This window comes from Myotis daubentonii, chromosome 18 (genome assembly GCF_963259705.1).
Source record: "Myotis daubentonii chromosome 18, mMyoDau2.1, whole genome shotgun sequence".
Taxonomy (NCBI): domain Eukaryota; kingdom Metazoa; phylum Chordata; class Mammalia; order Chiroptera; family Vespertilionidae; genus Myotis; species Myotis daubentonii.
Window position 1 is genome coordinate 32,046,386 of NC_081857.1, and position 71,465 is coordinate 32,117,850.

The 71,465-nt window shown below is 43.3% G+C and overlaps 4 protein-coding genes and 1 long non-coding RNA gene across 6 annotated transcripts; 4 read left to right on the forward strand and 1 right to left on the reverse strand.

Moving 5' to 3' along the window:
- Positions 1 to 1,586: 1,586 nt before the first annotated feature.
- On the forward strand, positions 1,587 to 2,646 carry LOC132220481 (late cornified envelope protein 3D-like). Its single transcript, XM_059673618.1, has 2 exons — positions 1,587 to 1,657; positions 2,073 to 2,646. Exon 2 carries the CDS (start codon positions 2,090 to 2,092, stop codon positions 2,393 to 2,395), a length of 306 nt encoding a protein of 101 aa, XP_059529601.1. The 5' UTR covers positions 1,587 to 1,657; positions 2,073 to 2,089; the 3' UTR covers positions 2,396 to 2,646.
- An 11,845-nt stretch (positions 2,647 to 14,491) lies between these two features.
- Positions 14,492 to 16,343, forward strand: KPLCE (KPRP N-terminal and LCE C-terminal like protein). The gene is made up of 2 exons (XM_059673732.1): positions 14,492 to 14,512; positions 15,389 to 16,343. Exon 2 carries the CDS (start codon positions 15,409 to 15,411, stop codon positions 16,153 to 16,155), a length of 747 nt encoding a protein of 248 aa, XP_059529715.1. The 5' UTR covers positions 14,492 to 14,512; positions 15,389 to 15,408; the 3' UTR covers positions 16,156 to 16,343.
- Positions 16,344 to 29,058: 12,715 nt separating this feature from the next.
- Positions 29,059 to 33,075, forward strand: KPRP (keratinocyte proline rich protein). 2 transcript variants are annotated; one of them, XM_059673870.1, is made up of 2 exons: positions 29,059 to 29,141; positions 30,612 to 33,075. In XM_059673870.1, exon 2 carries the CDS (start codon positions 30,640 to 30,642, stop codon positions 32,347 to 32,349), a length of 1,710 nt encoding a protein of 569 aa, XP_059529853.1. In that variant the 5' UTR covers positions 29,059 to 29,141; positions 30,612 to 30,639; the 3' UTR covers positions 32,350 to 33,075. The 2 variants fall into 2 exon arrangements, with proteins under 2 accessions (XP_059529853.1, XP_059529854.1); XM_059673871.1 differs by lacking the exon at positions 29,059 to 29,141 and adding an exon at positions 30,338 to 30,454.
- A 9,053-nt stretch (positions 33,076 to 42,128) lies between these two features.
- Positions 42,129 to 44,268, forward strand: LOC132220632 (loricrin-like). The gene is made up of 2 exons (XM_059673929.1): positions 42,129 to 42,178; positions 43,266 to 44,268. Exon 2 carries the CDS (start codon positions 43,297 to 43,299, stop codon positions 43,999 to 44,001), a length of 705 nt encoding a protein of 234 aa, XP_059529912.1. The 5' UTR covers positions 42,129 to 42,178; positions 43,266 to 43,296; the 3' UTR covers positions 44,002 to 44,268.
- A 13,549-nt stretch (positions 44,269 to 57,817) lies between these two features.
- On the reverse strand, positions 57,818 to 59,731 carry LOC132220756 (uncharacterized). Its single transcript, XR_009449856.1, has 2 exons — positions 59,699 to 59,731; positions 57,818 to 58,549 (listed from the first exon to the last, which is right to left on the reverse strand). It is a non-coding gene; the product is annotated as an uncharacterized LOC132220756 (long non-coding RNA).
- Between the last annotated feature and the right edge of the window lie 11,734 nt (positions 59,732 to 71,465).

Here is a 71,465-nt window from a genome sequence, read left to right on the forward strand (position 1 = left end):
TTTTTTTCTTGTTTTACTCTAGAAGGTTTATGTTTTACATTTTGAACCATATACAGGGTATCCCCAAAAATGTATACATACTTTGAATAATTATAAAAGCAGTTTTTATTAAAATACATTTCATTTTCAAAATGTAACAGAAGCTACAGACTTTGAGTGTATACATTTTTTGGGACACCCTGTATATTGAGTTAATATTTATATGTAGTATCAGGTACAAATCATTTTTACACATAAGGATGTCCAATTGTTTCAGCCCCATTTCTTTCTTTTTTATATATGTTTTTATTGATTTTTAGAGCAAGAAGAAAGGAGAGGGGAGAGAGAAAGAGAAAGAGAGAGGACTATTGTAATATCAATGTGAGAATGAAACATCGATCAGCTGCCTCCTGTATGCTCCCTACCAGGGATGGAGCCCACAACCCAGGCATGTGTCCTGACTGGGAATTGGACTGGCAACATTTCGATGCACTAGACGATGCCCAATTAGCTGAGCCACACCAGCCAGGGCCCTCAGTAGGGTCTTAAAATAACTCATGGGATCACTATGCTTCAGTGTGGTTGAGTTTTAGAGTGAAGTGAGAAAAAGAAAATTGTCTAAAGGTAGGAAGCTAGTCCTATAGTTTTGAATGGTCATTAAAGGGCAAAACACATATCCTATAACAAAACACATATCCTATAAAAAAGAATCCATTCAAAATCATTTAATTAACTATGTGTGCTGCTTTATCACCTGCTTTTTACCAGTTAACAAGAGGCCATGAACATTTTTCTTTATAAGAAAATATAAATCCATGATATGGTATAATTACAACAGCAAAAATTATGTAAATTACATATGGTTTATTAAAGTTCATAGCCCTAATTATATTTTTTTACTATAGCTAGAGAGTATAATAGATTCCAATGTGCAAATAGTTTTGAGTTTAGGTAAATTCAGTAAGAAAGAAATACACATTTTTAACTCTGGTCAATGTCCTTATTTATTTGTCCATCAGCACCTAGCCGGGTCTGCTCCCTTCATCCTGAAACTCCATGCTGCTCCCCGGGTGCCAGGAGGTCATCCGAGGGCTCACTCCACAAGACAGGGCGCTGCACCAGTCCTGTCCCTTGCCCACATCTCATTGCCAGGAGCTCACGGGGAAGAAGTCACTTACATCTGAAGGTCATGGTCACTAGAACATCCTGGAGACACTGTGCACATAAATTACATGTATCCCTTGGAATTGTTTCATAATTTATTAATTGCCCGTGTGGGTCTCTCGGTAGAATGCAAGGACAGAATGTTTTCATAGCCATCCTTGCTCCCAGGACAGTGCCTGAGACGGGCTGAACCGAAGCATGGCAGCTGGGAGAAGGCAGGAAGCAAGGAAGGAAGGGGAGTGTCAGGCTCCCAGGAAGCCCCGGGGGGAGTTATGTGGACAGTCATCCTGCTTCCTGGTTGAACCTCATTAGTTGGACGTTATGCAAGTGCTCAGGGAAAAGGCTGGAAGCCTAGTCCTGGAGGTGCACCCGGCTGTCCCCTCCCCCTGCTTGTGAAAGCAGCGCATGCTCAGGCCCTTTGTCACAAACCCAGCACAGGATAAAAGGGCTCCTGCCCTGGGCTCCCCATCCACAGCCTCCCCGAGAACAGCTTCTCCTGCCTCCTCTGCATCCGGTGAGTGTCTGGCAGGGGACAGACCTCAGCCGGGAGTATAGGAAGAGAGGCTCAGATCTGAATGGAACCAGGGGGAAGAGGCCCACAGTGGGCAGCAGTGGGGGATAGGGATGGTGAGAAAGGAGCCACTCAGGCACCTGTCAGGGGGCTGTGAGCCCCAAAACCAAGGTCCTGAGGACTCCTTCCCATTCCTGCTGAGTATGCTGTCAGGGGTGCACATGGGCCCATCTGGCATCCTTGAAGGGGTTTTATCCAAACGCCTGTGGCCCCTCCGTGTTCCCCTTTCTTTTCCTCAGAGCTTGACTTAGCAGGCAGCTTGGTCATCATGGAGGATGAGTGTTTGACAAAAGCTGTGGGGAGGAGACATTGAAACTTCTGAAGCTTTTGAGCTCAAAATGTCTTTTATTTGTTCAAGGTCAAGTTCCTGTCGAGATGTCCTGCCAGCAGAACCAGCAGCAGTGCCAGCCCCCTCCCAAGTGCACCCCCAAGTGTCCCTCCCCGAAGTGCCCCCCCAAGAGCCCAGCACAGTGTTTGCCCACAGCCCCCTCTGGCTGTGCTCTGAGCTCTGGGGGCGTCTGTGGCCCCAGCTCCTCGGAGGGTGGCTGCTGCCTGAGCCACCACAGGCATCACCGCAGGTCCCACCGCTGCAGGCGCCAGAGCTCCGAGTCCTGTGACACTGGCAGTGGTCAGCATCCTGGGGCCTCGGGCTGTGGCCACAGCTCTGGGGGCTGCTGCTGACCTGGATCTGATGCTGAGACAAGCGACTTGAGAAGAGACAAGAAGCCAGAGGAAAAGCCCCAGTCAGACCCAGCCTCTCCCAGACACCCCATTCTAATATTCCCAGGCTGGTTGCTGAAATGTTCTTGGGGGAGGGGTGAGCACTCCCCAGAAGATGCGAGGCATGTATTTTCCAAGCTTCTGGGCAGCCCCTCCTCTCAGTGTTAACCCATGTGTCTAACCAGGTAGAGAAATAAAGCCTGTTCTCTCCACCTGACTCTCACTTGTTGTTTGACTGCTTCTCCCAAGGCTGCAGGGGGCCTGCCTCCTGCAGCTCCTGAAGGTCCAGCATCCCAGCACCAGGAGATATCCTGATGTGGGGCTGAACAATGAGTGGGTGGGATTTTTCTCACAGGAGAGGCCCTGGGTGACTGAGGGTGGGAGGGAGCGGAGTGGAGAGTGGTTGCTGAGAACACTGTCAGCAAAGGGCTGACTTTTCTTGTGTCACAGTGTGGGGAGCAATTATCTAACATCGGATCCCCTGTCCATATTGAGGTGGTAGGGAAGATCAGAAATTGAGAAGAATGAGACCAAAGAGGACGAGGGCCTGGAGGCAGAAAGAAAGGTCTAAGGGAGGAAGATCAAGTCAACCTACAAATGACTGACTTTAGAGAGAGAAGCAACCTGCAAAGTTAGTCAGCTCTGAGACACTGAACTAAGGGTTTTCCTTGAGGGAATAGATAGATGGGGTGTTCTGCAAAGGGAGGCTCTGAGAAAAGTGAGAAGAAAGAGGACATAGGAAATGTCTCATGGGATTACAGATTGGAACCCTGTACATTTCTCTAACCTCAGATACCTGGTTTGAAAATATTTTCTCTCACTCCGTAGGTTGCCTTTTCACTCTGTTGATTGCTCATTATGCAGAAGATTTTAAATCTAATTTAGTCCCACTTGTCTATATTTGCTTTTGTTGCCTGTGAAATCATAGCCAAGAAATCATAGCGAAGACTGATGTCTGGAAGCTTTTTCCCTGCATGTTTCTCTGGAGATTTACTTTCAGGTCTTAGGTTAAAGCCTTTAATCCATTTTGAGTTAAGCTCAATTTCTTTTCTTTTTTTTTTCATCTGAACATCCAGTTTTCTCAACACTGTTTATTGAAGAGACTGTTCCCCATTGTGTATGCTTGGCACCCTTGTCAAAGATCAGTTGACTATATATACATAGATACCTGGTTTTATTATTAGACTCTATTCTGTTCCATTGGTCTATAGATCTATCTTTATGCCAGTACAATACTGTTTTAATTACAGTAGCTTTGTAATATTTTTTTGAAATCAGGATATGTGATGACTCCGGCTTTATTTTTTCCCCCCTCAAGATTGCTTTGACGATCTGCAGTCTTTTGTGGTTTCATATAAATTTTAGAATTGTTTTTCTATTTCTATAAAAATGCTGTTAAGGCTTTGATGGGGATAAGAACTACTATATGATCCAGTAACCCCACTTCTGAGTGTATATCCACAGAACTGAAATCAGGATATGAAGACAATTGTAGTCACTGGAGTTACACTTTCCATAACTATTACAACAAAAATGATTTACTCTTTGTCTCAACAATTAAAATGTTTATCTTAAGTGATCAAACACTTGTATATGCACACAAAGAAAATTATTAAAGCAGGTCTACAGCAGCATTTATAGTTAAGGAAACATTAGTCTAAATATCTAACATTAACAGGAAACATGTAAACACTGACATCTTATTCAACAAAGATGCGGTAAGGGAAAGAGGAGGTCTAAATGTCAAGGACATAACCTTCAATGAACATGCCCTTTACCACCACCAGGTGTCACCTGTAGAAGCAAGAGCAGGCGGAGGTTGACTCAGAAATTTAGTCACTGATGTCTCCAACATCACCATTATCCTCTTCAGCATCTATAAATTTATTATAAGTTAACATCTAATTTGCATCACTTGCTTTCTACAAAGTTCTTCCTGTAATTGCTCTCTCATTCTTTGATTATCTAGTAAAGAGTCACTGGAGACCTCAAGTGAGGTAGGCATTGTGTATTGTATATAAAGCTTTTAAACCAGTGGAAGAGACAATATTAAATAGTTACAATAAGAATTGTATATACAAACACTTCAAAAGGAATTTAAACTAGTTTGAGGTCAATAAAGTCTAAAATGACTTGGATTCTGTAAAGTGATGGTCATTGAACACCAACAGGAATCCCCACCTTCAGGTGTGGAAAAGGAGACTTTATGCAAACAACTAAACTGTGATAAAAGTGCTACATGCCTGTGTAAAAGTGCTACAGCACTGCTATGAAAACAGTGCACTGTGAGATGGAGGGTGGGATGGGGGAGTGGAGGTGCGGTGAGGGGGTGTGTGTTGGGGGTGGCAGGCCAGCTGGTCAACTCAGCTCCTCCCTTATTTGCTGGGTGCTGTATGCTCTGCTTCCTCTGGGGAGACATCTTCACTGCTTTAAATCACCAGCAGAGACATAGTCTCCAGTCTTCCACAGAAAGGAAAAATGCTCTTAGAGCCAGAGGGGAGCTGGCTCATATAGACAGTAGTCTCTGCCCCTGGTCTCTGATTGGTCTGTCTTCATGTAAATAAGGGCTCCAAATCCAGGCAGTTTGATTGGTCCAAGAAGCACTGTCCTGATTGGTCAAAATAGAGCCTCTCTGATTGGTCAGAGCTGCACAGTTCTGATTGGACAGGAAAAGCCTTAGTTCTATTGGTTGAAAGAGGATTCCAGGAAATCTTTATAAGGGCTGGCTCAGATAGCGGAGACTGTAGGCTGGCAGTTGAATGCACAGGCTTCTCTGCTAAGCGCATTTTGTGTGAGAGGCCCTGTGAAGAAATGGCTGCTAGGCTTTGATTTTTTATTTTTATTTTTTATTTGAGCCCAGGTAACCACCCTTCTTAGTAGGTTTTTTGTTTTGTTGTTTGTTTTTCTCTCAGGGTTCATGATACCAAGGTCCACTTACAGTGAGAGCAACCACCCCCTCCCACACACACTCCCCAACTCCTCATGTTACCGGGGCCTCTTGAACTCCTTTTGTGATGAGAGGCTCCTTGATCTGCTTCTTCTGCTTATAGTATAATTCCAACCTGTCTGTATCTGTATCATAGCTTGGTTTTGTATTTATCTATGTTAGAAATTCAGTTTGGCTTTAATCACAGAAACCTGAAATAACCGTGCTTACATAAACTAGAGGATTAATTTTATTTCTCATGGCTTCTTGGTAGCTGCATGATGCCAACAAGGACCTGGGCTCCTTTTCCTTTGCTCCTCCTCTGTCCTTAGTTCTGGTTTCTATTCACAAAATTGCCAGAGCCCTAGGGTGCTGGGCTCCAACCATGATGTCTGGGACTTAAGAAGAAGCAAAGAAGTATCCATAGCTGGGTGAGCCCCTTCAAATGGGACTTTTCAACATTTTCATAGTTTTCCTCAATTATAGGTGAAGCCAAGTCAATTATAGGTAAGGCCAAGTCAGTGAGTGGCTCCCGCCCGGTAAATGCAGGGCACACCCCTTCAGAGCTACACCTTTGGAAACTCCCAGGTAATTGCCAAATTGAAATTTCCATCCTCACCTCACATTGGCGCCCTCTCATGTTGGTCCATTGAGGTGGCATTGTAGGTGTGAGTTTCCTCAGTCTTTGTGATGAAGATCACAGGTGTGTTTCTGTCAGATATCAGATATGATGCAGGACACCCAGGTTTTCCTGCTTCTAGGTAGCCAGTGGCCCACCCATTTTTTCCTACTGCAAGAGCAACTGCTAGTTGCCTCGGTATTCATGTTCCCCATTTTCTTAACTTTGGGCCAAGAGCCCAGTGTGGGAGGAAGCAAACTATGAAAATGGAGAGCTCAGTGTTACTGTTTCTTTCTCCCCCTTTCTCCACTGGTCACTGCTACCAGGCACTGCTACCAGGTTCAGGGACACACGTCCCTGGCAGTCTCTCAGGGACTGACAAAGAGGAAAGCAGAATCTTAGAGCCCCAGAGCTCAGGCTGCTGTGACTATGAGGCCTTGGGGTCATGGGAGGGTGGGGAAGGGACCTGGCTGTTGCCAGCATTCTGGGAGCTGCTGCTGAGTTGGGCCCTGAGGACCACTAAGAAGCAATAAAGGAAGACCCAAATACCAAATAATCGTGGGCCTGGCCCAGCCTTATGGTTCTTTCTCTCCCCTTCCATTTTGTCCGGTACCTCTTGGGTTCAACATGTTTTATGTAGACTCAGATTTTCTCTTGATCTTATAAACCCTACTCAACAATAACGCTCAAATTTTATGATTGAATTGTGTTTCATTTCATTGTATTTAAGTTCCTTCTCAGAGCTGGAGTCCTTGGAATCTACTTACAACAAGACTTTTAATTTACTGGACTTCTTCCATTGTGGCGTGGAGCAAATGCAAAATTAGCTCTGTCTTCAATTCAGAGCTGCTCCAGGGAAGTGTGATAAGGACCCATCAGTCAAGGCAGGGGGCCCAGGTGATGGGTGGGTAGATTCAGACACATAGGGGCAGAACGGAAGCTCCACAGGTCTCCTAGACATTACCTCCTTGTGATCATGACCACTTCCTGATGAGGATAACTGTAGACTTACAACATACTTGTTTAATCAACATTTTATTATTCTATATTTGTTTCTAGAGTTTGTGTGTTTATGATTATAAATAATACAAAAATTAACATCTTAAATTTCTGAATTTTGTTTATATTTTAGAACATTATCTAAAATTCAATCTCCAGATTTAAAATTGATTATAAAACTGTTGCAACAGAAATATATGAGGGTAGTTTTAATGCATCTAATCCAGAATTGGATATAGCTCTTTAAAAGCGTCAATGATGGATATGAAATTATACTTTATTGTTTAAAATTGTTATTCTCTATTTTTCTAAATATTTATTGTTCCTTTGAATTATCTACTTTGTAATTAAGAAAAGCTATTGCCATTAATCTCTAAGCTCTCAGTATTTTCTTATTGATTACATAAGATTTTAAAAGTTATTAACTTGAGTAGTTTAGTGATTCATGTCCCCAGAAAACTCTACAAATTTTGTTTGGTGTTTTATTTATTATATAAATTATTCTTCCATTCTAAGAGAATGGAACAAGTTATCATAATTCAACTCTTTTGCAGTATTTTATAATACTACTCATTTTATAGTTTTATGAATAATTTTTATTCAGGTGACTTATAAGTATTTCATGTTTAATAGGGCTTATGTAAAGGACCATTTCTATTCATAAATTAAAACCAGAGCCTGCTTATATATAGCCTGTGATCAATTCAGAGAATTTTCTAATTCTAACTATGTTCAAATAAATTGTTATATTTTTTACTCTCTAAGTCTATCTTTGTGTTATTTGCAAATTAAATCTACACTAGGAGTATTTAACTAGTTAAATATTGTGCAAAATCTGGGACAATCATGTGTGCAAGCTATCACACTCTTGAATTTTCCTATTATTTTTTCCATTTTAGTAGTTATTTTGTTTATGATGCTTATTTATGCAGGCATTTGTGAATTGTATGCTAAATAAAAATATATTTAACATACAATTGAGAGCATGTTGAGCATTAATATTTTTGTGAATTGCAAAAAAAGGACTATCTGTTCATTTTCTTAAAAAACACACATTTCCTTATGCACCTATGATGCTAATCCTCTACAGGACCACAGTTTGACAACCATTGAAGTCATTTTTGTACAACCTTAAGTACCCAGTGTCTTCCTTGCCTCTTCCATGAAGTTTTAACAGATTTTTTCAACATGGATCTCTTCCTCTAAGTCTAGAATGATCATTGGCTTTTATCTCCAATTATACATACAAGAAACTAGTTATCTTAAAAAAAATACTGTTGTGGGAATACCCAGAAATTTCAAATCAATTGTTCTACTGTGGTGTCCTGGCAGCATTTAAAAAAACTGCCTACTGATAAACATGGTGTTGATTCCTGAATTTGCCTGCAGTCATGCCCTGTCTACTGGTTTCTCTTGTGTTGAGGGTCAGCATTACCATCTAGGTGTCTCTGCATCTTTCTCCAATTAAATTGTGAGCTCAGTGAGGGCAGAATCTAAAGTTTGTCTATTTTTCATAGGACCGGGGCAGTGTTAGTCACAGATTAAAGGCACAGATGTGGTTGAGGTTGTTATGATAACAGTTGTTATGATAACTGTTCCTGTAGCCCATGATCTCATCCCTATTTCCATAGACTCTCATCTGAGTTTTGAGTGACGTGACTGCAGCATTGTATTAGTGGGGAGAGATGGGGTGACAGAAGGACATTCCTAGAGAGATACTTACCAGGAAACTCTTTTCCCACCTCTACCCAATGCAGACAGTCTGAGTTGGTAGCAGAAGTTGTCATGAAGGCAGTTAGTTCCTGGTCCTTCAAGGGGAGAAATGCAAGCTTGGAAGTGAGTCATCTTCCATGTCCTTGTTATCAAATTCATTATCAACACCAGAATCAACTGTGTCATTATTAAACATCTATGTTTTAAGGTAGGTGATTGTAGATGCCTTGTGAGAAAATGAATAAAAAATATATCTTATGACCCAGTTGGCGTGGCTCAGTGGTTTAGCATTGACCTATGAACCAGGAGGTCACTGCGTTATGGGCTTGATCCCCAGTGTGGGGAATGCAGGAGGCAGCTGATCAATGATTCTCTTTCATCATTGATGTTTTTTATATCTCTCTCCCTCTCCCTTCCTCTCTGAAATCAATAAAAATATTAAAATCAAATAAAATAAAGTTAAAAAATATAAATCTTATAAATATATAAAAAGAGTTGGCTCCGCCCTGACCAGTTTGGCTCAGTGGATAAAGCGTCGCCCTGCGGGCTGAAGGGTCCCAGGTTTGATTCCTGCCAAGGGCATGTACCTTGGTTGCGGGCACATCCCCAGTTGGGGGTATGCAAGAGGCAGCTGATCGATGTTTCTCTCTCATCGATGTTTCTAACTCTCTATCCCTCTCCTTTCCTCTCTGTGAAAAATCAATAAAATATATTTTAAAAAAAAGAGTTGGCTCCCAGAGGGAACTTTCCATATGCTAAATTTTCTCATTCTAGATATCTGTGGTCTGGGACAGAAAAAAATGTTTTTGATTTTGTGGAGGTTTTTTGCCTTAGTGATTTGGGTTTTAATTGTGAGAAGAATTCCTTCTGTACAACTCATTATCTTGTATGTTAAGAAAACTCACTTTTTAAAATGGTTATCAGAGTGCATGTGTGCCTGAGTGTGTGTGCATGTGCACGTGTATGCAAGCACAAGAGACAAAAATATTGAGGGAGAAAGAAGGAGGGAGAGAGAGAGAAATGGTGATTTTCTGGTGCTTTCCAAAATGGGTGGAAAGTGGTGGCTGGCCTGACCAGGGGCTCATGTGACAGAGTCACAGCCTTTCTAGGCTGAAATTCTTCTGAATTAAAAGAAAAGCCTTATTTCTTACCCTGCCCACCTGTCTTCAGTCCTTTTGCTCAGGACTGAACGCAACTAGGATTATTGCATATGGTTGATGGTGGATAAAAGGTAGAAATACCAGCAAAACTAACCAACAGTCGCTTAGTACTGGCTCACATGTTAGGCACATGCTTTATTTCACATTAATATTTGCTTGGACTTTTCATCCAAAAGATATTTGTTGGTTATTTTTTCTGTCCCAAGAGCAGTTTTAAGATCTAAGGCTATAGGTGTGAACAAAATAAACATGGCGGGTTTGGGAGAGTGGAGGGAGGCAAGGAGGCGGCCAGATAAGGGCGCTCCCTAGCAAGCCTGTCCAGTGACCAAATGTTGTAATGGTTTGTGACCTGGATGGGATTCAGAGATTCCTGTCTGGTGTCTGCTCCTACCTGGTTGTGTGGCCTTGAGCAAGTTTCTTCCCTCCTGTGGGCCTGATACAATATAAGGGCTGAGCCCAGTGCCCGTAAAGGTCCTTGCCAGCTGTCCAATATGATATCTTGATAATCTAGGAGAAATCCTTGATTGTCTCTGAAATAATGGTGCAGGGGTTCTGGGGCAAGTGTCAGAACTGAGCCCAGAAGAGAGACACACATGGACACGGGCTCTGAGGGAGGGGCCTCTGCACTATCTTCTAGTCTCAGACACAGAAGTGACATTTCTTACTGCATACAATGTTCCTGTGTCCTCTCTCTCTCTCTCTCTCTCTCTCTCTCTCTCTCTCTCTCATCTAGGTGTGTGGCTTCTTAATTCCTTCCACTTCTTTTTCACACACACACACACAGGACCCAGATTTTGCCCTCAGAACATCTCTAGACCCTGGTCAAAGGAAGCTCCCAGGATGAGAGGAGCCCCAGGCCCTGCCCTCAGGGAGCAACAGGCCAACTTGGGCAACTCCCGCTCTGATCTCCTGATTGGGGCTGGTGGTACCATTGAGTTAAAATCTTGGTTTGGTTTGTGAACTGAGGAGCACAGCTTCAAACATGTAATTAATGTCAGGATTTGTGGATGCTGAGTCTCTAAGGAACCTTAGAGATACTCTAGTATACAGTTCCTGACTATGAAGATGGTAGTAAGTCCTGAAATGAGCTAACCAGAGGGACTGTAGAGAATTTTTAAAGACCAGAAAATCTTAAGAAGAATAGCCCATTAGGTCAGATGATCTGTCTCTCCTGGCAGGGGTCAGACCAATGACGTGTGTTAGTCCCCTGTACCTCAGAGATGCCAGGATTCTGATTCTGTGAATTCCTAATTCTCTTAACCCGTGAGTCTACTAAACTACTATTGCATGAGTCCACAAGTCTCTGATTTTATGAGCTTGTGTCCAAAGATATGTTTGAAGATAGCCCTGTGATTCACCCTGGCACTTGTACCCGTCATCTGGCTTCACCAATGCCTTGCCTTCTCAGGCTGTAAAATGGGTGGGACACAACCCACCCACCTGTTTTGGTGGCACATGGAAGCGGCATCTCTCACTGGTGATGTTAGTGCTGCTTGAAGATGTCAAACCCATTAGTGAGAGCCTGACCACGCAGAGCAGGAAGTGATCCAATCAGAGCTCACAGATGATACAGGACACACAGATTGGCTAACAGCAGAATGGGCTCTCACCACATTGGGTAAGGAAGGTGGTCTAGGTTCTACCATCAGTGTAAAGCATCCCCATTCATGCATCTATTTCATTTCTCTGTTTGTCTAGTCAATGGTTCCCAGGTCCTGTGCTAGAGCCAGGTGATACCCAGTGAACATGCCCATAGTTGCCAATGCATGGAATTATGGTCTAGTGGGAATAACTCCATGGATGACTAGAATGTGGAAATGTACATTTCCTTTGTAGATTAGACTTCCACAATCATAGATTATCCCAGAAGGGGCCTCATCTAACTCTTTATTTTAGAGTGGATGGATATGATATATATGTCAATATAATGGACCACTACTCAGTTATAAAAAAGATAAAATACTGCCATTTGTGACAACATTATGGATCTCAAGAGTATTATGCTAAGTGGAATAACTGATGGAAAAAGACAAAACCCATATTATTTCACTCATATGGGGAATATGAAAAAAAGTAACAAAGGAACTAATAAGACAAACTCATAGTACAGACAGCAGGATGGTGTCTACCAGAGAGGAAGAGGGACAGGGGGTGGGCAAAGTGGGTAAAGGGGGTCAAATATATGGTGATGAAAGAAGACTAAAATTTGGATGGGGAACACACATTAGAGTACACAGATGTCGAATTATAATCTTGTACATTTAAAATTATATAATATTATTAACCAGAGTTATCCCAAGAAATTTAATAAGTGAGTGGGAGAGACCGCAGGCCACAGTGGAATTACTTTGTGAGGCAGTGGCAGAATCAGGACAAGGGCTTAGTTCCATTTGTGCCTTGAATGCTCTCTCTGGTTTCGTTGCCATGCCCTAAAATACTGGCCTTCTAGGACATTTTCTCCCCTGTAAAGTGGGGCTGCCCATCCTACGTGTAAGGTAGTGGGCTTCTTAACTGTGTCTGTTAGGTGCTGGAAGGTATAGTTCCTAAAACATTGTGGATTTTAACACTAGAAGCAGCATGTTATGGTGGAAAAGACAGTAAATTTTAAGTCTCTTATACCTGAGTTCAAATTCTGAATCCACCACTTCTAGTTATGTGAGCTTGAGCACATTTATTTGTTTACTTATTTATTTGAGACACTCTTAAGGGGACTAAATTTGAAAAGCTATCCCATGTGAAGTGTCCAGCCCCAATAAAAGATCACCCCTTTTCCGTTTCCTCCAGAAAACATCGGGCCTAGGTATTAACTGATGTGGGCCACTTAGATGAGCAGGTACTGGAATGGCCTGAAACCACATTCCTCGCCACTACACCATCCCCTTGGGGAGAGGGATTGGTGGGCTTCTCAGAAGAAGCTATGGAGTGTTACAAACCTACCAGAAGCACAAATGGCAGGAGGAAACAGGAAACTTTCCAAGTCTGGGGCAGAATCTCCTATTCTTGCCTCTTCCAAACTATTCAGGGACAGACCTTGAAAGATCTGGGTTGGAGTGAGAAGTGCCTAAGGAGTAGTAGGGGTTTGTGTTGTTGTGTTTTTTCCTTTTTATTTAGGAAATTTTAGAGCCTTAAGGCTTACGGGTCTTGGAGAGTTTGGGGATCCATTATGGAGAAATGCAGAAGCATCTTTCACCTGAAAGGCCACAGGGACCATGGTGGGGCCTGGGCTGGCTGATCTGAGGGCATGAGTATTTGGAACCAGTGCTAGGCTCAGGAGCAAGCTAACCTTCCACACTGGGCAATTCAACATGGCTTGGTGGGAAGAGTGTGGGCTCTGAAAGTAGACAAGCTTGGGTTCAATGATACCCCCTTCCCTACCAACGGGATATCCTTGGTGGAATAGTTAAGCCTTTGGGTCTTAGATTCCTTTTCTGTAAAACTAGGATTAACATAGCCTACACCACAGGGTTATTATGAAGATCAAATGAAGTAACACAGATAAAGCAGTAGGACGGTATTTAGTACATAGTAAGTTCTAAATATATATTATTTCTACCTCTCTTCCTACATACTCTGCACTGGGGAAAGAAAAGGAGACAGAGATTCAGGGACAAAGCTATATCCAGAAATAAAAGGTAATGTATTGTAGTGCTAAAAGTCATGGCTTATGAAGGCCAGCTGCCTACATTTAATGCTAGCTTCTCTACTTATTTGCTTGTGACAATGGGTAACTTCCTTAGTCTTTCAGGGTCTCAGCAACACGGCCATCTGTAAGTGTATGTGTCTCATGAACTGTTTGGCACATAAAGAGAATTCAACTAAATGTTATATTCTACTATTATTTTATTGTGTGGTGTTTCTTTGGCTGGAATTCCCCCTGTGCTGGGCTCTTGGGGATCTAGGCATGGTAATGAGGTTCAGAGAGATGAGAATGAGGCAGATCGTAGGGCATGAGAAGGTGGGGAAAGAGCCTAGATATAGATCCTGGAGTTTGGGATCATCAAGAATTCACCTTGTTTCCCAAATAAACATAGAATAATCTGTCAGTCCATGGAACAAAGCATTTCTTGAAGGCCTTGCTGCCATATTGAGGCAGAGACCACTGAGACAAACTCTTCATGTGCAGTAACCCAGACCAGCAGGAACTACCATCAAAGTCCTCAGAAAGAACACTTCATTTAGTCTGGGCAAATGCAGAGTAGCTCTTGGCACAGCTAGTGTGAAAAATTGAGCCACTGATCACATCTTAACAAGTCCTTGAAGACTCCAGTGACCTAGAAACAACTTCATGGGGACAGATCTCATCAGCATCTCTCCTAACTTGTAGAAAAAGAAGACTGACTTGTCTAATGAGGAAGGCAACAAGAATCATTTATCTCATGTTTAGGTAAATTCAAATATCTAGATTTGATCTATATCTAGATTTTTCATTTATCTCAAGTTTAGGCTGAGCATGTCAAGCAGAGACATGCTCTGCCTCTGACTGAAGAGCTAGACATAGTGGGAGGAATCTCACCAATGCAATGCTGGCCCTTGTCCTCATGATTGCTGGTGCTTCATTCAGATACCATTAAATTGCCTCACTACTCCCCTATAAAAGGTCTCTCCAACTGCCAGCTCCTCAGATCACTGGCTTCTTCCAGTCGTGTTCCTGTCAGCAGAGGGTAAGTCTCTGTACCTGGGATAACAACAGAATGAAAGAGCTGTGATGGAGTTGGCGTGGAAAACTCTGGAGGAGGGTTGTTGGGACAAGGCATTGAGGGCCACTGCTGAAGAAAGCTGAGGGCGGTAGCTGGTAGAAAAGGAGGCTGGAGGGTTGGAGGAGAGGTAGAGGGGTGAACTGAGCCATTAGGCCTATGGAAAAAGGGCTTTTCAGTGAACTGGGTCACCTTCTTCTCTTGCTGAATGTAGTTGTGCCGTCCTCTCTTGGATTCATTAATGAGGTGAAGTGACAGTAGCTTATCCAAAGAGAAAATGGTGGAAACTTACTCAAATTTGGCCTTGTTAGACTCTGTCAGGTTCAGCTTGAGACTCCTGTTGGCTTGGGGTCTATTGACATGAAATTGCCTTCCCTGTGTCTGCCTGGCTGGGCAGGAGGAAGGAAAGCCACTCTTCTTTTTTTTAAATTAAATTTTATTGGGGTGACATTGGAAAGCCACTCTTGAATGAATCGATGGCAAGGTAAACTCAGTGGAAACAACAATTTCCCAAGAAGCATTCATAGTGCAGACACTACAGTGAGTAAGGGAAGAGGAGGCTTGGAGAGTTGGGCAGAAATGCAGACATCACTCTTGCAAGCCCTTCATTTTCCATGGTGGAAACTGAGGCCCAGCGATGAGGGGTGCCTTATCCAACGTCACACGGCCAGATGAAAGAACAAGAGCTGAGCCTAAGGTAGCAAGTCCACCTGAATGCCAGGTTGACAGCTTCTGGGTGTCCATGACCTTCTTGAAAGGCTACTCCTCACAGACCACTCTATCCAAAGGGGATGCTGCAGGTGCCCCTGGACATCCTAGTTCTGACTAAACCTTTCTTTTCAGATTTTGCAAAGCACGGAAAAATGTGTGACCAGCAGAAGCAGGTGCAGTTCCCTCCATCTTGTGTGAAAGGTTCGGGACTGGGGGTTGCACAAAGTTCTCAAGTTACCACTGTGAAATGCCCAGCTCCATGCACAACTAAAACCTGCGTGAAATGCCCAGCTCCATGCCCAACTCAAACCTGCGTGAAATGCCCAGCTCCATGCCCAACTCAAACCTATGTGGCGTGCCCAGCTCCATGCCAGACAGCCTATGTGAAATGTGCAGCTCCCTGCCAGACGTATGTGCAGTGTCCAGCTCCATGCCAGACAACCTATGTAAAATGCCCAACTCCCTGCCAGACGTACGTGAAGTGCCCAGCTCCGTGCCAGACGACCTACGTGAAATACCCAACTCCCTACCAGGCCCGGACATACTATGTCCAGTACCCTTCTTCCCAGAGCTACTACATTCAGTCTTCTGCAAGTGGCTCGGGCGCCTCATGCTGTGTCCCTGATCCATGCTCTGCTCCCTGTTCCACCAGCTACTGCTGCCTGGCTCCCCGGACCTTCGGGGTGAGCCCCCTCAGACGGTGGGTCCAACGGCCTCAAAACTGCAACTCAGGATCATCTGGCTGCTGTGAGGATTCTGGCTGCTGTGAGGATTCTGGGTGCTGCAGCTCTGGGTGCTGCTGCTCCGGGTGCTGCTCTGGGATCTGCTGTCTGGGAATTATTCCCATGAGGTCAGAAGGTCCTGCGTGCTGTCATCGCGAGGATGACTGCTGCTGTTAAATACAGAAACACAGCTCTGCTCCCAAACTCAATGCCTGCTTTACCTGCTGAACCTTCACCATCCCTGCCTGCTCTCTGTCTTCCCAGTGATGTAGAACTTCATGGCTTCACCTCCACACTTGGCTTCTTTATCAAGGCAGCCTGCCAGAGTTAGCGCAACCCCCAAACTTTGGCAAGAATAAAACTTTGGATGCAATTCGGTGACTTCCTGTTTGTTTATTTGGTTATGTTTTCCCACTAGAAACTCTTCCTCCTTCCTTTCTTCTTCTTGCTTTTCAACTAGTGGGCAGGTTCACCGGGATATGACCAAGCAGATCAAGCTGGTGCAATCCCATGTGGGACCCCTATGCTTTCTAGAATGCTCGGATAAACTTCCCTCTGCAAGTCAGCAGGATCTGAGGGTGGAAATTTGAAGGTGGAAGAGCTAAAGGTTGAAGGTTGCCTAATTCGTCTGAGGAGAGAGTTTGGCCACGATGGTAGCATGTTCTCTGAATGTAAGTAAACTCAAAATTCATCTTCCTGGATGTGGAAGGAAATGCAAAATCAGATCTGTTCAGGAGGATCACTGGACGATACCCCTGCTACTGTGCGAGTGGCTGGAACCCATGGTGGCTGTATGGGTTACATTCTCTCATCTGATAGGTTTGCCCTCCTGAGGCCAAAGGGTAAAGGCCTGAGGGAAGAGGTTAGGTAGGACGCCCTGAGATAGGTAGGCATTCCCCATGTCAGCCCTGGTGAGGCAGCCTTGGTGGTGAGAAGCCTCCAAGAGCAAGGTGAGCCTCTTGGGACAAGCATCTGGGTCCCAAGGCCAGTCACCCTCCATCAGTAGCATGATCTTCTTTCTCTCTTGCTTGCTAACTCTAGAGCAGGGGTGGGGAACCTTTTTTCCTGCCAAGGGCCATTGGATATTTATAGCATCGTTCACAGGCCAGACAAAATTATCAACTTAAAAATCAGCCTGCTATATTTGAGCAAACATTTAATGAACTCACCCCTCATGCCTTGGCAGGGCCAGACCAAATGATTTCAAGGGCCCTCTACAGCCCACGGGCTGGACGTTCCCCACCCCTGCTCCAGAGGCTTTGGGGTGGATTTTTATAGCTGGAAACTGTAAACACACACATTAAAAATATGGGTAGATCAACAACTGCTATTCAAAGCAGCCCCATAAGGCTTGGGGCATGAGCACAGGAGACAACATTTTTGGCAGATTCATAAACAAACAGATAAATAAGAGCAGGCAATCTCGTGTTTCCCTCTAAGCAAGCTCTGTTCAGTCACCCTAGGTTATAGCAGGAAGTCATCTTGACTGCTATGCTGCCTTCGAACTCTAAATCACCTGTGGCTCCACAAATCGGACTCTGCCTGCCCCGCCCCCTGTGCTCCCCCTTCCGCCACCCCCCTACCCCCGCCTGCCAATCCAATCCCATGAACTTGCAGCCCAGTAGCATAGAAAGAATAATCTAAAACAACTGCCCAGTAGCATTCATTTACCTGGTTCTCTCCTAGCTCTGTTATGTTGTTGTGTGTAACTTGTCTCTGGATCTCGTTCTCACAGTTTGGGCCGTACTATGAGTAAGGTGCCTTCAAGCATCAATGTTAGGTGGCTTTTGTCTCCCAGGACAGGCACCTTCACACAGCTGCACAATGCTGACACGCTTATGTCTAAAACCGATGGTTATAAAAGTGACCTTCTGAGTATTCTATTTCAGCAGGTTTTAGGCTAATTAAAAGTTCTACCCTAGCCTGTTTCTTTTATAACTTAAAAAAATCATAATATGTCCTTTCTTATGTAAAAAAAAAATCCAGATTTCCTGACTCCTGGTCCCTCTACAATATTCATCTAGGACATTCTATGAGCTATTTAAAGAGAATGGCAAGACCAGAACGTGGAGCCAAACCCCTGGGAGGCTGGGAAGAGTTTCCTTGGACAGGCTGAGGTGCTCTCTGCTGGGATCTAGGCTGAGTCTGCTTCTGCACAATCTTCATTGAATAGGAAAACCTGTTGAATAGAATTCAAATGCCACTTCCCAGTGTGCGATATTTTTCAATGATGTTTTCTCTTCCAAAAAATGCCTATGCAAAAATTATTGACAATGGTAGGTTAATATTAGTACATAGAGATAGACTTCATAATATTTCCCATAAACAATCAATACAAAAATAGCTATATACATCTAAATTTTTGTATCTTATAATATATTATGCATATGTTATATATGAATGTTATATATGGATATTATTAAATATCCAGAAGAAAAATGACTCAAATCTATTCTTGACTCCTATAGGGGAAGGGCAGAGGGCATCGCCCTTTATTGATTGAGGGCCTACTATGTTCTGGGCGCTGCACTAGTCACTGTGCATGTGATGCTTCTCTTTTCTGAGCAATGAAATAACTGATGTAAATTGCCTGGCAGGTATCGGGGGCGGGGGAGCAACAGGAGCTTTTGAGTCTGACAGGTCCATTTCCTGACCCTCTGATATCAGACAAGTTATATGATCTCTCCACTCTGAGGGATCCTGTCTCATAAACCTGCCTAACATGGCACCTAGCGTGTATTAGGTCCACAAGACCTGAAGCCATTTTCTTCTTCTTGTTTGAAGGGGTTTTGTCAGTGAATCTGAAAGGCAACTTAGGTAGTAAGAGAGTGACAATCATATTAAATGAAAAATATTAAGGGATTTTCATTATTTGGAATTTTATAGTTCTAAAATAAAATGCAACAAGAGAAGGGTTTCTTCATGGATAAAATGATGAAAATGTGTAACTCGACATTACAAATGCCTGTTGTCCCTCAGCTTCTCCCACCTCTGTTCTTCTCCCGGCTCTGCCACAATTCTTTCTGTAACATTGAATAAGCCATTTCACCTCTTGGGACCTCTGTTTCCTCCTCCATAAAATGAAGAAGTTGGATGAGACCATCCCTAAGGACCTTTACTACCTCTGAGAGTCTGTACTTCCAATTCTTTGAATCTACCTCAAAGTTCAGAGAAATATCTTTTCAAGAAAGTAGAAATGGGGTATTGTTTGATGGATAACTAGTTCCATCCTTTCAGTGGGCAGTGGGAGTTGGGCACCCAGAGAAGATAACAGCTACTCTCCTGGGCTCAGAGCTTGCAAGAAGGGAATATAGGCCAGGTCCCCAGACAGAAGTTGGCTGGAAAAAATGTCACAATCAGATGTCATTCTTTGCCATTGGTGTAAGCATCTCCACCCAGCTGATGGTTGCTGACAACCTGATTAGTAAGGTGACTCTGTGAGGCAGGTGGGTGTTGGAGGGGGCTGGGCCACAGGGGAAAAGAGAGGGGGTGGAATAATGTGTGCAGCACCAAAGGGATGAGAAAGATTGATGGTGATTAATATTCTCAGAGATCCTCATGGCAAGGCCTCGTGTTAACTCACATGGACGATCTGCTGGGGCATCTGTTCATTTTAACCTACTAGGCCAGGCCTTACTTTGAAGCCTTTATTTTAACCAATATGTGGTCCCGCCTTCTAATCTAGAACTCGAGTTCCCACATATGAAGGGTTTCAGTGCCTTTATGACAGTTGAGAATCTGCTTCTGTTAGAGTGATTTTTGTCTTCAACTTCTCTTCACTTTAACCTCACTTCTGTGTGTCCTTTTCTCCCTGCGTCTCCTTTTAAATACCACTAGTAATAATAACCAACAACTTCAATGCAAAAGCTAGTTTACATGCTCTTTTTGAATTACAAAGCAATTTCAAATCTACCATCTCATTTTGAAAAACAACCGTATGCAACAGGATTGATATCATTACTGCTTTGATGTAACAGCCGAGGAGTCTGAGGTGCAGAGGTTAAGTGACTTGAACCAGATGACTAGTATGAGGTGGGACAGGACTCAAAGCAGGTGTTTTGTGCATAGATCTCATTCTCCTTTTCATGACAGCTGTTGCTCACTTGGGTCTCTCCATTTTCCACGTTCTATTTCCTCATCCTCTATTCCTTGTCCCCACGTTTGGGGACCTATGGCCTGGGGATAAACCAAGGTGCCCTGGAAAGCCAAGGCAGAGGAGATGGCCTTACATCTCAGGAGTTACCTGCCTTATTCACTCACTGGAACTCTCCCCGTCAGTTTCCACACTTTCAGGAAGGGCTTGTTCCTTCATTGAATACACACAATTGGATGCATGCTCTGTCCTCAGTGCTGGGAACACAGGATGAAGAAGGTATGGTCTCTGCCTTTGAGGGGTTCAGGGTCTATTGGTAAAGGCAGTCCATCAAACAACAAAACGAAAATGATAAATACAGCAACTAAGGCATTTGGGGAGCATAATCTTTCAACTTATCTTGGATGGAGAAGCTAGGGTCAAGGCAACTTATGAAAAGCCTATTATGAAGTGTAGGCCACAGATGAGCAATACTTCAGCCAAGGAGGGGACAGTGAGGGGTCGCTGGCCTGAACATTTACTTTTAGGAATAATTGAAAGCCTAGGATGCAAGTGCCTCTCTCTAGAGATGATTTGTGATGGCTTTTGCCAGGGGACTGGAGGAGTCCCTGTTCTATGGCCTGGAGCACAGCAGTGAGTCTGCACAGCTGGTTTCCTCTGGTTCCCCCCTACCCTGAGTGAGCCCTGCTAATTCTGGAGGGTCCCCCATTAGAATTCCTACCTTGTGGGGAGCCTGGGCTCTGATGTTTGCCTCCTTCACCAAACAAAGTAAAAAAGAAAAAGTCAATTAGTTTGATTTTACCCTCAGGGCAAAAGCAGCTTCCTTACCCTGCTATAATCTTTCTAAGTTTCTATTTTGTTTCATTTTCCTTTAGTTTTTGCCTGGTAATTTATATTCCTATTCTGTGTGTATGTGTATACATAGCTACACATGTGAGAGTAAGGAATGCATATGTATATGTGTCAATATAAATAAGTAGATTTTATTCATCATTTTTATTAAGGACATGTTATTAGAATAATATGGTCCACCATTATTGAAACCGAAAGGTTAGATCAGCCTCCTAAATTCCATTCCCTAAAATTCAGTATAAAGGAAGGTTCCCATGTTTAAATGCATCAGGAAACAATGAATTGTTTGAAACATCACACTCTAATGAACTCCATGCGTACCACTGTGTAACAGTGTGTCGTGCACTTATAGAAATGCTGCATTAAACATGGACAATGCGTTAGTTTCCCAAAGAGGATATCTATTTCCAACAGTGGCATCCTTCACATCACACCACTAACGAATGTGGCCTCAGAAAGTGCTGCACCTTTAAAGATCTGAGCTACTTTTTCAATAGAGATCAGAGAAAGGATCTACATATTTCCAATGCTCATGACCTTCAAATTATCACACAGTTTCACATACGTGGGCTGTTTCTGGGCCATTGGATGTTTAATAGATGTTCATGACACAGCTATGAAAATATTTGTTGATGTTTATCATAGATGCAGGGGAAAAAACAGTGAGTATCTACGATGTGCTGGGCATTGGCTGGCTGTTTTCCCATTATTTGAACTCAATCATAATTAATCAAAATTCCCTACAAAAGGCAACTGATGGGTGTCCTCCCCCAATTCCAATAATTTGATTACCAGTCCCGTTACAATATAAAGTGCATTGGATAAAGTTTACATAGCAAGTTTCCCTCAGTGTGGTAGAGTGGAAAGAGCACAGGTTGTGGAGTCAAGTGTTTCTAGAGCACAAGTTTATCTTTATTACTGCTAGTTCCATACACGTTACTGGGTCATGTACACATTTTTGAGTGGATATTTTCATTTTTCTTGGTAGGATTTTCATTTTGCTAGGAGGGGAATTGGTGGGTCATGTAGTTTAACTTTTGAAGAACTGCCAAACTGTTTTCTACAGTGGCTGTGCCATGTACAATCCCACCAGCAATGTATTGAGGGTTCCTATTTCTCCATATCCTCCCCAATACTTGTGACTGCCTATCTTTGTTTATTATAGGCATGCTAGTAGGCATGAAGTGATATGTAATTGTGGTTTTTACTTGCCTTTTCTTAATGACGAATGATGTTGATCACCTTTTCATGTGCTAATTGGCCATATAAATATCTTCTTTAAAAAAATGCCTATCCAAATCCATGATCCATTTTAAAATTGTGATATCTTTGTTCTTTATATATTATAGATACAAATCCCTTTTCAGATATATGATTTGCAAATACTTTCTCCCATTCTGTAGGTCATCTTTTCACTTTCTAAGTGGTATCATTTGCAACTCAAAAGTTTTTAATTTTTCTGAAATCCAATTTATCTTTTTTCTTTTGTTGCATGTGCTTTTGGTGTTGTATCTAAGAAGCCATGGCTTAAACCAGCACCATAAAGATTTACTCCTATGTTTTCTCCTAAGATTTTATAGCTTCAATGTCTTGATCCATTTTGAATTAATTTTTGTGTGTGGTATGAAGAATCATATATTCTTATCTTAATTTCACCCATATTTTATGACCAATGTATATAATCTTATTGTACAAATTTCTCCCCTCATTTTTCTATATACATATCTAATGCTGACACTGTCTACTGTCATAGCTTTATATCTATTTATTTCATTGTTCTGCCTCAGTCTATATTTTTATCTCTTTGTCTCTCTCTTTTTCTAATTCTATCTCTATTTCTATAACTTGAATCTAACATTAGAAACAGAAATACTATAAGTTCAGAATTTATCTAGTCCAACTGAGACCCAGAGAATTTAAATGATTTTAATGGAGGCCACACAACTCTTAATCTTCTTTATGTTAATAAAAGAGATTTGTAATAAGTAAATTAATGTTATACTAATAAGTAAACCTCAAGATTAAATTTAGGAAAAATATATATTTAATGAGATACATTAAATCTCTAAACTGTAAAGTCATATATCTTTGAAATCCATAACAAACAAATAATTCAAACATAAAAGTTTAACCTATATCTTTACTTTGAATTTAACAAATGAATCTTATCTTTTTTTTTTTTTTTTGGCCAACTTATGTCCACTGAAGTCTTTCCTTGTATCTTATCAGACAACCAAGTTTTTAAATTGGCCCTTAGGGCTTATTGCTATTTTAATCTACGTAATGCATTCAATAAACATTTAACATGCACTTTCTAGGACTCTGGCTTTTTGCTAGACACAGTCTTCTGCCACCAAGATGCTCGTTGTTTAGTGAAGAAACCAGACACATCAGCAAAGAAGTGCAGCATCTGTAGGTCCTATAAAAGAAGACTTTTGGGGACCCAAAAGTGACTCATTTTACTTGGGACAGTGGTGTGATTAGAGCCAGGTAAGACTGATGGAGACAATGGTGTTTGAGCTAAATGTCAGATTTAGCTCATTATTAATATGGGAAATATTAGTAGATGTTTGGCATACATGGGAATAGAGGGGGTGGGGAGAGAGGGACAGGAGAGAGTGTTCTGAGCAGAGGAAAGAATTCTGAGAAAAGGCAGTGAAATGAAACACCAGACTACTTGGGGAGCAATTGTGAGGAGCTAAGATGTAGCTGAAGGCCTCTCAGCAACCACAGATTAGTGTTTGATGTATCTTTGCCAATGAGTCCCCTTTACTGTGCTCTCGATTATGGATATTGATAACCCAGTAATGCTATATTGGTCACATTCGATGAGGCTGAGGATCTGATTAAGCAGGACTTTCCGTTTGCCATTGTGATGATTGAGAGTTTACTATGATTTAAAAAGTAGTTGATTAATGCTGACTTAAAATATTATTGCTTGATGTTATGAGTGTTGCGAGATAGTCAGGAAGCCTTTCAGAAACCCCAAATTCTCTGTACAACTGAGTACCACATGCCTAGCCTAGTTTTTATCCTAGCAATGAAACATACATATACTTCTATTTAACTGAGGCAACATTATCAAATTTGCAAAATGTCTAAAACAATTAAATAGATATATAGCTCTATTTTGTGCCATTGTGTGATATGTTTAGCATTAACATTTCTTTGTTCTCCCTGACACAGCCTTTAGGTGTCCTTGTTTCTTCATTTTTAAACAGCCACATGGTGACAATCTGTGATACTATTTCATGCCATTACCTTTACCCTAGTTGACACATAGGTACTCTGTGGTTTAAATACACATCAGATCTATTGAAATTGGGCTTAGGGAAAAACACAAAATGGTACTATGTGCCAAGAAAAAAACCCCTGACTACTTCAGTGTTTGAGGGTGGAGGTCATAAGATACTAAGAATTTTGCCCAGCTGGTGTAGCTCAGTGGTTGAGCATTGAGCCAGGAACTAAGAGACCACTGGTTCAATTCCCAGTCAGGGCACATGCCTAGGTTGCTGGCTTGATCTTCTGTTGGGGGCATGCAGGAGGCAGCCGATCGATGATGCTTCCCTCTTATCGATGTTTCTATCTCTCTATCCCTCTCCCTTTCCCCCCCCTCTAAAATCAGTAAAAAATATATATAAAAGAATTTATATGGAAAGATTAAAAAAACTCAGACAACAAATATCACCTCCATTTCAGGGACACGTTTTAGTACCTCCAGCTATTATAGTTTTATGAGGGGGACTAAACTGAAAAGCAGACTGTGAAATGATCCGAAGGAAGAAGAGTCGTATTGCATCTATTGAAAACATGCATCTTTGCAAACAGAGGGTAAATGTTAATGACCTAGCTCTCGGGAGCAAGGCATCACTAAGACACCAGTACATTCTTTTAAGACTCGGCAAGCCAGGGCCCCAAAGGCTCATAAGGCCTGAAAAGATCTCAGCGTATGCTGAAACGTAGAGTGCACCTCTGTGTATCCGTGACTCAAGGAACTATCTCATTTTATATTTACTCCCCAAGGCCTCTTCCTTTAGATACCCTGGCTGTGAATGCTGGTTCTGCCGTTTCTAAGCTTGTGACCTACAACAAACTTACTTCCTTTTCGAACTTTTGTTTTTTCAGTTATAACAATGATAATAATATGTACCCCCACAGGACTATTGTAAAGACTAAGAGAGTTAACCTATGTCAAATTCTTAGCCAAGTGACAATGAGATAACAGGGCTCACTGAGTCATCTCTAGATTTATGTGTGCTTTCAAGTTGCCTCCACCTTTTTTTTTTCATGTGTCCACATGCATTGCTACCCCTGCACCTCTATGTGTCTTTCACACAACCCATCCCGCCCCCAATTTGTACCATTTACATTATGTATTTAAAAAAATCTATAACTTAATATTTATCTTTTGTTCTATATTTTATTATAATTATATGTATTTTATAATTTTGTAGATAACTATATATTTAGCTCTCTTGATATCTTTATATCACGTTTGTAAATCACCACATTATCACATATTCCTAGGTTTATATCATTATATTTCTAGCCATTTATAGTTCACCCTACACTCCTATTTCTAACAGCCCCCTCTATCTAAATAGCCTTTATATTTCTCCCTAAAAGTAATGACCTCTCTCTGGAGATAACCATAATACATATTTTTATTTATCTATCTATCTATCTATCTATCTATCTATCTATCTATCTATCTATCTATCTGTCTATTTATCTATAATCCTCTATGTCTTTTGCTACTTATTGTGACTTTTAATCTGGCCTTTATATTATCATATATCTATTTATTATATTTCAGTAGATAATGAAACCAATCAATTTATAAAATGCAGTGTAAATATATACATATGTTAGACTTATATGTAAACTGAAGTCTCATGAATATGCATGAGTGTGTGTATGTTTGCATGCATGGAATGAAATTACTTAATCAACAAGGTGAAATGAAAACTATGCACTGGAACAGTGCCTGTTTCTGGGATACAGACTTCTTTTCCTGGAGGGACTCATAGGTTGTGTGGAAGAAAAGAATGTAAATAATCAGAGAACATATGATAGCTCTGATGATGGGGTGTGTCTAAAGTGCTGTCAGAACACAGAGTATTGAGTCATGGCTTTGGGGAGTCAAGAAACATTACAAAAGAAATGACATTGGAGTTGTTTCAAATGATGAGCAATAGTTCTATACATAAAGGAGAGATGAAAGGACGTTCTAGAAAGAGGAAATGACATTTGCAAGGGTCTGCCATAGTGAACACCAAGATATACATAGAGAATGAAAACCAACATGTATGGCTTTATTTGATATATATTTTTTTGATGTTGTGTGGGGTGTTGGAGATTGGGTCATTTTTTTAAGATCAGTCTTGAGGCTATTTTAAAAGTTACATGGAAGAAGGAAAGACAAGGGGCAGAGAAAACTGTGAGGAGACTATTGCACCAGTCCATATAGGGGATTATGAAAACTTGAGATAAAGCAGGGACAGTGATAAAACATATAGTAGGCTCAGAGATTAGAAGGCCACACTAAAGTTTTATCCAAAGAGACAATTTAGTTTTAAGACATCTCCAAATAAAGAATGCCTTTTCTAAGAGTTTTAAACCTCCCTGGAGAACAAAAGAACGCGCTATATCTCCCCCCACCTTTAGACAAGCTCAGTACTAATTCCATTTTTAACCAATGACAATTTTCCAATTCTAGGACCTTTCATATCAAAGTAGGAAGAATGTCAGAGGTTAGATATTTTATTTTTTTGCTTGGTGACTGGGCTCTAAAATTATATGGTTGAAAATTCTATTACCTGGCCTCATTGTCAACTGCAGAATTTACCTCTCCTCATCCTTGTCCCACTTATCTTTGTAAGAAGCAAGAAGTGACAAGACTTGTAGTGCTCTTTGGTCTTTGGATTGAACAATAATAACACATTGTCCAGTGTAAACCAAGCCAAATTTCTACCATCCTTCCACTCATCTATCTATCTATCTATCTATCTATCTATCTATCAATCAACAGATTCATATTAAGTCAGGAGTCTGGAGATACCAAGATGAATAAGATAGAGATTCCTCCTTCAAGAAGTGCATATTCTATCAAGAGATGAGTGGGAGAGAAACAGCTATTAGGATCAGTAATTCACATTCTGGTTGGGCCATCTTGTCTATGTTCTCAACTTTCTTATTTCACTGCTTTTATGGTTAGCCAGGATCAAGTTCCAGAGCTATCGAAGTTTGTAGCACCTTGGCAAATGATGTGATCAGAGAAATAACTTCTCTGTAGTCGTGGAAAGAGTCCTTGTCTGGGACTAGAGCTACCTGAGATATGGTCACTCCAAGGCAGTCATTAGCTAAAGGTCTCCGCATAGGTTACTCTCCCTCTCTGGGCTTATCCTCATCTTGAGAATGACAGAATGGGACCAGGTAATTCCTTGTTGTTCTGGCATTTTGAAAGTCTCTGACCCTCCTCAAGTTTGAAATGTCATCTGGACACCTCTTTATAATGAGTGATAAGATCCAGAACTTGGACTCTAAAGTCACTTCCTCAGGGAAGGGATTTCATAGCTATAGTTGACGTGTGCACCATAGGTCCGAAAACACTTTCATACCCATTATCTGATTCTATCTTCATGAGAACTTGGTGAAGCATTTTCACTCCCATCTTTCCATGAGGAAACTAGAGTTCAGAGTGCTAAATGGCTACTTAAAAACTAAAATTTTAGACTAGTTATTTCATTTAATTCACACAATAATCCTGTGACTTTTCTAATTCTTCTTTCTTTACTTCTCTTCTTTCCTTCCTTCTCTCGTCCTCCTCCTTATTTTTCTTCTTTCTGTCTTATAAGTAAGGAATCTAAGCTCATGAAGTTTAAGTAGCTTTCACCCCATTAGCAAGTACTAGAGCTCAGATTCAACCCCAAGCTTCTATAAATCTAAAGTCCCTGCTCATAGGCTTGGCTAGAATTTTAAATGCTGATAGGGGCTAAACAGTTACATTAAAAAAAAATGAAATTATCCAGGTGGAAGGATTATGTCAATTTCACCAAAGAAAAATAAGACTACAGGTAAAATAATAAAAGGAAGTTTGCCCTTTGCCTTGCATTGTGGATACAGTAATAAAAAAGATGGAGAATTACAGAATATCAAAGTACATGACCTACCTAAGAGGGGCAAATGTTAATTAGGTTGAAGTCAGGTGGGCCCACCTATGTCTGATCTTTTAATTTTGAGAGAAAACTAGATGTCTGTAATCTTAAAAAACAAAACAAAACTCTCGGTTTGTAAATATCCATGGTTTCTTAAAAAAACTATGTGAGCAAAAATGATTTAGGCGAAAGATAAGAAGGTATGCGTCTTGGCTGCATCTGGCTCACTAGATGCCAGTGTATTATTTCTGTCCTGCACTGCACTGCTCTCTTGAGGGACGACTCCATAGCATTAGCTGTGCACCCTCTGTGACGACATCAGGTGGTTCAGCCCAGGACTGGGATACCACAGGCCGCCATCAGTCCAGCTATGTCTGCTGCTTGGTCCCCAGTTACTCTGAGTGGATGTTGGATATTGTGAATATCATTATTGATTGGATGCTTTTGCATAAAATAGTTGCCTTTATCCTCACAATAGCTCAGCAAAGAAGAGTTAATATCTCCATTTTGCAGATAATTGAGTCAAACTTAAGTCGGTTATAAAGGGCACACAGCTGTAAGTAGCCAACCTGAGATGCCAGATTCATCTCAAACCCAACGTTCTCTTCATTCTGTACCTTCGTGGTGATTTTAACTGCTTCCGGTTAGGGAGCTTTTCTTTGATATCCGTTTGGTGAGAGTGTCAGACAAGGAAGAAGGTAGGGGCCTGGAGTCATCATTCAGGAGAACAGGTCCCTTTGTCAACCCTCTTCATCCCCACCACCAGCTCTTCTAAGGGCGAGGGAGAAACAGACAGGGTGAGAAAGGAGGAAGAGAACAAGAACCTGCTCCTCTGTAGTCCAGAGGCTTCATCACTGAGGTGAGACACTCCCACACCCTGTAGGTGACTGCAAGGACAGGCACACAGGGAGGGGACTGGCTACTGGAATGCCAACCTGGGTGATGAGCCAGGCAGATGCCAACCAATTGTCTCATGGTCTAAGCCAGACCCGGAACCCTTTATATAAAGACAGCCTTCTGTCCAGATGCCTCAGTCTGAATGACTGCTTGCCTTGAAGAAGGTGAGTCTAGGGGCAGGGTCCTGGGGTTGGGTGAAGCTAAGGCTTAGGGGGTGTTCAGATTCATAGGGTGAGACATAGTGAGGGGGGAAGCTGGGAGCAAAGGAGGACTGGTCTATCAGCCGGAGGAGAACACTCTGGTGGACTTTCAGGGGACAAAAGAAGGGGATCTGTGGAGTCTGTGTGAAGAAATAGGGCGGTGAAGTAAGCGTATTTGCCTTCAGTAACCCTGGTCTCATCCTCAGGTACCATTTTTTCTCTCCAGGACCTCTCTCCCTAGAAAAGGTGCATTAGTAATGGCACCCCGAGAGCAGAGTTGGGTGTAGAAGGGTTACCTTCCCCAAGGGCATGTGTGTTTAGATATTCTCTATACATGGAGAATGGAAGGCTTTGCCCTTCACGAAAAGTATTTTCAGTGTTTCAGGAGCTTACTGAGAAGTGTTTTGTTGGGTGAGCTATCAAACCAGCCTCCCTGCCATGCTGGTCACTGGGCTGCCTGTACCTGAACAGCTGGACTTGGGGAGGGTGGGGGGACTGCCCTCTGTTTCCGCCTGCTGGGTATGGTGTTGGGTGGTATGCCTGTGCCCCCCACATCACATTTGTGATGCTCCTGCTGCGTGGGCTTTAAGTGTGGCTGAATGTCAGGCTCATAGTTAGGAACCTGGCACTTTGTGGGTCACCCCCTCTTAAGTAACTCCACCCTGCCTCTCAGAGGGGCTGCAGAGTGGCCCTTTCTGAAGCTGGCAGGTGAGTAAGGACAGCAACCTGGCTGGGCAAGTTGTCCTGTTTTTCCTGAGCCTTTCCGAGGCTGGTGTTTTGTATGTACGTCTTTTACCGATGCCCATGAGGGCCAATTTAAACTAATTCACCTAAGAAGAATTGACTATAGAGAAACAAACATTTTATGTTGGGACTGAGTTGCCCAATCACTAACTGAATTCTTTACTCTCCAGTGCATACTTTGAGCACAGATGGTGCCTGGGTGCTTGTTCTTATATACACATTTTTTTCATGTGTGGACAGTACATGTGTCTGAGTAGTTTAAGCTCCTATCGTTGGGGAGTCCCCACTTTGGACGACAGCCTGGGAGCATGGGTGGCCTCCACTTCTGTAGAGCTCCCTCCCACCACTTAGGGAACCAGGAGGTGATGGGAAACTTCCTGTTGTTAGCGCCCTCCTGTGCTGGACACTGGTATGCCCAGCCTCCAGTGAAAGAGGCCAGACACCGGCAACCCTGGCTGTGCCCTTGAAGCTGTCCTTGAAGCTCTCCTCTGTCAGGTCTTTCAGTAGATCCAAGGCAGCTTTCTTGGGCAACAGTGAGTAATCTTGGGTCCAGACAACTCAGCAAGTATTCTGGAACGAAGGTCGAGGGTTGGGGAAGAAAGGCCAGGGAGGAAGCAGGGTGTCTTCCCTTGGTCTTGGGCCCTCCTCCCCAAATCTCACCCTCTTAAAGCTGGTCTTTCTACCCCTCAGGTCCTGCTCACACATCTGCACCGGAACCATGTGTGACCAGCAACAGATTCCGTGTTGCCTGCCGGTCCCCCAGTGCTGTGTGAAGGGTTCCTCCTTCTTCCCCTCCCCGTACCCTTCTCCCCAGGGCCAGGTGGTAGTTCAAGGCCCTTGTGGGATGCAAATCATGGAGTGCCCTGCACCATGCCCAGTTCAAGTTTCCCAGGTGAAGTGCCAAGCTCCCTGCCAGTCCCAGACCATTCAGGTGAGCAGCCAGGCTTCAGGCCAGTCTCAGACCGCCAACGTGAAGGGTCAGGCTCCAGGCCCATCCCAGGCCACGCAGGTGATCAGCCAGGCTGCATGCCAGCCTGAGGTTTGCTACGTGCAGTGTGGAGCCCCCTGCCCCGTTCAGACCTGCTTTGTAGAATGTGCTCCAGCTTGTTATACAGAAACTCGCTACGTGGAATGCCCCGTCCAAACCTATGTACCCTACCCAGCTCCCCAGCCTGTCCAGAGGTATGTAGCGTACCCCTCAGCATGCCAGGCTCAAGGAAGATTCTCCACCCAGTGCCAATATCAGGGCTCCTTCGGCAGCTGTGCCTCCCAGCGTCAGTCCCGGGCTTCATGTCGCACTTATGCACCCCCATGCCAGAGCCAGGGCTCTTATGGGGGCTTCCCCATGCAGCGGCGCGCTAGGAGCACCAGCAGATGCCTCCCTCCACGCCAGACAATGCGGCCTTCCTACCGCAGCTGCTCCCCACCCCGCCAGATGCGGCCTTCGTATTACCAGAGCTGCTCCCCACCCCGCCAGATGCGGCCTTCCTACCGCAGCTGCTCCCCACCCCGCCAGATGCGGCCTTCTTACCAGAGCTGCTCCCCACCCCGCCAGATGCGGCCTTCCTACCGCAGCTGCTCCCCTCCACGGTGCTCCGAGCCCTACTACAGCAGCTGCATGCCATCAAGATGTGCTTCGGGTTCCTACAACTACTGCACCCCACCCCGCCGCTCTGAGCCCATCTATCACAGCGGCGGTGCTCCACGTCCCACTTCCAGCTGCGCTCAGAGACGTGGGCCCAGGTGCCGCATAGAGATTTCCTCGCCCTCCTGCCCCAGGCAGGTGCCCCCGCAGAGGTGTCCCGTTCAGATCCCTCCCATAGGACGCTGCTCTGAGAGTTGTGCTCCACGACCCTCCTGGGGGACCTCCTGCCCGGAGCTGAGACCACGTCCCGAGCCGCGTCCACTCCCAAGCTTCTGCCCACCCCGGAGTTTTGACCAATGTCCAGAGCCGTCACTGCCGCGGGGCCCACGTCCGGCCCCGCGTCCATCACGCCCAGCGCCGTGCTTTCCCGAGCCCTGCCTGTGTCCGGAACCAAGTCCAGCCCCGCGTCCAGCCCCACGATTTGGCCCAACGCGGTGTGAGTTTCCAGAGCCTTGTCGGGAGCCAATTCCCCTCCCGCCACGCTGCTCAAGCCCAGAGCCCTGTGTGCAGTCTCAGCGCTGCCCCAGCCCCTGCTCAGGCCCAAATCCAATGCCAGGCTCCGGAGACCTCGGCTGTCATGAGTCCCGCCCAGGCCGCCTAGACATGGAGGCCCCCAGCTGCGGCCCAGCTGCTTATACACAGTGCGGAGAGGGTGATGCTAGCCATGGACCTTGTGATGTGTTCCCAGAGCCCCGGGGTCTGGGTGGTTGTGGAGACCAAGGAGGTGCCTCTGTTGGAGCGAAAGGCGGGTACTATGCTGGAGTAAAGAGCGCCTACTTTTAAAGGAAGCGCGCAGAAACATCTCTGCCTCCTGCCCTGGCAACGCGGCTCCTCCTTTCCCAGCAGTCACCATTTCCGTGCTCTTGTTTGCAATGCTCCAAAGATAGTCCGAGGCTCCCTGCTGCAGAGGCGATGTCCTTTGCATGTCACCACAGGACCCACACCTGCGTCTCAGACACCTCTGCAGCCTCACCTCAGACTCCTCTCCCATAAGCATCCCCTGTTCCAGCCAGACCAGTCTCACAACCAGGGCACGTCTTGGGTGTTCCCCAGGACATACCATAGCCATCCCTGCCTCCAAGCCTCTGTCCATTTCCCCCTGGACCACTTCTCCGCTACTCCCAGTATCTGAAACCCAACCCATCTCTCAAGACCTCTTCCTTGGAGCCTTTTCTGCTTGTTCCTACTCTCAGAAGCCTGCGCTGACTTCCTAGAACGCACTGCATCATCCACACCATCCATTTGGCAAGTGCCTTGCAACATCTCTTGAACTATTTTATTTTTCAGGTGTGTCTGTTGTCTGTCTTACCTGCCCAGCTAGATTGTAAACTCCCATTTGAGTGGAGTCAGAATATCCCTAAAGTTCCTTGCTTCTCCTAGGGCAGGCGGCTACTCATCAAGGTTTGTTGGTTGGCAGCTTGAGCCATGATCTGTCCTGATGGGCAACCCCAAGCCTGGGACAAGAGGAGACCATGTAACAATAAAGGTGTTGCTACACTCGGATCCTGACTCCCTGGGATAAACTTTTATTTTTCTTTTCTTTGTTGTTTTTCTTCTTGGGTTTATTGTTGCCCATGGCTGAACTTTCCTTAGACTAGGCCAGGTGGTCTGCTTTGTGGGTTTTCCGTGTCCCCTCAGTGTCCCTGGCCCCTGCTGAGAAAGGATGGATGAAGAAACACAAGGAATGAGGAATCTAGGAAGATAGCTCTTGCTCCTTAGTCTAGGGGAAAAGATCTTTAAGCCCAAATTGGCCAGGTCACCCAGCTGTGCTCTGGGGCCGTAGTCACTGCCATGTGACCTCTATGGAGTCAGAGGCAGAGAGAAGGGACCCCCATAGGCTCTCTGGGATACTCTGCACAGGATACACTCTTCTGTATTTCAGAATAAACTATCTGCTGTGTTTTGGGGACATACTAGAAAAGGGAGCCTCTGAGGCTGACTCTTCATTCCTCTATTGTTCCCAAATCCCATTAGGCATGTTGGTCTTGGCAGCATGAAGGTGGGGCTTGGAGGGGCAGGAGAGCCAGGGGTGTCGCTTCTTTACACTCCCTTCAGATAACAAGTACTGGCTGGGGAACTAATGTTCCCAAGGAGATCCCTTCCCCAGAGGGAGAGAGTACCTGAGGCTGCCAAGATGAAAGGGAGGCAGCTCTGGTCTGGGTCCTGAAGGTCTGATCCAGTGACTTCCTCCTCAAGGGCCACAACCCCAGAGGGCCCCACAGCTCCAGCACCATAGTGGGCACCACAAATACAGGGCCTGGCTCTGAGTATGTCTTTCCCTCGCCCCAGGGATCTAGTAATGCAATATCAATGGTGGAGGACATGAGAGACTACCTGTGTTATATAAAGAAAAATTGAGGCTTTTCCTGTGAAATCCATTCGTTTATTGATTGATGAATAGTCACTGCTTACTTGCTGGGAAGGCACTGGTAAAAGGGACAGACAGAACCCTTGTTTGCTCTGATAGCTTGCAGCCTTGCACACTGGTGCTCAAAGTGTGGTACCTGGACCAGCAGCAGCACCTATGACAGCGGTTCTCAACCTGTGGGTCGCGACCCCTTTGGCGGTCGAACAACCCTTTCACAGGGGTCGCCCAAGACTGTCCTGCATATCAGATGTTTGCATTGCGATTCATAACAGTAGCAACATTACAGTTAGGAAGTAGCAACCAAATAATTTTATGGTTGGGTCACAAGATGAGGAACTGTATTTAAAGCGCCAGAAGGCTGAGAACCACTGACCTAGGGCCTTGTGAGAAATACAAATGTGTCACCCCAGACCTACTGATACAGAGCCTAGGTGAGTCAGGCTTGGCCTGAGCCAGGGAGCTCCGGATGGCCTGGAGCTCCTCACAGGCCGGGGCTGTGCAGCAGCCAGCCTCAGTGTCATCTCTGAGGCCAGAAAAGCTCAGGGCCCACACTCGTCTCTCCTGGGATTAGTCCAAGTTGGCCTCGAAGTTCCATTTCCTCTGACAATGTCCAGCTCTGAGCCTCCAGACAGGCCCACAGAGAAAAGTTACAGCCTATTTGTAGCAGTTCAGAGGAAACCGTGCCCAGGAGTGTGTGTGTCTGCATGTCCTTTTGTGGGCTTTGCATGTTTCTTTGTGTGAGCCCATGTGTCTACTGTTTCTGTCTGCATGCTTTAAAAGCTGGGGGATGGTTTAAAATGCATTTGGCAATGGGAACTGTGACCTCAGGAGTATCATTTACGATACCCTACAGTCCTTCAACACTGACTTTGGGTGACCCTTCTGTTATCCTTTCCATCCCCACACGTTACCCTTTTACTGACCACCTGCCTCCAGCTCACTCTCTGCCTTTTCCCTCTTTGTCAAGATTTGAACAAAAGTTAGAGTCCCTAGGACAGGGGTGGGCAACCCCTGGCACGTGTGCTAAACATGGCACGCCAGTAACTTTTGCTTGGCACGTGAAACCCTCTCTTATAATCTTCCATTTACAATTTTTTTCTTAATATCGACTTTTTTATTTTTCAGATAAATTCAGTGTAGGTGCATCTTAGATAAATAAATAATTTTACATAACAAGTTACCTTAAAGACCATAGACATGGATTATGAGAGAGGGGAAGAGCAATTTCTATGCCTCTGCCTGCCTTCCTAGATCCGACCAGTGTTTTGGTTTCATCCACATACACTTGTGAATCTTTGTTCTCAGTGATGAATTTTGTTAAGTCTCATAATAAGAGTAGTCTGACGGATGCATATCTCTGCATAGCTCGTGCATATCTCTGAAGGTCACAAAATATAAACCTGATGTAAAATCTGTCATCAATGATGCAGCAGCAAAAGTCCTACTGATAATATCAAACGGAGTCATAAAGTTTTCTGTCGGACTATCAGTGTACATGTATACATTAAAAAATAAATGTATTTTTCATCATCATATACTGTGTTTTTGTCGCTCGAATGAATTTTATTATTTCTTCAAGGTTCTTCACATACGTACACCTTAAGAGATATCAAGTAGGCATAACATGTTCTCAAAAAATTAGGGTTGGCACGCAGAAGAATTTTAAGTCAGAGATTTTGCTGGTTTTGGCACGCACTCACAAAAAAGTTTGCCCACCCCTGCCCTAGGACCAAGGCTGAGGATTCAAAATTACATTAAAAAAATACCATTTATAAAGTTCTTTAAAGGTGCTCAAAGATCTGTGAGAGACTCCCCTTTGAATCTCACAGTAATCTGAGGCTACACACAGGTTGTATAGTATTGTTTTCATTTCAGTTTGACGGACTGTTGCCCAGAAGTGTCAATGCATTGGCTAAGTCACAGAGTGTGAGACAGAGGTGGCCAGACTCTCACACCTGACATTCCACTCTGCCAGAAAGGAGGGCCTGGCTTCCAGAGATGAAGGCCAAGTCCAAGTGATTGTAAGAGAGATTAAGATCATGCTTCCTATCTTGGAATTGTGTTTCTCTATTTTTTCTCTCTTTCTAAACTTCCCTCTCTGGGATTAGCATCCTCACTGTAGAATGAGGGAATTGCTCTAGATGTTCTCAGAGGTTCCTTCCTCTTTGTCGTGGCACTAGGCTAGGGTGAAATGACCTGGGAACCCACTTAAAGACATCTAATCCCAAAAGTGATCCTAGACCTATTTAATTTGAATTTCCAGAGAGAGAATCGGGAATCCATTTGAAAATTATTATGATCAGCTGGAGGTAGAAACCATTGTTATAGCGAATACCTAGGTGTGTGAGCTTGCTCAAGATCTAAAGGAGAGTTGACACTTGTACGCAGTGGCTATAGCATGTGTAGGATGTTGTGGCAAAATGGAGCTGGTCTGTAACTGTTTTTGTGGGAGGTTTTATGTAATTATCTGTGTGAAGTCAAATTTTTCTACTCTTTAGTCTAGAGCAGCCGTGGGCAAACTACGGCCTGCGGGCCAGATCCGGCCCGTTTGAAATGAATAAAACTATTGAAAAAAAAAGACCGTACCCTTTTATGTAATGATGTTTACTTTGAATTTATATTAGTTCACACAAACACTCCATCTATGCTTTTGTTCCGGCCCTCCGGTCCAGTTTAAGAACCCATTGTGGCCCTCGAGTCAAAAAGTTTGCCTACCCCTGGTCTAGAGGTACCTCAAGATCAAGGAGGCTCTTCTTTTTCTCAGTTAAATTCTCAGCCCTAAGGCCACCAAAAGTACCCAGAATGGGGTGCTTGTGCGTGGCTGATGTAGAGGGGTTGTCTGGTACATGTTACAGATATTTTTTACTGGGAGATGGTGGGCCTCATCTTGGTATATCTCTCCTTTATTTAGGCACTACCCAAACATTAAGGGGGAGAAATTCCACATCCCATAGTTTGTCCTACAAACTAGAGCCCTGATGAACAAGCAAATAAAACTGTCATGCATAAGAAAATAGCTCAGCTGTTTACAATGGAATAGATAGGTAACCAGAAGACAGGCCGCGCATATGTGGATATTTCACTGATGCATGGAAGAATAGTCAGGTGGTGACCAAGACTTCTAACAAGACTAGCATACTCCTGATTTCTGGCATGGTTGGACATCCCAGAGGATCCACATGCCTGTGGCCTGAAACTAGTTGGGAAAACAGGGTGATGCATGATGATCCATGTGCTTCTCCATCACCATCAAACCCAAGGGCCATCAAACTCATTCCTCCAAAAGAAGAAACTTCCTGACCTAGAAGACTAAACTAGAAGTATCTAGAAGCGTAGGGATAACTAAAGCTGTGCCAAAGCCACCCATCATGTTCCTTACCACATCATATCATAGGAGCCCTGAGCTGGGTTAACAGCTTCCCTCTGTTCTCTAGTATTATATCGGTCAGGAAGAAAACCACTTACCAACTTGTATTAACACATCCATTTATTTGACAATCTACCGGGAACTGGGTATACTTGGTCCTGGAAATACAATGGTGAGCAAGGCAGGCACTGTGTTGCTAACATGAAGTCTGAGAGACAGAGCTTGTGAGAGTTTTCACCTGGGAGGCATATGGTATCATGGCATCCCATAGAAAAGACACTGGAGTGGGTCAGGTGCCTAGAGAAGGCAACTACAAACACAGATATGAAAGATAAATGGGAGGAAAGAGGAGAGTGTTCTGGTAGAGTTAACAGCAGGTATAATGTCAACATAATGGACACAATGACAGACAGCCCCAGGTGAAGTATTTCCTCCTGACTTGACCATTCTTCCTGGTCCCTGTGTTGTTTAAGGGTCAATACCTGCCTGGGCCACATTGAGGATGAAATTAGGTAAGTTATTTAAAAACACTGTGTATTAGAAAACACTAAAAGTATATTTGCTTTTGATAGTGAGGTCCTCATCTCCAAGGGAAGAAGTAGATGAAAAAGATGATGATGGGTCCTGGGGAACTGCCCATTTGATGAGTTGGTTGGGCCACAGAGGCAGGTCAAGTTGAGGCCCAAGCAGAGGTCGGATGAGGGGAAGGGAGGCACAAATAGGAATAAGTGTAGTCATCTGGGGCAAGTCAAGAGAGGCGTGAAGGAGGAGGAATTGAAGGAGTGAAGGGACAAGGAATGACAGAGAGGAAACAGATGGGGTGATTGGTGAGGAAAATGGTTCAGGCAAAATGCTGAATCTAGAGGATTATAAGATTTGGGGACCAGAAGCTCAGATACCAGGATTAATGTTGGGTTCAAGGATAGTGAGGTGAGCAGCGATCACAAATGGTCATTGCTATGGATGCCACCTACCCAGTTTGCCATTGGGCAGGGCTCCTTGGGTCAGCCAGAGGGACAAGAAGTACCAGGGAGGAAGGCTCTCGATCAGAAATACCTTTTAGGCTTAAATTGGGCAGGGCCCTTAATCGTTACAAGACCTGACTTGACCCAGCTTAGAAAAGGCTGGATTGAGCAATCATTTAATTAAGCAGTTATTTCCATAGCATCTCATCAGCATTATTCAGAGGGTTGTTTGGTTTGTTTGGTTCGATCAGAAATGCAGGAGCTGTTTCCAATGAGTACAGTCTTAAGCCTCCTATTGCAAAGCAGGGTTTCTCACCCTCAGCACTAGTGACATTTTGGGCTGGATAATTCTTTGTTCTGGGAGCACTATCTTGTTGCAATGTAGGGTGTTATTAGTATCCTTGGCCTAAGCACAACCCACTCCCCCTTAGCTATGAGGACTAAATGTGTCTCCATTGTCAAATGCTCCCCCTGGGGGTGGGAGGTACCAAATCCACCCACACTGACACCCACTGAGTTAGAGGAAAGACAATCAGAGCTTGACCTCAGGGCACTCCCAATCCAACAGAGATCCTTACCCTTGAGCAATAAAAAAATGCTCTAGAAAGTAAGGCAGGAGCACAGGTAAACACAGCCAAGGAATTCCAGCTTTAAGGATCTGTGTGAACTTACTTTTTTCTTGAAGGGCCTGAGTGCTGATTATGGAAGATCTCGGCTATTATGACTAATAGATTATCTATGACTCTTTATTATAATTATTTGGCAAACTTACCCAATAGCTCAAAATACTCCCTTTCTAACTCTGCACAGGAATGCCCATGGCAACCTGAAAAAATTATAAGCAGGAATTTCCATTGTCTTGAAAACTCCTAACACAGGACATTATAACACAAACAGAAGAAATTTGGACTGATGATCAGTTAATAGGGTTTATAGGCAAAAGCAGTGTTGGGAGGGGGAGAACCCTGCCTCTCTCTCCCCCTTACCCTTCTTGAGTTCTTATGACTGGACTAATAATAGAAGTAACACAAGATTGCATTAACAGGATAAAAAAACAATTTCATATGAAAGGAGGCTCAAAGAAACGTTTGAACCAGGCACCTTTTGTATGTTTTAGACAAAGAAACAATACGTTTGTGAGAAACTGACAAGAAAAAAAAATAGTAGTGCTCCTTAGAAAGGAAGGTTTGGATCTTCCTTAGTGAGGAATTGAAACAAAGTAGTAAATTAGAAAAGAGGCAGTAAAACTTGATGACACAGACTCTTCGCTCTGAGTTGTTTCTCTCTAGAAATAAGGGGGTGTCTTCCAGGATGTGGAAGGACATCTTCCACATGAGAGATTTATTTCCTGCATTCAGGGAGACAAGGGCGGGTCACGGTACCCTTCTGGCACTGGCCACGGGACTATTAGTTTAATGCAAGCTAATCAATATGCCATTGTGGGATATAAGGGATATATTTTGTCTTGGGCCCCAACAAAAGAGAGGGAAATGCACAAAGACCCTATAGACCTGCAATAAGCACGCCCACACTTTTGTTCTTTTGGGTCCTCCACTGAATATAATGGTGTAATTGAGAGTGAGTAAAGAAAACACACCATATAAGAATGAATTACGAATTAAGGTGGATAGTGTGATTGAGTAGGGAAAATCTTGAGGTGTCAGTTAAAGATGGGGAGGACCTGAGGCTTGCTTAACTGTGAGTTTTGGTAGACAGACTGATAGAGCAAGGCCCTAGCAAAGCAGTGACAATTAGAGATAAATTGATGTTACTGAAAAATGTTCGAGTTCTGTGTTCCACTGGTGACCTAAGAATATTTATAAACCAGAGACGATAATCCCTTATCTGAAACCCTTGGTGCCATAAGAAATTCAAAACTTTTCTTTTTTTTAAAGGAGGACAGTGTAACCGGGAATACAAACTTTATACTATTCTGACTAACCAAGAAATGAAATTAGGATAAAATGTACTAGCAAATTGATAAAAGGAACTTACATACTGACAGTTTCCTTATAAGCATATTGCAGGCACCTCAGTGCCAGCTTTCCTTGGACAAGAAATGGCCTTGACCATGACTTTGGTTGGTGCAGATCACCCAACTGCAGGAATTTGGCCAGCACTGACCAGTGCCAATATGCTGACATTAAAGATCCATTTGGGGACCAGCAAGGACACTGCCTGCATGTCCACAGCCTGTTCCTCTGATCTTTTTGTTCTGCTTTCCTGCTCCCTCCCTATAAAAACACCTGTCTGCACTATGATGCTAAGATGGGCTTTGGGATGAGAGTCCCCCATCTTCTCAGGTGATTGGCACTTGAATAAACTTCTTTCCTTTTTCACCAATACCTGTCTCATGAGTTTGGCTTTTGTGGTGGCAGGAAGCTGAACCTTGGATTCAGTTTCAACAGTATGGTGAATAGAATTTACTAACAATGCGACAGGTATACTTCAGTGCAGGCCATGTCCAATCTCAACACTAAAGAATTCATACCAAGGAGTCTACCACATCTGGTGTGCAGTCGGGATTCCCCACACCCCATAGCTCAGGACTCCTACCCCTTGGGGAAACCAATAATATGTCTACAACAGAACATATGAATATCCACAGTAAGATAAAGAGACCTCACTGTCAACAATTGGACAAGAACCTCTGTTTTCAGAGGTCTTTGGATATGGAGATTGTGAATAAGGGATTGCAGGTCTATAGAGACATTTGGAGGATTAGAAGTGATAGTATTATCTCATCCTATTGCCGACTGCTGTTATATTCTATCCCATGGTTTCCCACACACTGTCTCCTTCCATATTAGGATCCAACACTAATGTAATTATCCTGACCCTGCTAAAATGACACACATGCAAGTAATAATAATAAAATTAAATTAAGACCTTCAGTGGATTTCTGGTGAACTTTCAATAAAACCCAGTGATGGGCCATGACAACAGTCTCCCCACAATCTGGAACCAATCTGTTCTCAGCCATATTTCTGAGCATGGGAAATGTGGGGAATTTATATTGCAACAATGCAAACAATTTAAATTTGAATAATCAATATGTCTGTTCTTAAGTATATCAGTGACACCACTTGAACCCACTCTTTATGACCACTAAAATAAGCCATTGTCTTCTCTTAACCCTTCCCATTTTTATTTTACCTCACCCCTTCAGTTTTGCCACAGAAGACTATAAATTATTTTCAGGTTATAATTTAGGGAAATATGCCCAGCTTTAGTCACTCATTCTGGATCTACATTCATGAAGCAAAAACTCATTGATGTATATAGGAGGGAAACATATCATTTAGTTTGAACAAGATCCATCTACTTTAAAAGGTATATGTGGCTTTAAAAAATCCCACTGTCCATTAAAAATCCATATGGGCACCTATTTCTCTATCTATCCATGTATCTATCTCCCAAATGTTGCCAAGTGCTGCATATTACTTGCTATTTCCTTTTTGCCATCTTAATTAATTTGTAGATCCTGCAAAAAAGATCCAAAGTCCATATGGAAAATTAATATCTAGGGTGGCAGGAAAGGAGTTGTGTGACCAGGGTCCATAAGCGGAGAACCATTTTCCATAGAACATAAGGCAACAGAGGAACAATGATGTTCATTTCTATTCACCACAATCCCACATTTGAAGCAGGTTTTTTTTTTTTTTTTTTTTTTTTTTAGCCAGGGGCAACTGCCCTGAGCCCTATGGCCCTATGGATGGAGGCTGGGAGGTGTGGCCAGTCATCACCTGTCATAGGACCATGTGTGTGGCAGGAGGCGGTCCTCTCATGCCCAGGCCCTGTCTCACTCACTGGGGCAGAGCTCAAGCCCAGCATAAAAGGGCCATGGGGATGGAGCATCTCCATCCACTCCCTCCTGAGGTAGTGACAGACCCTGTGCTGCTTGTGCACCTGGTAAGTGTCCACTGGGAATGGAGCAGGGCCTATCATAGAGGGAGGCCAGACCAGAGCAGGAGGCAGGTGGGCAGGGCCTTGGGGACTGGAGTTGTGGTTGGCAAGGATGAGAGCCCAGAAAATCTGAAGGAGAAGAGCGAGGGTGCATGGGTGAGAGAGACCAAGGTAACCGGGAAGATTTGTGTGGCTGGTGCTAGAGGTTTAGAGAAACCAAATTGCTTTCAGTTGCTGGGTGTGTTTCTTTGTCTTTAGAGAATAAAAACATTGATCATTAGATTATGCTAGAATGGGTTGTAGAGTGGGAATATAATTTTGGAACTACAGCCATAACCAGTTGTAGAAACAATGTGCTCAGGACATTGGTACTTAACAGAAAGAACCAGTGTGGATCGGTCTAGACTCCAGGAAGATCCATGATGGGAGACAGGGAAACAATGAGCTGCGAAGCCCTGTGACAGGCCTGGGGAGCAGGCCTGGGGAGGAGGACTATAAAGGACAGAGTGTGAGGTTGAGAATCAGGGAACCTGGGAACAGAACTGTGACATGCTAGTGAAAAGCATTGAGCCAGTGAATTCACTTATAAATGAAATTTCTTCATTTATAAATTGAATTGATTGAGAAAAATTGACTCCAAGGCACGTTGCAGTTACAATTTTCTCAATTTGCCTTCTGCAAAAGCAAACCATATCAGAAATCCTTTCCAGAGAGAATGAGTTTGATTTTTTCTTAAAGAAGCTTTAGCTCTAAAATGATCCTTCATTGGACATTTTCAAGATTCTTGATGACATGGTAGAATGAATGCTGTCCTGAAGCAAATGTATTGCCTGGTCTTCTCTCCAACACTTAGGAAATATTAACAGGCATCAACTTTCCTTATGTATTTGGAGATGATATTGTATGACAACCATCCAAATGAGGTTTGAGACTCATGATAAACTAATAACCCTGATAAAAAGGTCAGAGATGGTTTTCCTATGTCTGGTCTCACAACTTTCAAAGTAAAAGAGCTAGAACATCAGTTAAAAGGACAAGAAGGAGCAGGGGTGGCCTCTGTGTGGGACTGACTTGCTGTCTGACTCTCCCTCAGCTCCTGAACGCCCACCCGCCTGCCCGCCCAGATGTCCTGCCAGCAGAGCCAGCAGTGTGTCCCCAAGTGCCCTCCCAAGTGCTGCACCCCAAAATGTCCCCCTAAGTGTCCCCCCAAGTGCCCTCCAGTCTCTTCCTGCTGCAGTGTCAGCTCTGGGGGCTGCTGTGGCTCTGGGGGTGGGGGCTGCTGTAGCTCTGGGGGTGGTGGCTGCTGTAGCTCTGGGGGTGGTGGCTGCTGCCTGAGCCACCACAAGCCCCGCAGGTCTCGCCTCTTCAGACACAGAAGGTCTGACTGCTGCAGCAAACCCTCAGGGGGCTCCAGCTGCTGCGGAGGGGGCTCTGGAGGGGGCTCCAGCTGCTGCGGAGGGGGCTCTGGAGGGGGCTCCAGCTGCTGCGGAGGGGGCTCTGGAGGGGGCTCCAGCTGCTGTGGAGGAGGCAGTAGTCAGTCCTCTGGAGGCTGCTGTGGAGGAGGTTCCAGCTATGGAGGGGGCTATGGTCAGTCCTCTGGGGGCTGCTGTGGAGGAGGCTCCAGCTATGGAGGGGGCTATGGTCAGTCCTCTGGGGGCTGCTGTGGAGGAGGCTCCAGCTATGGAGGGGGCTATGGTCAGTCCTCTGGAGGCTGCTGCGGAGGGGGCTCCAGCTATGGAGGGGGCTATGGCCAGTCCTCTGGAGGCTGCTGTGGAGGAGGCTCCAGCTATGGAGGGGGCTATGGTCAGTCCTCTGGGGGCTGCTGCTAAAGTGGACCTGGAGCCAAGGAGAGCAGCACCAGAGGCACTAAAGGGGCAAGACCATCTTCCTTGGGCCTGCCTGTGTTGCTGAGACATTTTAGTGAAGATTTCAAGTTCTGTTCTGGAAGATTCTTCTGACTGGGAAGCCAGAAATCTGTGTCCTCTTCGAACATCTCATCTCCCGACCTCTGATCCCACTTTTGAAGCTTCCCCTGGGAACCCCAGATTATTTCTTTGGCTGGCCCCTTCTTGAACGGAAACAATAAACAGTTTGCTCCCCAACTTGTTCTCCACTGTTGTCTCTTATTATACATCTTCTGGGAAAGGTGAACATGTCTGGTCTCGGTTCTGTCTCTCCTGGCCACCTGGGCCCTGAACCAGCATTGCTTGCTTTCAAGACTCTGAGAGTCCCCACGAACACAATTCCTTCTACTTCTGCCGGTCATTAGAGCTGAAACCAGGAAATGAAAATTACGGGATTTCCTTTAACAAGAACAGTATCCAAAGAATTGCTGACTTGGTGTTGGAGAACTGAAAAGACACGTCCGGGTTGATAAGTGTTCATGGAGGTAGTAACTTTAACTACTACCACCCCTATAAATGGGAGAGACAGGGAGAGATGCTGGAATTATTAAAACTCAGAAACTTGGAGGTGGGGTCCCATGAAATTAAAACTCAGGCCTCTGAGGAGGGGGCCCTGCTCACTGATGCAGAGATCCTTGAGCTCAGATGAGAGGCCCTAGTGGTTGGACCCTCTGAGGAGCAGGTGCCCCCTGGTGGTGTCCTCAGGTCTGTAAGGGGCACAAGGCTGGCTCTGTGAGAACCAGGAACATTGCACCCTGGAACCCACTCATGTTCCTGGAACAAATGGCCACGGCTGGGGGAGGAGGTAAGGTTGGGAGCACCTGGAGAGATACAGGAAACCAACAAGGAGCAGACAGCATGGAGCCTGGCCCTTGTCCCTCTGCCTGACCTTTCATCTCTTTATAGCTCCCCCTGTTGGCAGAGACTACAGGAAGCCAGCTGGCAAAGGAGGAAGGTGGTTTGCAGAGTGACAACCCTAACTAACATCCAAAAGCCAGATGTTGAAGAGTGGGCTTGAAGTGGAGTAACAAAAACCTAATTATCAGTACCCAGAAGCAGGCAGGGGGCCTATTGTCCTACTCAACCATAACTCCTCCTTCCTGATACCCTTGCTCTCTTCCTCTTCTCTCAATTTCACCATGCTCCCCCTTCAGCCAAAATTATAAAATGACCCCACATAACTCATACTTCAAAAAATGTAGGCGGCTACATTACAAATAAAATTTCAAGGTCACTTCTGCACATGGACCTCAAACAGTTTCTATTGTCACAGAGTACAATCAGAATCACAAATTACAGACACATACACACAATCTTCATTAAGAGTGTTAAGAGCTTGGAAACAAGGTCTGTGAGAGATGAAATTGCCTCTGTGCTTCTGGTGGTCCTTCCAATGAGGTGACTGCAGGTTTTGATTCTGGATGGATGTAAATCAGCCTCTACTTTTTTTCCAGGGAGCTGCCCTAATGCTTCTACTTTCATGCCCACTTTAACACTACAGTTCTTCAGTGATAATATTCTCAGGTTGTCCTCTCTCCTTGTAATATAACTTTTTTTTTTCTCTTGGGACTGCCCAAGATGTGTTTCCTCTTTTCCCATCTGACCTGGAATCCTTATAAATTATAATACCTGTAATACTAGGTGTTTCCATGTTAGGACCAAGGACATTAAAGGTCAGAGGCAGAATTTCAGGCCTCAGAGGTGAGTGACTTCCTAAGTTCAGGGGATAGGCTATCGCACCACACTGGGGGCTTTCTGGGGGTTTCCTCTACTCCTGTGGCTTCCCTCAGGCAGGGAAAACTGCTTCAGCTTAGGATGGGGCTCCTCCTGGGAAGGTAGAAACACAATACTTTCTCTAGAAGAGATCACATGATCTCTTCCTCTTTCTGGCTCTTTCTAAGTTCTAAGAGCCAGAGACACTTAGATGGGACCTGACAGATGCTTCAAGGCCAAAAGCTCTTCAAAAACAAGGAAACAAACTTCTGCAGGGTCTCTGTGAGTCTTTCCTTCTCCTGACTCTCTGATGAGTCCAGAAACCGGTGTCCAGCAGTAGTGGCTGGACTTAATTTCTCCTCTGCTTCCCATATGCGGGCACCCTCCTGCTTATGCACAGGACATTCTCCACAATTCTCATGCAGTTTGAGGCTGGGATCGCCACACTGTCCCACAGCAGGAGTGGGTCCAGAATGCCCTCTCTGACTACCCTCCTCCCAGCCTTAGGCAGTCAGACCAGCGGTGTTACAGCAAAACCGGAGAAGAACCAAGCAACGCTTAGAGAGATGGAGTTACATTTATTATTATTACACGCGGGCCCAGAGGAAAATGTCTCTGAAATTCTGGGCGAAATCACACAGGAAGTTTCCTGTATTTATACCATCTTACCCTCTTTGTCTCCCAAATATGGGGTTCTGTTCCAGTCCCCTTTGCAAGTTCTTAAAGAGCCCCTATGTGCTGGCGCTTTGAGACCTCAACCAAAGGCTTGGCCTGACGCCAGCACTGATAACTTCGTCTGGGGAAGGTTTAATGGCCTCTCTGAAATGGGAGTAGTCTTCTTTTCCTTATTATTTAAGCCAGCAAGCATTTACAGAAGCCAGAAATAGCAGGGTTAAAATTTCAAACAGCAGTTTTTATATAAGATGGATGCTTGGGCGGGAGAGACATCACCCTCCTTCACTGTCCTGGACCAATCTCTTCAGCTAGCTTGGGGCGTCCCTGAGAAACGCTCTTACTCTGGCATTGTCCTGCATTCTGATGACTGGGAACATTGTCCTGTCAATGATGGAGCAATTCCAATATGTCAGGTACTGTGTTAGCCTATTGCTCACTTTATGCTATGCTATGAGCAGGCCCATTTTTAGCCCCCAGTTTACAAAAGCAGAAATTGAGGCCCAGCGAGGTTAAGTGCATTTTTCAAGATACTTGTCACAGTTGGTCTAAGTCACCACCACTCCTCTCCGCTGTTCACTGTCACTGCACCAAGGGTCTGAGACTGGACTCCTGGGATGGTGTTTGTTGGTGCCTGTCCTATAGAACTGGAAAAGACACACACACCAACATATCATATTCTATAATGAAATGAGTTTCATGTAGATTAAAGAGCTAAATGTTTAAATCGAATCACAAAGATAGACTCATAATGGAAACAAATTTGGTGTATAAGAAAAACAGAAGAAATGTTTAAGGGAAATTTTGATAAACTGATCGCATCAAAATAAAGTTAAAAATGATATAAACAAAACAGAATAGAAAGCAAAACTCATATAAACAAAACAAAATAGAAAGTCAATATAGTGTATGTAAAATAATAAGTGTTTGTTAAGTACTTACTCTATGGCAAGCATTCATTACTCCAAGTGTTTGTTCTGTATAATTTTTAGGGTAAACTTGTCACATTCCACACAGCCAAGACAAACCAAAGCAAAGCAAACTGTGCTATTGGAGTTTTGACCGGCATTGTATTAAACTCATATAATACCATGGGGAGAGGGTGAGGATTTTCATCTTAATATTTACTTTTTCTTTCCATATACCATGAACATATGCTATAGATTTCTACTTAGATATTTTAAAATATTTTCAACAAAGCTTTAACATTTTATACATAAATGCCCTGTTCATTGAAAACTATGTGTTATTATATATTGTAATTTGCTGTGCTCTTATTATTTGTAATTAGTTACAGGGAAAATTCTTATACATATATTTTTCCTTATCATTCCCTTATCTCCTTAGGCTCTATTCAGAGATGTTCAAATGCTGTAAAAGAGTATGCTCATTTTACATTTTAATTCATTTATACATCATAAAGTATGTACTGAATGAATGCATCATCATATTATCTTACATAATAAGTATGCCAAACCAATGAGGCATGAATGCCCAATTCCTCGCTTCCCCTCCAACACTGAACTTTTGTTAAATACTCAATCTTTGCCAATCTGTATAAAATGAATGGACACTGTAACATAAAAAGACAAGGTGTTTGCTTTTGATTTTTTTATTCTTTGATTAGTAGTAAAATTGAACACATTTTTCAATTATTTTTTGCCATTTGTATTTCTTTTCTGGTGTGTGCATTGCCTCTCTATGTTCTTTGTTCATCCTATTTTTTTTTAGTATGCTTGCATATTTCCTATTGATTTGTAAGGGCCTTTTTTCTATATTCTTAGTAGATATTTTATAATTTACAGTACTATTTTTGATATAAAATTTTAACTTTTAATATATACATTTATCAATTTTTTCTTTCATATTTCCATTTCCTCTTTTTCATTCAAAATAATTTCTTTCAAGAATTTGAAATAATAAATATTTTTCATAATACTTATAGTGTGCTTTGAAAAATAATTTATAATACAAGATAAAGGTTTTGAAAGGGAGAGGAACAAACTGAAATTCAATCATGTAATAAGATCCTGTCTCTAGCGGGGGCTTTAGGGGGCTGGGAATAGAGTGAAATTCACACAGTTTTCGTGACTTCCCAGTGACCTCCGCAGTCTTTTCTCTCATCCCTTGAAAGTAACAGAGCACATGGGAGACAGACGCCTCTGATGAGTAAGTGACCTCAGAAAACCTTGCCATTAAACATTTTTTGCTATTAAATGTTGCCAAATCAATTGCAATCTAATAACCAAGGCTGAGGACGGAGTCCTCATGGTATTGCAACCATGCTACTGATTCGTTACCTGCCCTGAAGTCACATTAATTGACGGTTGGGCGCTGCCTTGCCTGCAGACAGAGGGATAACCCTATAGCATCTCAGCCACATCATCCTAGGAATCGGTGAGCTGGGCTTCTGAGTCGTACTACCTGTGTGAGGCAGGGAATCAATATCCCGACCTCTCCTTCCATAACTAAGCCCTTTGGAACAACCTGAGGACCAATATTGCTTCTGAGTAATATCGAGGCAGATTTCTATTGGATGATACGGCCAGCACTTATTACTGTGCATGTCTGAATGTCAAACTCTTATCCCATTGCCTAAGTCACATGGAAAAGCTATTTGCAATCTCTCAGCTGCTATGAAATGCTGGTGATGTGACGATATGCATATCTGTGTTCTAGATCCTGATGAGGGCATGCGAGCATGTCATATCCAGACTCTTGCTCCCAAGAAGTATTCAGTCTCATAGCAGAGGCATAAGAGAGCAAATAGAAACCTGTAGGAACAGACCCAGTTCATACTGTATAGATATTTGAATGCTGGGGCAAGGAGTTTAGATTTTGTCCTGAATTAGTGGAGGCCCTCGAGAAGACTTTATTTAATGGTAGCGTGACTGTATACATTATCCAAACTGAAACACAGTTGGGATAGAAAAGGAGGTTTATGATGATTTATGTTGGGACAAAAGGCATAATCCAAAACTGTCCCTGGTAAATGGGGATGTACACTTACCCTATTCAATGGTCATAGGTAGTTATTTTTAGAAGAATCTTAATGTGGATGAGATAGGGGAAAAAACCCAGGGAGGTACCTACACACACACACACACACACACACACACACACACACACACACACACACACAATTACTATAGAATATGTGTGAATGTTTATGCAAACATGCACACGTGTAGTCTATATTACTTGCACATCCAAATGTGTATACACAAACATATTTATATTTGCAACTGCATGTTAGCTGGCTTTGCTCTTCCCCTTATGATTTGCTAATTTATTCTATTGTTCTAGGCTCTGGGGAATTTTAGATTCTGCCCCAATTTTTCTGCCACTGACAGGAAAGAGAAGCTTTTTCTTCACAGGGTTCCTAAGGTGTCAATGTGCCTTCTTCTACTGAATTCATCAGTTTACTTGGAGAGAATCTCACTGTGGTGCTGCACACCAATCTGAACCAAATGTGAGCTCCTGCCCTCGCCCTTCATCTACTGAAAGTATCGGAGTAGACAAACTGTGCAAGCAAAGAAAACAATAATAAAAACTTAAGAACATAATCCAAAACTGCCTTAAGAGATTTAAAGAGCCCTTCGAGGTTGCTGCACTGCCTCACTGCCCGTTTCCCTGGCCCCGGATTTGTCTAAGTGGTGCAATGCAGAGCCCTCCGGCCCCTCACCACAAACTCCTTCTTGGCTATATTTTCATGGTCAAACACATCAAGGTGTTTAACAGAACAAAAGGGCCTACATTAGAAATATAAAGTAACTAATTTGTAGAAAACAAAACAAAACCCAGACTTACCCTCCTTTGAAAAACGCTCTGATTAAAAATAACACCCCTTTTTCTGTTATTTATGAGTCTAGAGGCGTCATCATTTGAGGGTCCACCATTTCATAGGCTCTCTCTTTATATTATCTTGCTGACTGGCACAATGCTCCCGTGAGATCACTATTCACGTTTTTATACTAGAGAAAACAAGCACACGAATAAAATTAGAAATGAATTAAGTAACTTTCACAGGACACACAGCTACCAGGTGGCTGAACCAGGATTGCCTCCTAGGTCTGTGTGACTCCAGGCTCTGAAAAGTACTGGGATGCAGCATGGGTCAGTGCATTTTTGGATAAAGGGCTGAGGAGTAAATATTTTAGGCTGTGGGAGGCATAGGGTCTCTGTCCCACCTACTTAACTCTGCCAACACAGTGTGAAAATAGCCACAGATAACAAAGAAATGAGCACAGATGAACACATTGAAATTGGAACTTAATATTCTTTTCAGGTGTTATATTCTCCTTTTGATATTTCTCCCCAAGCATTTAAACACATAAAGCCATTCTTAGCCTGAAAGCTATATGGAACAGACAGTGGGCATACTTGATCTGCAGATCAAAGTCGATGGCCTCTGATAGCCTTGTGGAGTGATTTGGACTTGAACTTAAAGTGGAGAAACGTGAAGCCATCTCTGAATTATAGTCCAAAACAGGCTGCCAAGAGCTAATGAGTTTATATCAGCTGCTATTGGGGTCGAGGTGAAAAAAAACAAAAACAGAAGGTAAGAGGCCTCCAAGCTGGCACTTCCCAGAGAGATGAGGCAGAAGATCAAAATAAATTCCCCCAGCCCCCCACCCCCCTCCTGTTTCTAACCAGCCCTATTCGTAGTCCAAGGTGGGTACCCTGATCCTCATGGAGGGAGGCAGGAAGGAGCAGCCAGTCATCACCTGTCACAGGACCATGTGGGTGGCGGGAAGCAGTCCTCTCATGCCCAGGCTCTGTCTCACCTGCTGAGGCAGAGCCCAAGGCCAGGATAAAAGGGCCTCTGGACCAGGGCACCTCCATCCACTCCCTCCTGACGGATCCTGTGCTGCTTGTGTACCTGGTGAGTGTCCACTGGGAATGGTGCAGGGCCTTCCACAGTGGGAAGCTCAGAGCAGGAGGGCAGATAGGCAGGACCTTGGGCAGGGGAAGGCCACTGTGTCAGAGGAAGGAGTTCAGGAAGTTAGGGGGAGGGGTACAGGCAGGGGTCTGGCACCCACTGGGGGCATAGAGAGAAAAGCTAGATGGCTGTGCCCTTGGGCTCCAGAGGAAACGAGCTGATCTGCCGCAGAGTGGGCCTCTCAGGAAGGGACACCAAAGCAAGGAACACTGTGCTCCACTCTGGCAGGTGCCCTGAGGGAGCTCAGCTTTGAAAACACAGGCCTGTCCTTGCCCACAAAGGAGGAGCAGGGCTGTGTAAGGAAGCTCGGGCTCCTTTGGGCTTGTTAAAGCCACACATCCATAGCTCTGGGAGTTTGTTGATCGGGACACAGCAAGCCTGAGAATCACCAGGCCACCCCATCAACTTGGGTGGGGAGCAGAGACTTGAGCTCTGGTTTGAGACCGGGGAGCTGAGCAATCAAGAGGTTTACCATGAGCTTATTGAGGTGGGTCATCTCCAAGACCCCTTGCAATGCTGACCTTACAGAATAAAGTCATCATGGAGATAATGACAAGAGGGAATGATCACTGAATTTTTCCTTGAGGGAATTATATTCCCTTAAAGTGGCTGATAAGTAAAACTGCTTCCGATTTGGAGGGCATAGCTGGATTCACTTCTATCACCACTGATAAGGCTTTAGACTCTTGGATGTGTTTGGTAATATTGTTTGGTCTTAACGTTACTACTTGGAGCAGTAGATGGAAGTTCATGTTTGACTTACAAGGGTACGCTCAGGTTCCAAAGAGACGACGCAAGAGTAATGGGAAAACTACTCAAAGGAGTAAAACTACTGGAGGTTAGAGCGATATTCAGAGAGCAAGAAGAGATGGGGGTGGTCTCTGTGTGGGGCTGACTTGCTGTCTGACTCTCCCTCAGCTCCTGAACACGCACTTGCCTACCCGAGATGTCCTGCCAGCAGAGCCAGCAGTGCACTCCCAAGTGCCCTCCCAAGTGCCCTCCCAAGTGCTGCACCCCAAAATGCCCCCCGAAGTGTCCCCCCAAGTGCCCTCCAGTCTCTTCCTGCTGCAGTGTCAGCTCTGGGGGCTGCTGTGGCTCTGGGGGTGGGGGCTGCTGTAGCTCTGGGGGTGGTGGCTGCTGCCTGAGCCACCACAAGCCCCGCAGGTCTCTCCGCCTCAGACACAGAAGGTCTGACTGCTGCAGCTCAGGGGGTTCCAGCTGCTGCGGAGAGGGCTCTGGAGGGGGCTCCAGCTGCTGCGGTGGGGGCTCTGGAGGGGGCTCCAGCTGCTGCGGAGGGAGCAGTGGTCAGTCCTCCGGAGGCTGCTGCTGACCTAGATCCTGACCTCAATTTCCCCCTGAGTTCCCTATAAGGGCAGAGGGGTCCTGGCAAAATTTGAACTCTGTTCTAGAAGTTCCTTCTACCCTGGTATCCAGAAGTCCAAAACCTCTCTCTGAAACTTGGTTTCTGACCTCCTTCCCCATATCTGTGGCTGCCCTGGGATTCCCGAAGCACAGATCCTATGTCCCTTTGAAGCTCATGTTGTTGTATTCTGATGCTTGAATTGAAAAATAAATACAGAATCTGCTCACTAACTTGGTTTGGGCTGATTTCATTTTCTGTTTTTGGCATCACTGTTCTATTCTCCTCTTCCCCTGCTGGTGGCTGCAGAGGCCTCAGTGGACAAAGGACAGGGTTAAGAGTCAGGAGAGAAAAATTTGTGATTTTCTATGTTTGCATTTTCCTTTAATGTTTTTGTTTTCCCTTTTAACCGAAATCCTGGAGCAGCATTAATTGCACACATTGCTCCTTTACACTCTGGTTCCCTTCACATGTCGAACTGTCCCTCAGGCGTGGCCAGGAGACAGGCATCCTCCTCCTTCTTCCCACCATTATCTCCTCACTCCCCATTCCACACCCTTCTCTTCATCAGTCTCCATCTGATTCTTTCTTCAGTCAAACAAACATGCATGTGGGCATGTGTGTGCACATACACTACACACCTACACATATGTGAATAAATCCTTCTTTTTTAAAATTTTAAAATCACTTTTATTGTTGCATATTTACATGCAATAAAATTCACTAATTTTCAATATTCAATTCAATGACTTTTGTCAAATTTATGCAGTCATATAACTACAAATGCAATCAACACCTAAAAATGTATTTGGTGGCAACAATTATTTGGAGAAAGTTTTAAGAATAACACAACATCCATAATATATAGAGGAAAATGTGGATATGTATAATCTATGCCATTAAACGCTAACAATTAAATTTGAAATGGTAGAAAACACCATTAAAAATATGGGAGGATAGAAAATTGGTGAAAAATTCGAAGCTTTCTTTCTAAGATCAGGAACAAGTCAAGAATGTCCCCTCTCACCACTCCTTTTCAATATGGTGTTGGAAGTTCTAGCTAATACAATAAGACAAGAAAAATAAATTAAGTGCATACAGACTGGGAAGGAGGCAGTAAACTGCTGTTGTTCACAGATGCCATAATCATCTGCGTAGAAAATCTGAAAGAATCAACAAAAACTCACTGGCATTGCGTCTTTTGTACATTTTCATATAGCAATATCTCTATAGAGCAGGGGTCCTCAAACTTTTTAAACAGGGGGCCAGTTCACTGTCCCTCAGACCATTGGAGGGCCGGACTATAGTTTAAAAAACAACTATAAACAAATTCCTATGCACACTGCACATATCTTATTTTGAAGTAAAAAAACAAAACGGGAACAAATACAATATTTGTATTTGCATGTGGCCCGCGGGCCGTAGTTTGAGGACCCCTGCTACAGAGGAACTAGAGAGAAATTTGGCATTGCCTTGCACAGTAGAAGAATTTGTTTCCCAAGGCTCTTGGGAAAGAGGAAGAGGGGAAGAGGGTGAGCCTGTGGATGAGAAGCAGAAAGGAGAAGAGACTGTTAGAGGGTCAAGCCCGGGCACATGGTGGGGAGGACTCTGTGGAAATGAGCCTCTGGGTCAAGCAGGTTGGATGACCTTACAGAACAGAGGCGTTTGGGTTCCGTAGGAATCTCTAGCGTCACTGCTGTGTTCCTCCATGGGCACAGGGATCCTGAAGGATTTTTGTATTTGAGCATTTTCAGATATTAAGACTAGCGTTAATTTGGTATGTAGCAGATAGATGCTCCTTCCATGTCTAGAGGGCAACGTTATTTTTAAATGAGGAAAAAATTAAATGAAGGCAAATTTGACCTAGGGGGATTTATGAGAAGAAAGTCCTCCCTCCAGAAGCGTACAAAATAATTCTCCAGAGCCTGAGATGAGGTACACATGACACAATAATAATGTGTCACGTAGGTCATAATGGGCAAGGATAACCAATATCTCATGAAATATATGTGTACACATGACTACTGGTATTTTTGACTGTTTAGCCAATCATTCATATATATATGTTTGTATAGTTGTATATAATTATTATATAGACACAGACATATATATATATGTGTGTGTGTGTGTGTGTGTGTGTGTGTGTGTGTGTAGATAGATATAGATATATAACCCACCTTATCTATTATTTCAGCATCTGATAGCTCAAGGTTCCTGGCCTTCCCCGAAACTCCACTGATTCATTCCCATCTGTCGTGGTTTCTCCTTGAGTCTTACCTTCACTGGGATCCAAACATGTTCCCTCTTCACCATCTCACTACAGAAGTAATTACCCATGGCCTTTAAGGTGATGATAATCTGCTTTGAACTAAGACTCACAAAAGCCTTTAAATTTCTCTGGATATTTAGGAAGCCACACCCAGGGCTCCCCAGTGTGTTCAGGATCAAGGCCAGCATTTTTGACTGACTTCCGACGCTCTGGGAAATATTCATACAACTACCAATGCGCAAATACGAGACTTTGTAAAACTTACCCAATTTCTATATTGCTTCCCAGGAAGAACTGGTATTCTGTCTCCACTGTAAACATGTCTCTCCCTACCCTACTCCTGTGCTTTATTCCATGATATTTCCTTTCTGAGACGATGCAGTTCAAGTGCCACTTGCTCCATTATCCTTTATGTGACATATCTTACAAATGAGATTTTCATAAACCCTTTCACAGCACAACTTGTGCCCTATTCTTATTCTCCATCAGCAACTAGGAAAAGGCTTTGCACATATGGGTGGTTAATAGATTTTTAAAAATCCTTTCACTACATTAGCATCCACTTTACAGTTTACAAATAGTTATTCCTATGACCTATGTCATCCTCATCAGGGGATCACACTCCGAGACAGACACAGAGAGAGGTGTGATGGCCACATTGCCCTGCAGAGGGAGATCTGCCACTCTCTCAGCAGGGCATGGCATTAGCTCAGGTTGTGGCTATGGGCTCCTAAGAGTGTGTGGCCAGGATATCCATGCCTAGGCTCACACAGGAGCTCAGCTTCCGATTCCTAGAATGATGGGGTGAAGAGGTCATCTGATCCACACCTCTGCCTCCAGGCAGGGCAGCGCCAAACTATCAATGTGCTTGGGTTTAAGTGCTGAATTAGCAGTGTGGTTATAACTGTAGCATTTGGACTGAGATCATTCACACATTTTTATTTAAAATGGATGTTGGACTGACCCTTTGACCTTAGTTATTGGTTATCAATGGCTTTGGGACCATTCAAGGAACATTTTTTTTTTTTTTTTTACTAGCAAAGGTTTTCTGAAGTCACCTAGTCATTCAAAGGGTCTCTTACATCATCAGTTTGACATCTTTGCAAGGAATCAAAGGGTGCACTGCTGAAATATTATGGGAAATAATTCAGACTGAATTCATTTTCCTGTGTCTTTCCTCTCTCCTTCCTTCTGAGCTATGAACTAGAATATTAACAAATTTTAGGTGTCTCCCTGCAAATCTTTCTTTTAAATCATAAATGATAAAATACTACTCTATAAGAAACAGAATATAGAAGTGGTAATTGCTTATTGAGTAAAAACCAGTAATAATAAAAATGACACAAATCCTATAATATATAAAGGAAAAGTTAGATAAATTATATAGAATTTTAATTTTATATGGCAAACTATACCCCATATAAGGCACAAAGACAAATAATCAACTGGAGAAAAATACAACACATGTGCCAGGTATGGAATGAATGTCCCTAATATAAAAATATATGTTATAAATTAAAATGTAAATAAGAATACCAAAGAAATCTAATGAACAAGGGCAAGGGTAGCCATTCTCTCTCTCTCTCTCTCTCTCTCTCTCTCTCTCTCTCTCTCTCTCACACACACACACACACATAAAATTTGGTAATATGTTCAATGTTATCAACATTAAAAAAAAACTCCAAACAAATCAATGAAGAAATAGCTTGTATTTTGATATGTAGTTTATCAGATACATGTTTTTGTTTGTTTCAAAGTAACAATACTTAACTAGCAAAGCTCAAGATGTGTGAGAATGTATGGTAATACACATTTTTATTTGGGGTGGCAATATAAATTGAAAAAATTATTCTGGGTGGCATTTTGTACTTACTTGTGTATAATTAATTTAAATTTAAAATGAATATATCCTTGTACACAATAATTTTTCTAAGAGTTTAGCTTAATAAAGTAAAAATACGTACAGGAGAGAAACGTGTACAATCATGTTCATTGCAGAAATTTAGATATAAGAGATTAGCCAGAAGGAGAATAAATAATCAATAAGCTATAAGTGTTTAAATAGTTATATAAATATTAAAGTTATAAAAGTCTCTCCCTTAAGTTATTAATTAAAAGAAAAAAACAGCGGGGGGATTCCCAGATGGCCTGCAGAGTGGCCGGAAGCTGCGTCTGCTTGCTCCTAACTCTCGACCAGACTTGCAGCTAAACCGCAGAGCAATTGGCTTGAAAGACCAGTGGAAGTGTAGCTGATATGAAATATTGAGGACAGGGGACTGGGAGGTGAGGGGGGAGGAGACGCAGAGAGGGTGAGCACCCTCATGCAGTTACTCCGCTGGGAAGTTGGAGGGATATTAGGGCAGCGGAGCCCCCCCTCTTTATGATTGTGGGGTCTCAGCCCCACACAGGGATCCCAATCCAGAGCAATCTGGAAGGGAAGGGGAGCCCAATTAGCACCAGGCAGTATGGATCAGCGAGGGTCCCTGCACACAGGCATAACCAAATCCAGGCAAGAAGAAACATTAGACAAGCCCAAATCAGACATTCTACAGAAACAAAGCACTCTTAAAACATGTCGGGTTCAGGCAAAACAAATAAAGCCTGGAGACTAATGAATTGGATCCTATAGCAATGAAAATGTGTTTTTCTATAAAGGACATTAGAGGCATAAGTGGCAAATTTGAACAAGGTCTGTAGATACTGAGGCCTCAGGAACCCAGGAGTTGAGGACAGAGTAGGAGAAAGATAATGTAGGAATAAAAATAAGGCAAGGCAAGAGCAAATGCAGAATCATCCTTTTATTGTTTCACATCAGGCTGGTGTGTGCACACACAGAGCTGTGCAGGGGCACAGGTCTGTGCTGTGGGGTACTCAGGGCACCACACATATGGGCATATGGGGAAAGAAGTCGGGAAGTGGGTTTGGGGGAGAGGTTTGGGCTCCAGGACACCCGAGCACAGGGATCCTCTGCACCAGAATTCAAAGGCCTCACCCAGACCTCTCAGCAGCAGGGCAGGCCCAGCAGGAGGAGCAGGAGGAGAAGGAGGTGAGTGGCCAGTGGCTACATCCCAGTCAGCTCTTCTTGGCTCAGAGTGCACTTCAGCAGCAGCCTCCAGAGGACTGACTACTGCCCCCTCCGCAGCAGCTGGAGCCCCCTCCACAGCAGCCTCCAGAGGACTGACCACTGCCCCCTCCGCAGCAGCTGGAGCCCCCTGAGCTGCAGCAGTCAGAGCTTCTATGTCTGAAGAGGTGAGATCTGCGGGGCTTGTGGTGGCTCAGGCAGCAGCCACCACCCCCAGAGCTGCAGCAGCCACCACCCCCAGAGCTGCAGCAGCCCCCACCCCCAGAGCCACAGCAGCCCCCAGAGCTGACACTGCAGCAGGAAGAGACTGGAGGGCACTTGGGGGGACACTTCGGGGGGCATTTTGGGGTGCAGCACTTGGGAGGGCACTTGGGGACGCACTGCTGGCTCTGCTGGCAGGACATCTTGGCGGGCAGGCAAGCGGGTGTTCAGGAGCTGAGGGAGAGTCAGACAGCAAGTCAGTCCCACACAGAGGCCACCCCTCCCTCTTTCTCTTCCTTCTTGTTCTCTAAGCATCATTTCTAGCCCCTTTATTTTGAGATGTTTAAGTGGAGTCTTTGATACCTAAACCCTGAAAGGTTTGTTATTTCTAAGAGATAGGCAAATACTTTTAGACTTCCCCCTTTGAGCCTCCCAACTTCTACTTAAGATAGGCAGGGATTAATATCTCTCTTACAGAGAAGGAAACTGAGACAAAAATCAATTTAAAAAAAACTGCCATCATTAAATATCTAGTAAGTGAAGGTCATTTTTCCATCATTTCAACCAGAAACCTGAAACTCTGCAGTTAAGAAAATAGTTCAGAGTATAAATATTCTCTTAAAAGAAGGAAATTCATGATTGTACCTTCCTAGATAGATTTGTTCTGTAAAGACTTAGGGTTGCAGGTTGGAAATGGACTGTGAGTCCATCTGGTTGTCACTGCAAAAGCTAAAGAGCAGCAATTTTTGCTGTTTAGGGGATTTGAGCTCAGACACCCTGGCTCTGGCCTGATGCTCTAAAGTTCTCAGCACACCAAGGCCTGGCACAAACATCTCGGCCCAGTGATTCTCACGTTATTGTGCCCAAATTCTCAAATAGAATCCCAGTTCCATTTCAGATCCACTGATATGTGGGTTTTCTAAAGCCTCAAAGGATCTCTGGTCAGCTCTGTGGCAAGCGCTCTCTCTCTCTCTCTCTCCCTCTCTCTCTCTCTCTCTCTCCCTCTCTCTCTCTCTCTTAGTTGAGAACTACTATCCCCAGCATTTTTGCATGGAGGGTTGCGTTCCTATTCTCAAAGGTAAAGGCTCTTTGTGAGAGCGCGTCTACCAGAGCCCAGTGGTCAAGGCTTCAGTTCCTCTGACCTGAGAGCATAGCCAACAGGATCTACATTTGGTCCAGCACAAACACACAGCCATCCACTTCTCCCTCATGGTCCCAGTAGGTCCACACCCACCATGCACATCCTCCCTCAGTCTTCCTCAGGCCCCTCTCCCTCTATCTGCAAGGTCTCCAACACCCCTAGCTTCTGCCCCACCTGCCCACCAGCGCTGATCTGAGCCTCCCTCTGTGGAAGGCCCTGCTCCATTCCCAGTGGACACTTACCGGGCACACAAGCAGCACAGGATCCGTCACCACCTCAGGAGGGAGTGAATGCAGATGCTCTGGTCCAGAGGCCCTTTTATCCTGGCCTTGGGCTCTGCCCTAGCAAGTGAGACAGGGCCTGGGCATGAGAGGACTGCCCCCTGCCACCCACATGGGTCCAGCAACCTGTGACTAGATGATGACTTGCAGTTCCTCCCCTGCTTCCCTCTAGTGGATACATCACAGCTGCTTCTGGACTACATATGACCCAGCAATTCCACTCCTGGGGATTTATCATAAGAAAATACCAAATTACCAATTCAAAAAGATATGTGTACTCCATGTTCATTGCAGCAGTATTTACAATAGCCAAGATATGGAAGCACCCTAAGTGTCCATTTATAGACCAAAGGATAAAGAAGATGTGGTACATATAGAAAATGGCATATTACTCAGCCATAAAGAACAATGAGATCCTGCTCTTTTTTGACAATGTGGATGGACCTAGAACCTATTATGCTAAGTGAAATAAGTGAGACATAAAAAGACAAATACCATATGATTTCATTTATGTATGGAATCTAAAAAACAAAACAAGTGAATAAACAAAACAGAAACAAACTCATAGATACAGAGAATAAATTGATGGTTGCCAGATTGGAGGGGGTTTGGGGAAATAGGTGAAAGGATTGAGAAAAACAAATTGGCAGTTATAAAAATAGTTCAGCATAGAGAAGTAAAATACAGCACAGGGAATATATCAATAATATTGTAATAACTGTGTATCATGTCAGATGGGTACTAGACTAATTGGTGATCATGTCATAAGTTATATGAATAATCACTATGTTGTACACCTGAAACTAATATAATATTATATATCAACTTAAAATTTAAAAAATAAATTTAGAAGAGAAAATCATAAGGAAGAGAAAATACAAAACCAAACAGACACACAGTAATGTGTGGGAGAAAAATCCTACCCTCATCCCCTACCTCACTCATCCTGGAGGTTATTGCCTCGCTTAGTTTTAGGGCTTGAGTTCCCAACCTCTCCTTTCTTGCCTCCCAAATCTTAATTCAATGGCTCTGGGCAATCTCGTTTAAAACCAAGTTTCATAGAATCCTCCAAGTCTTTATCATCGTATATATAAATGTGTGTGCATGTGCATGTGCATGTACATGTGTGTGCATATGTGCATGTATTATAGCCATGAGGACCCTGGTTAAAAATTCAAACCTAATAGAGAATCCCTGTTCTTCCACCTATTCACTGTATGATCTTGTGAAAACTTCCGCATCCTTTTTGTCCTGTTTTGTTGATCTATAGTAGAGATAATAAAAAAATAACTCTTCAGGGGGATGTGAGAGTCAGTGAGCTAATGCAAAGAAAATCTCTGGCAGAGAGTTATAACATGCTACATTTTCTAAAAAAAATGCCAACACATTCATTTAAAAAATTATAGCTGCTTTCCAAGAAGAGCAGAACTGGTTAGAAAATTTGGAAAGAATTGTTTTATTTATAATTTTCCATTCCATCCAGACTCAAATATGGTATATGTATATTTATTTTTATATTCTGTAAAGTTTTTTTTAAAGAAGTCTTCTCATTTTTTAAAAAATATATTTTATTGATTTTTTACAGAGAGGAAGGGAGAGAGATAGTTAGAAACATCGATGAGAGAGAAACATCGATCAGCTGCCTCCTGCACATCTCCTACTGGGGATGTGCCCGCAACCCAGGTACATGCCCTTGACCGGAATCAAACCTGGGACCTTTCAGTCCACAGGCTGACGCTCTATCCACTGAGCCAAACCGGTTTTGGCGAAGTCTTCTCATTTTATAAAAATACTTAATACTAAAATTATATTTTACACATCATATATATTATGCTATTTTAAATAGCTATTTCTAAAATTATATTTTAATATATATTGGTAGTCAATATAAATCAAATTTATTATGTATTCTGATCTGGTATCCTGCAACTTTTCTAACTCTTACTATTATTTTATTTTTCTGTAATAATCATTCTTATAATATATTTTTCTTTATTAAATTGTTTCTTCTTAGGTGATATTCTTTGAAGTTCAATTACTGTATAAAAGAGTATGCTAAATTTAAATTTTAACTTGTATACATAACAATAATGTTGAATAATGAATCATCAAATTTCCATTCAAATGGTTATGCCAATTTATATTTCCAATAACACAAGACCCATTTTTTATCACCTTTAGCAAAACTGAGTTTTGTTATTCATTTTAAGTCTTTTTCAATTCAATATAAAGAAATAAATCTAATAGACCTCATCCCTGAAAAGTCATCCTTGTTTTATATGTAGTTCTTTGGTTATTTATATATACACAAACATGAAGCAATAAATTTCTAAATTTATTGGTCATTTGTATTTCTTTCTAAGCTACTTGTCCATGTGCTTTGCCCATTAGTTTGTAGATAGCTTTGCTTATTTTCTATAAAATTGCAAGAACTTACTGTTTATTATGAGTTTTAATTCTATTAGTGACTTGTGTGTTTTCTTTTTCCTCAGCTCATGATTTTATTAAATCTTTTTTTATGTTCTTTCTATCATAAAGATATTTTTTTCTATATGGTCAAATTGATCAGTATTTTTGCCATGCTTAAAATATTTTACCCAAGTAATTATAAAGAAACGACTAGGTACATATTCTAGTAATTTTGGCGTGTAAATTTATTGTTGCTACTGTAAATAGAGAATTGTAAATAGTGCTGGCTTTGGGGCACAGAGTAAAAGTCACTGAATTTGAGTTAATTTTCACCAGGTCTCAGCATTCTTCCCTCCCATGCTTTGAGATTATGAGATCCCACTGACACAAGAATCATACACTTCAGAAAATCAGTTCTTTTCTAGTGCACATTGTTTAAATGGTACCCAAGCCACTAAGCTCTAACACCAGTCCTGAGGCTGTTCCATCATTTTCTCCCCTAAACCCAAGTCAGATCAAATGACCATAGGTGATGCCCTCTATGGTGACAGAGGCATAGACAGAATAGCTCCGAAGTCTCATCACCTTTGGAATGGATGAGCTGGGCTCCTGAATCAGAGCTACCTGTGTGAGCAAAGTAATCAATATTTGACTACACTCTCGTGAAACAACATGAGCCATGACCAGGCAGTTCAGTGGCAGAATTTTGCAGGGTAATAAGGCTAGTGTGCATTGTAATGTGAATACTCCAGAGTGAGAATTCTGGTGATGGTGGCTTAAGTCATAATAGAAGTAAAGCTAATGCTAATATTAATAAATAGATTTTTAAATGGATTATCCATTGAATGCATAGCCCTGGATTAGGAGCTGCTGATGGACACAGAGATATAAGACCCAAGCCAGGGATTCCAAAGAGTTTATTATAAGTGTGTTTGAGACAGAGACTCATAACAGATACACAGCAAATTATATTTGAGTAGCACTATTTTTGAAGTGTATATGTTATGGAATAAAGCAGGGAAGTTTGGCAGGAAGGAGCAAATTCAAAGTAAAGCACATAGCCCATGTAAGCTAAGGAGGAATTTTTCTAAAGGGAGGTAGCAAGGCCTAAACTGGAGATATAGCAAAGAGTCATATTGCATAGGCCTAAAACATCAGTCAGTAGAGATGGGAGCTCATCATGAACCCAGTGGTGACCCCAAGATGAAACTTGCTTAATGATCTGGGGCAATTATTCCTGAGGGTGAGGGATGCAATCCAATGAGAAATATAACTCAATGAAGAGATGAAACCCAATGTAAATAGAACAAAGGAGAAATAAGGCCAAAAAATTTTTTTCTCTGGGCAGAGAAATTTAGGGAAAGCTGGATACTAGGTGATATTGGATGCTGAGAGAACCATGGTAATGTGTGTGTGTGTGTGTGTGTGTGTGTGTGTGTGTGTGTGTGTGTGTTTAGTGTCTCCTATACGCTCTGTAATTTCTAAGTAGAATTATACACAAGTACACACGCACATATCTCCACTGCATACTAGTAGGGTTTGTACTGCACAACATGACCTAGATATTATGAAATCAACATCCATTCAGGCTCTAGGGAATTCCAGAGTTCATTCCCAAGCCCGGAGGCAAGTAGACTCTCTATGATAATTCTCCTTCATCTGATTATGTAGTTTAGTTGTTTAATAACCTTGCAACACTATAAACTAGGCTGTTATTATCTGACTTAATATGAACCTGAATGCAAACTCTGGCCCTTTCCCTTAATCTAAAAATAGGAAATCTCAACTTTTTTTTCAAGGAAAGCCTGTGTTCATGTAGATAACTGAGTTGAGAGACTCACAAAACAGACAAAAAATCACATGAAGTGTTAGACACTGCTGTTCTTAAACATCCTCTGTCCCCCCCGCCCCCTCCACCAGGGCTACCTGTTCCTCAGCTGCGTTACCTCCAGCAGTGCCCCCGGGACAGTCTCACTATCTCGTCACTACCTTCCATCCTTCCCATCTGTGAACTTGATCCCAGCCCTCCAGTATGATCCTTGAAAAATCTGAATTTTCACTCTAATTAGCAAATCAAGTCACCTCTCACTTCCTCCTCTATAAAACTTCATTCCTGGTTCACATTTTCTTATTAAAAACCTAGCAAGAAAACAGGAAGGTCTTGATTTTCTAATCAGATCCACTCTGCTTAGAAAGCAGCTATAATTTTTTAAAATAATGAATATATTGGCATTTTTTTTTAGAGAATATAGCATGTTATAACTCTGCCAGAGATTTTTCTTTGTATTAGCTCACTGACTCTCACATCCCCCTGAAGAGTTATTTTTTATTATCTCTACTATAGATCAACACGACTGAGGACAAGAAGGATGTGGAAGTTTTCACAAGATCATACAGTGAATAGGTGGCAGAACAGGGATTCTCTATTAGGTCTGAATCTTTAACCAGGGTCTTCATGTCTATAATACAATACATATGCACACACACATGTACATGCACATGCACACACACTTACATATAAGGTAATAAAGACTTGGAGGATTCTATGAAACTTGGTTTAAACGAGATTGCCCAGAGCCATTGAATTAAGATTTGAGAGGCAAGAAAGGTGAGATTGAGAACTCAAGCCCTAAAACTAAGCGAGGCAATAACCTCCAGGATGACTGAGGTAGGGAATGAGTGCAGGAATGTTTCACCCTGATTTTCATTTTTTTTTTTACTGTCTTTTTATTTTTTATTTTCTCTTCCTTATGATTTTTAAAATTTTTAAAATTTTAGTTGACATACAATATTATATTAGTTTCAGGTAATCAACATAGTGATTAGACATTTATAGAACTTATGGAATGATCACCCTGATTAGTCTAGTACCCATCTGACACCTTACATAGTTATTACAATATTTTTGACTATATTCCCTATGCTGTATTTTACATTTACCCTGCTATACTATTTTTATAACTGCCAATTTGTTTTTCTCAATCCCTTCCACTTTTTCACCTATTTCTCCAACCCCCCTCCAATCTGGCAACCGTCAATATATTCTCTATATCTATGAGTTTGTTTCTGTTTTGTTTATTCACTTGTTTTGTTTTTTAGATTCCATACATAAATGAAATCATATGGTATTTGTCTTTTTATGTCTCACTTATTTCACTTAGCATAATAGGTTCTAGGTCAGGGGTGAGCAAACATTTTGACTCAAGGGCCACAATGGGTTCTTAAACTGGACCGGAGGGCCGGAACAAAAGCGTGGATGGAGTGTTTGTGTGAACTAATATAAATTCAAAGTAAACATCATTACATAAAAGGGTACGGTCTTTTTTTTTTTTTTTAGTTTTATTCATTTCAAACGGGCCGGATCTGGCCCGCGGGCCATAGTTTGCCCACGGCTGTTCTAGGTCCATCCATATTGTCACAAAGAGCAGGATTTCATTGTTCTTTATGGCTGAGTAATATGCCATTTTCTATATGTACCACATCTTCTTTATCCTTTGGTCTATAATGGACACTTAGGGTGCTTCCATATCTTGGCTATTGTAAATACTGCTGCAATAAACATGGAGTACACATATCTTTTTGAATTGGTAATTTGGTATTTTCTTATGATAAATCCCCAGGAGTGGAATTGCTGGGTCATATGTAGTCCAGAAGCAGCTGTGCTGGGTCCCCTAGAGGGAAGCAGGGGAGGAACTGCAAGTCATCATCCAGTCACAGGTTACTGGACCCATGTGGGTGGCAGGGGGCAGTCCTCTCATGCCCAGGCCCTGTCTCACTTGCTAGGGCAGAGCCCAAGGCCAGGATAAAAGGGCCTCTGGACCAGAGCATCTGCATTCACTCCCTCCTGAGGTGGTGACAGATCCTGTGCTGCTTGTGTGCCCAGTAAGTGTCCACTGGGAATGGAGCAGGGCCTTCCACAGAGGGAGGCTCAGATCAGCGCTGGTGGGCAGGTGGGGCAGAAGCTAGGGGTGTTGGAGGCCTTGTAGATAGAGGGAGAGGGGCCTGAGGAAGACTGAGGGAGGATGTGCATGGTGGGTGTGGACCTACTGGGACCATGAGGGAGAAGTGGATGGCTGTGTGTTTGTGCTGGACCAAATGTAGATCCTGTTGGCTATGCCCTTAGGTCAGATGAACTGAAGCCTTTAACTTAAGGCTCTCGTTGAGAAATTTTCATGAGGAGCCTTTACCTTTGAGAGTAAGATCACAACCCTCCATGCAAAAATGCCGGGGATCGTAGTTCTCCACCAATAGATGCTTTGGTGCTTTAGAAAACCCACATATCTGTAGATCTGAATGGAACTGGGATTCTGTTTGAGAATTTGGGCATAATAAGATGAGAATCACCAGGCCGAGATGTTTATGCCAGGCCTTGGTGTGCTGAAAACTTTAGAGTATCATGCCAGAGCCAGGGTGTCTGAGCTCAAATCCCCTAAATAGCAAAAATTACTGCTCTTTAGTTTTTGCAGTAATAACCAGCTGGACTCACAGACCATTTCCAACCTGCATGCCTAAGTCTTTACAGAACAAAACTACTTAGGAAGGTATAACCATGAATTTCCTTTTTAAAAGAGAATATTTATACTCCGAACTATTTTCTTAACTGCAGAGTTTCAGGCTTCTGGTTGAAATGATTAAAAAAGAATGATCTTCACTTACTAGATATTTAATGATGGCAGTTTTTTTTGTATTGATTTTTGTCTCAGTTTCCTTCTCTGTAAGAGAGATATTAATTCCTGCCTATCTTAAGTAGAAGTTGGGAGGCTCAAAGGAGGAAGTCTGAGAGTATTTGCCTATCTCTTAGAAATAACAAACCTTTCAGGGTTTAGGTATCAAAGCCTCCACTTAAACATCTCAAAATAAAGGGGCTAGAAATGATGCGTAGAGAACAAGAAGGAAGAGAAAGGGGCAGGGGTGGCCTCTGTGTGGGACTGACTTGCTGTCTGACTCTCCCTCAGCTCCTGAACGCCCGCTTGCCTGCCCGCCCAGATGTCCTGCCAGCAGAGCCAGCAGTGCGTCCCCAAGTGCCCTCCCAAGTGCTGCACCCCAAAATGCCCCCCTAAGTGTCCCCCCAAGTGCCCTCCAGTCTCTTCCTGCTGCAGTGTCAGCTCTGGAGGCTGCTGTGGCTCTGGGGGTGGTGGCTGCTGTAGCTCTGGGGGTGGTGGCTGCTGCAGCTCTGGGGGTGGTGGCTGCTGCCTGAGCCACCACAGGCCCCGCAGGTCTCACCACTTCAGACACAGAAGGTCTGACTGCTGCAGCTCAGGGGGCTCCAGCTGCTGCGGAGGGGGCAGTGGTCAGTCCTCGGGAGGCTGCTGTGGAGGGGGCTCCAGCTGCTGCGGAGGGGGCAGTAGTCAGTCCTCTGGAGGCTGCTGCTGAAGTGCACTCTGAGTCAAGAAGAGCTGACTGGGATGTAGCCAATGGCCACTCACCTCCTTCTCCTGTTCCTTCTGCTGGGCCTGCACTGCTGCTGTGAGGTCTGGGTGAGGCCTCTGAATTCTGCTGCAGAGGATCCCTGTACCCAGGTGTCCTCGAGCCCAAACCTCTCCCCCAAACCCACCTGCCAGCTTCTTTCCATGTATGCTCATATGTGTGCCTGCTCTGGGAACTCCAGAGCACAGACATGTGCCCCTGTGCAGCTATGTGTGTGCACACAGCCTGATGTGAAACAATAAAAGGATGATTCTGCATTTGCTCTTGCCTTGCCCGAGTTTTATTCCTACATTTTTTTTTCTCCTACTCTGTCCTCAATTCCTGCTTCCCTAAGGCCTCAGTATCTACAGACCTTGTTCAAAGTTGCCACTTGTGCCACTGAAGTCCTTTCTAGCAAAGCACATTGTCTTTGGTTCAGAATCTAATTCAGGATCCAATAGTTCATTTAGTTGCTATGATTCATTGGTGTCCTCATATCTGTAAAAGTCCTCCAGGCTTTCTTTGTCTTTCCAGCCCTTAACATTTTTAAAGAGTGATTTGTTTCTGTAGAATGTCCAATTTGGGTTTGTCTGATGTTTCTTCTTGCCCGGATTCGGTTATGCATGTGTGCAGGGACCCCTCAGAAGTGGTGCTGTGTCCTTAGAGCCCAACATGAAACTTCATATGGTGCCTAGTTGTGCCATTCCTGGGATCCTGAAAATTAGAATCGAGATGTTTGAGAAGATTTTGACAAAGGTGGGATGCTGAATTTCTAAATTTTGCCAAATCTTTTTTTGTCAGAATAAACAGCCATTCCACCCCCATTTGAGGAGATTAACCCAGGAAACTATAATGACCTTTCCTGAAATATTTGTGTTGCACGACACAGCAGTTTCTCTTCAGGACACACTCCACCATCTGTCTTTGCTTCTGGACTTATAAATGTACTCAAATCTCAGTATGTTTCTAAAGATGAGGTACACAGTGTAATCCATGAACAGATGCATTACACTCCAAAAGAACTGCACGTCTTTTTCTAGTTTATACAGACATAAAACTGGGGAATACACATGGAATGGATATTTAGTGTGTGGTATAATTTTGGAGAAGACATAATTTTGGATCAGGCGAAATTCATTGAGATAGATCCAGTATGCATGTATTCTAAACTTAATGTTATAACTTGCAGCTTAGACAACTCTCTAACAGTTTGGTTGGTTGGCTGAACCATGAATCAGAGATGACTTACACCAAATGAAGATGAAATGCCAGAACTGCCTTGGTATACTATAGGAAGAGATGCAAAGGATTAGGGTTATTGAAATGTTTGAGTGGAGTTGTCATTTAAGATCTGCTCATCTGACCTTGAGAGGGTTCAGAGGACTCATCTTTTACCATGACCGTGAGGACTCTATTTTTGAGGGTACCCCAGAATCCTCAAAGAGCTCTATGATTATTTTCCCCTGCAGTCAGAAATTACATTGAGATTTGCTGTCATAGAATTGGGAAACCTAAGGCAATAAGGATAATTAGATCCCAGGATGGCTGGGGCAAGTAGTAGTACTTAATCACCCAAAGCTAAGTGGGCATGGCTACTACAATGAACAGCAGAGTCAAAGCACTAATCACAATATTCTGACACAGAGAGAGCTATGGTTGTGGCTAGTTCAGCGGTTCTCCACCTGTGGGTGGTGACCCCTTTGGCGGTCAAACGACCCTTTCACAGGGGTCGCCTAAGACCACCCTGCATATCAGATATTTACATTACGATTCATAACAGTAGCAACATTACAGTTATGAAGTAGCAACGAAAATAATTTTATGTTTGGGTCACAACATGAGGAACTGTATTTAAAGGGCCAGAAGGTTGAGAACCACTGGGCTAGTTGATCATGGTTCTCTTAGGAGTGAAATAGATGGCAAGTCTGCTAAGTTCTTACTGATATGTATAAATAGAAGAGTTCTAAGTCAAGTGAACAAAACTCTGAATCATAAAAACAGATAATTATGGTCCCTCAATCTAGTGTCAGATTTGAGTCAGTTTGCAGACTTAGAACTCCTTGAGTGAAGGGGAGTCCAGGTCCCTGTGAGGAAGGACACAAGTACACTGCCAAAAAAACTTATACTGTTACTTCCCTGCCCCCAACCTTCTCCAAAGGAACCTACAGGCGTTTTCTTTTTGTTTGTTTTTTGTTGTTGTTCGTTTGTTTGTTTTTCCCCATGATAACAATCCACTGGGTAAAAGGAAACAATCAGACTTGGGGGAATAACTGGGTCTGAATTGATACTGATTCCAAAAGACATAGAACATAATTTTGGTCCACATTTTTTCCAATTTGGTCAGATAGGATGTTATGGAGGTCACGTAATCAATGGACTTTTGGCTCAGGTCCATCTCAGAGTGGGCCCCAGAGCTGCTGACTGCACCCTGTGGTTCTTTCCCCAGGTCTGGAATGCAAAAACTAGAATCTACTCCATTGGCTCCTCTGGTTCTCAGGCCTTCAGATTTGAACCGAATCATACCACCAGATTTCCTGGTTCTCCAACTTGTCATTTCTCAGGCTTCTTAATTTTATGAACCAATTCCTTCCAGATAGATTATAGATAGATAGGTAGATAGATAGATGATAACTCTGTGTTTCTCTGAAAAATAAAGTGTGGCAAGGGGCCATGCTCATGGCATGCACTGTTCTTTCCAGTTTCCCCATCATCTTCTAGCAGCTGGCTTGATCAAACAGTGGAATGATATTTTAAAGATCTAGTTACAAGCTCTGCTAGGTCGTAATATCTTGCCGGGTTTGGGCAAGGGTCTTCAGAAGGCTGTATATACCCTATATCAGCATCCAATATATGGTTTTGTTTCTTCTATAGTTAGAATGTATAGGTCTAGGAATCAGAAGCTGGAACTGGGAATAACACCACTCACTATTACTCCTAGTGATCTACTAGCAAAATGTTTGCTTTGTATCCCTGTGAACTTACACTCTGCTAGTCTAAAGGTCTTAGTTCCAAAGGGAGGAATGCTTCCACCAGGAGACATGATTCCATTGAACTGGAAGTTAAGACTGCCACCAGGCCACTTTGGCATCCTCCACAAGCCACTTTGCCTGAATCAACAGGCAAAGAAGGAAGTTACTGTGCATGATGGAATAATTGATCTTGATTACTAAGGGGAAATTGGACTTCTATTTCACATTGTGGGTGAGGAAGAACATGTCTGGAATACAGAAGATCCCTTAAGATGTCTCTTAGTAGTACCATGTTCTGTGATTAAAATCAATGGAAAACTATAACTCAAATCCAATATTAATTGTCAAGAACTTTTAGGAATGAATGTTGGGTCAACCTGCCAGGTAAAAAGAACCACAACCAGGACTGTAATTAATATGAGAATCTCTTTCTTGTTTTGTTATGAACATGTATGTATTTTTATCTCAAGTATCTTTGTTTTTCCCCCTATTCCTATTCCCTTATCATATAACATAAGCTGCATTGTCTGATGAACTGAAGTATTATTCAACTTTACATCAAAGTGTACAAGTTATAGGGTATCTACATATATGAAAGGCTAATATGCTAAGTGTTTATCCAGGTAATGACATCACATAGCAATGTCCAGCTTCCTCTCCCTAGCAACTAGTCTCCTTGCAGTTTCCTCAGCCAAGGAACACCACTTGCTTTATAGCCAGGTACAAACATTTCACACTTTATCCAAATGTCTGTGAAGCATTTTCCCATGCCTCATCTCATTTGATCCTCACAGAAGACCTGGAGTAGATAGATAGGAGACTTGGTCGAATCCTATTTTCTTTTCATTAGCTGGAAAACAGAGATTTAAAAGCTAAGAAACCTGACCCAAATGAAAAGAAGTAAGAAATGGTGGATCTTAAAAATCAATTCAGGTTTTCTCACT

Coding starts and splice junctions, on each gene's coding strand:
- LOC132220481 (XM_059673618.1), top strand. CDS start 2,090: ATGTCCTGCCAGCAGAACCAGCAGCAGTGCCAGCCCCCTCCCAAGTGC.
- KPLCE (XM_059673732.1), top strand. CDS start 15,409: ATGTGTGACCAGCAGAAGCAGGTGCAGTTCCCTCCATCTTGTGTGAAA.
- KPRP (XM_059673870.1), top strand. CDS start 30,640: ATGTGTGACCAGCAACAGATTCCGTGTTGCCTGCCGGTCCCCCAGTGC.
- LOC132220632 (XM_059673929.1), top strand. CDS start 43,297: ATGTCCTGCCAGCAGAGCCAGCAGTGTGTCCCCAAGTGCCCTCCCAAG.